The sequence below is a fragment of the Melospiza melodia genome, chromosome 6, assembly GCF_035770615.1.
Source record: "Melospiza melodia melodia isolate bMelMel2 chromosome 6, bMelMel2.pri, whole genome shotgun sequence".
Classification (NCBI taxonomy): Eukaryota; Metazoa; Chordata; class Aves; order Passeriformes; family Passerellidae; genus Melospiza; species Melospiza melodia.
Window position 1 is genome coordinate 19,774,178 of NC_086199.1, and position 72,089 is coordinate 19,846,266.

Genomic DNA, 72,089 nt, shown 5'->3' on the forward strand with positions numbered 1-72,089 from the left:
ACTGTATATTTGATGCTTGCCTATGGCTATCGAGAGATCTCTGCTGATGGAAGGCTGAACAGCATTAGGACTACATTAGAAATAGCATGTTTTATTTAGGGACTAAGTTAGTAACTTAGTACCATACTTCCTTTTGCAATTTGCTCACCCTAATTTCAAAACATTTCCTTCTTTTGCAAAAGTCCAGCTGTTACAAATGTCTACAGATGAGGCAAAACAGGCCCTAGTAATAATAACACACTTGCATTGTTGACTCATTGATAGCCTTTGCAACTTTTTGTTATGTTGTCCAATTTATTTCTTTGGTCTCAAAAGTTTCAAATATTAACCATAACACTGTATGACTCATGAATAGACAAAGCATTCTGAAACAAGCAGAATTCCTTAGATCTCTTCATTTTAACAACTGAGGACATTCAAATGACAAAGATAGAAGCAAGCCTTTGGAAAGCATAACTTCTTATGTGACCTGCTTGAGACTGAATTACATAACTTAAGGAAAGAATACATTTTCTGGAATTCAAAATGTTCTTAGGTTGTTTATTTGGAGTTTTATATTTGTTTGTTATGTTTGGTTGTTTGTTTGGAGTTTATGTTTGTTTTTTGTTGGGTAGGGGTTGAGTCAAAAATCCTCTCAGTTGTGTTCATAGACCCTGTATGAACTCCTATCTGACACATTTACTAGGATTAAATATTTATTCTTCAACAGACACTATAATTGAAGTCTGTATGAGTCTGGCCTGAATGCTCTACCTTGCAGTCATTGGAGGCAACTTCATCCCTTTCAAAAACTGACTTTAGCTGACTTTAGTTCCAGTGATTTTTAATCTGACAGCCTATGAGAGTTATGACAAGGCAAATTTTTTAATTTGAATGCTTGCTGGCAGAAGTTTGTATTATCTACGCATTGCCAAAAACTTTATTGATGTATTAACATTGGGCTTGATACAAAGTGACATCTTAAGGAAAAGATTAATACTAAATACATTTTTTGCCTGAACAGTGAAAAGATAAACTTAATGAAATTATGAACTCACTGGCATGAGACACACTTTTATATGGCTTGAGATCAATGGCAAGATATGGAGGAGCATTCCATAATTAAACACAATTAACTACTTGAAAATTGCTGAAACTTCCACTTGTTTGCATGCTTCAAAGATGGATTATAAAAATCTCTAGGAAGCATACTCATTGGAGCAATCCAGTGTATGATGAATGGAAAAAGGAGGCCAGGATCAAATAATTTCATAGTAATACGATATTAAAACATCACATAATTTTGCTAGAAATGGGGAGAAAAAAAATACACTGACAAAACCCAACAATTCATGCTAGAAAAACTTCACATTAGATGTTAGCTGCACATTCAAAAAATGCAATTTTTGCACTTCAGGTAAAGTTAATGTAATAAACATAAATTTAAATAAAAGAACTGTGCTTACTTTTTGTTAAAAAAACCTCATTTTCATTCCTGCTTCTCAAATATCATCAATGGATGGACTTCCAGCATGCCATGGAAGTCCATCACTTTCAGATTATTATCAGCTCAAAATTATCTTCTGCTGGTATAAGCTGCTATAGTGTGCTTTAAAAATCAATAGCTGCTGGCAAAAATTTGCTGCACATTAAGTTAATGACCTACTTGTGTAAGCTTTACAGTATATACGACAGTGTTCTATCAAAGACAAAATAGAACTTTTGCTGCAAATATAAAAACAAGAGTCATTCACTTCCATAAGTCCTTCCAAAGCACTTCCATAAGTCCTTCCAAAGCAAGGACACATTCTATTGGCACATTCTATTTCTTTCCTCATCAAAAATTATGAAATCATGATAATATTTTGTCTTTATCACTATGTTGGTTTTAATCCACCGCAAAAAATGATACTATACCACCTGAATGAAAAGATTGGTGTACCACCTGAGACCACAAAAAAAGATGAAGCATTTCAGCCAGTTATTTGCTTTGCATTCAACTGCTCTAACATGAATCAGAGAAATAATAAGCTAGGTGATGTGGGATTTTACATTAAAGAATATTATGGGTGGAAGTAAGCATAGGGATTTTTTTTCCTGTTGTTAGTCAAGAACAAAGCCAATGAGGAATGTCACCTATATTTATATAATTTTCTAAATGCATAAAATATATGTGCTTACAGTATTATTATGTGGATGTGAGAATTGCATGATGTGCAGCAGAGATATCCTTCACCACGACAGCTTTAAAGAGAAATGCCTTGTTCTGGGTGATATGGTAATCAGCTTTGCTGATGGCACTTTTGAGGAGATAATGTGCTAGGTAAATATGTCATAGGCCAATCTGCTAATATCTACACAGATCCTATGCGGTGTATTTGAGATTAAAAATGAATTTAAAATTATTGTTATCAGAAAGGTTGTAGCATCCCATGAAGCCTCTCCCTTTGATCAATCCCCAAACCCTCAGCCCTGGAAACATCAGTAACCACTTGCCATAGAGTTAGCCCTCCCAAAAGGAAAAACAGACTGCCCCATGGACTTGGTGTCACAGCTACCTGTTTTCTCCCTCCCCTGTCACTGGCTCGGCATCCCTGGTGGCCACCCCCATTCCCCTGGGGGCCAGTCCCCCTGCCCAGCCCTTAGGTCCAACCCCGCTTCCCCTTCACAAGCTGACTGATCCGCGTTGTTCATCCTCTTTCTCCGGGATTTGCCCTTCAGCTACTGAGTTACTCTGCTGGAATAAAACTGCAAAAGGGCCTTTCTTGCCTCCATGGCTGAGCCAGCTGTGGTGAGTGTGGAGTTGAGGTTTGACTGCGTTGCCCGAATGTTAACTCAGTTTGCCTTTTGACAGGAGAGGCTTGTTGGGGGCAAGAGAGATGCAGCAGCACCTCCCATTCTAAAATTTTTAAAAGGTAGCTCAAGGAACACTGCACCAAGTTGCCCATATACAGTTATAGGCTGCCTCAAGGAAAAACAGCACGGGCTTGGACAGGAGAGCATGAGGAACGTACACCAAACAATCGCAAGCATCAGCAACCCAGGAGCAGCTCACCTGCTGAGTAACACTGAAATTTTTCCAATGTGTAAGCACTGATTCTACCTCACCTGAAAAGGTAGAAATCCAAATTTCCATATTCTTTCCTTCTTACTGTTATCTTTGACTACAGCTGGCTCAGGGTTAAAAGGGTTGACCACCTGAAAAGGGATTAAATTTTAGAACACTACAAGAATGGGCAAAAGTTAAGAGAAGTGAATCAGTAAAATAGAAAAAGAAACATTATAATAATAAATATTGCAAAACCAGGAAAGTATCCAGCAGTAGCATTACTATCCTATTTTCTGTGTTGTTTTCAGTTACATTGTTATCTGAAAATTCAGTAGAAATGCTAGAAATTTATAGTATTTTTCTTGTTAGAGAATACATATTTGTTATGATGATTTAAGGTGCATCGGTTTTACCTACTCTTTGTCTCAGAGAAGTCAAAAATAAATATTTAGTAAAAGCTGAAAAAAATCATTGCTGATTCTGCTCTGTTCTTTAGCTTCATTGTTTCATTGTTATAGGAGAGATTTAGGATTATCTTACTAGTTGAATAAGCAAAAAAATCAAAAGAATTTCTAAAATGAAGAATAAAAAAGATTTGACACAATGCTATTATTAAATTTTTATTCCTTAAAAGATGTACAGAATAATTTCTACAGGCAAAACATTTTCTCAAGTATCTCTTGAGAGTAAGTAAAATTTAAGTTGTGCTGCTCACAGTTATAGAGTATACTCTATTCTTTCCTAATAGAATGCAAATAGTCAAGACTCCCTTTTTTCCTTTGAGCTACTTCACATTTCTTTGCAAATTGCTTCCAGCAGTTTTTCTCCAATAGCTATTACTGCTGGGTATTGTCTTTATTTTTTGGTGTGTAATTTTACTGACAAAACTATTGTCAGTTATGAAAATAAGAGAGATATGTGCACTAAATGTCAAACTAAATGAGTCAATGTGCTTGCTCAGTAATGGATAGGATTATTTTCCTCATTTAGATATCTCTTTCTCTTCTTGTTTCATGATTTACACAATCAATAGAAAGCATTTCTGCAGCTTTGCTTAGAGAAGAATAGCTTACTGCAAAAAAAAAATTGTAAAAACTTTATATGTACTTATGCACCTAAGAATAAAAGAAATGCAATGCTGAGTACGTTTCATGAAGAGATTTGCTTTGAAACTGCAAGTCAAACCATAAATGCACAGATGTTTGAAGGTTTACTTCTGTGATAACTTGAAAGATAAATGATTTATATATTTTCATTTTATAACCCTCTTTATGATGGGAACAGAGTGAGGTGAACTGTTCTGTAAGCAATAAGTTATGAGATGTTGAAACACATGCTGAAAAGCTCAGTATCTCGAATTCCAAACTCAGTTGTTCTGGCTTGTTCTTTACAGTTGGGCTCACATAACTTCTGCTTAATATATTTTGCATTATCAAATATTCTTATTAAACACTTAAGAAGATATTCAGAAACAAAATCTTTTACAGCTTCTATATAAAGACAGAAACAAAGTTGCACAAACTTTGTTAGCTCTATTTCAAGGAAACCTGGTGACATAAGGAAATATTAAGTGCTAGTAAAACCAAGAACTGGCTGAGAAGGTTTTTCACAGAAATATGTAGAATTTTGCACACATTCAAAATCTTCAGAACCTTTAAAATCTCCATGTGAACAGACTTTATATTGCACATGATGCCAAGCCAGATGACTGCAGTGTCAAAAGAGTTTCCAGTAACATTAGAATATTTTCATTTTCTGGTAGACCAATAAGTTAGTATAAGATGACAATGTTGCCAAACCTGTGTCATTACTTTGATGTAAAAAAAAGAATAAATTATATAACCTGTTTCATTAGAAAGACCAGCTGTTTCTGTCTTCTATTACTGAACATGAACTTTTTCTTTCCACTTTTCTTTCCTTTTTTTTCTTTTGCCAGTCATTCCTCCTCTTTTTCTATGCAAATCCCAGACTTACACCCTCCTTCAGTAATGTTCATTTATCTGTGGAAACAAAGAATAAAATATTGCAAGGTTTTTTATTTAATATTTTTTGTTTCAGGCTAATTTTACAAGTATATCTCTCAAAAATTCATGGAAACAACAATTCTTTCTTTCTTCCAATTGATTAATACATGTATATTTCCCCCAATTATAAACACAGTAAACATAGAACTGGACAAGCCCTCTGCTAAAAGCCAGTAGGATAACACCAAGACCAGTCATGTCTGGTAAATACTTAAAATTCTGTACTTAGGAAACTCTTTCAGCTCACTGAAGTAGGGAGAATTCCCAGAGAAGGATGCAGTGCCCATCAAAGCAGAAGAAAACACCATAAAACCACAAAAAATAGTTAAACCTGACTTGGAGGCATTTTGCAATATGTTTGATGTCCTCCCCAGAAATTATATGGTACTTTGAAAGTTTACCAGCAAATAACAGTCTTTCAACTGAAACCAACCATATCAGTTCTTCACAAGCCTATTGTACTCCACGGAGAACAAAGTTTGGTTCTCGCATAAGGGGCAAACATTCATGAATAAGTGCAGCAAATTGTGACTGGGATGTTTTCTGTTTTGATAAAGTGCAATATCTATTTACAGGTTTCACTCCACAATCTGTGGAGATACGGTCCTCTAGAAGGATATCTTCATTTAAAAGGAAAGTAAAAGTAGTGTATGGTTTCTGGAGTAGGAAACACTGATGGTTCACAGAGATCTTTCTATAAGATTCCTATGATGACCTGCCTGGTCAATGCAGGAAAGGTTGTGGATGTTATGTACCCAGACTTCAGCAAGGCCTTTGACACTGTCTCCCAAGGCATTCTCCTGGAGGAGCTGCAGCCCATGGCTTGGACAGGAGCACTCTGTGCTGGGTTAGGAACTGGCTGCATGGCCGGGCCCAGAGGGTGGTGGTGAACGGTGCTGCATCCAGCTTGGACCTGTCACCAGGGGTGTCCCTCAGGGGTCTGTGCTGGGGCCAGTTCTGTTCAGTATACTAATTGATGATTTGAATGAGGGGATTGAGTCCATGGTCAGTAAATTTGCAGATTACATCAAGCTGGGAGCATGTGTCGATCTGTCGGAGAATAGGAGGGCAGGCTGGTGAAGGGCTTGGAACACAAGCCCTGTGAAGAACAGCGGAGGGAGCTAGGATTGTTTAGCCTGGAAAAAAGGAGGCTCAGGGGTGACCTTATCACTCTCTACAACTACCTGAAAGGTGGTTTTAGTCAGGTGGGAGTCAGTCTCTTCTCCCAGGCAACCACCCACAGAACGAGAGGACACAGCCTTAAGCTGGGCCAGGGGAAGTTTAGATAAGATGTCTGTGACAGCGGTCACAAGGGTTGCAGGATGAAGAGAAGCGAGAATGTTGACCTCATGTTCAGAAGGCTTGATTTATTATTTTATGATATATACTACATTATAACTATACTAAAAGAAATAGAAGGAAAAGTTCCCAGAATGCTAGCTAAGAATAGAAAAGAATGAATAACAAAGATCTGTGTCTCAGCAGAGGGTGAGACCCAGCTCTGCTGTGAGTGGTCAGTAAATCCAAACATCCACCCGAGACCAATCACAGATCCACCTGTTGCATTCCACAGCAGCAGATAATCATTGTTTACATTTTGTTGCTGAGGCCACAGCTTCTCAGAAGGGAGAAAAATCCTAAAGAAAGGATTTTTCACAAAAGATGTCTGTGACAGATGTCAGAAAAAAATTCTTCACTGGAAGAGTGATTAGGCATTGGAATTGTCTGTCCAGGGAGGTGTTGGAGTCACTGTCCCTGGATGTGTTTAGAAAAGGGCTGTACATGGCACTCAGTGCCATGGTTTAGTTGATGAGGAGGTGTTAGGTTAGGTCATCAGTTGGACTTGATGATCTCAAAAGGTCTTCTCCCACTTAGATCATTCTGTGATTCTGTGATCAGAGGAGGGTGTCCAAGTGTCACCAAATGTGCATAATAATTCTATGGGGAAGGTACTAAAATGGGACAAAGGCAGGCACAAGTGGTACTGGTTGATGCTGGAAATACAAGGAGACCTTCAAAGCATGAATTTGACATGATGGGGAAGGGAATTCAGTGAAAACAATATAAAGATCAGAGCGATGGTCTCAGTGCAATCAACAAGGAAGATAATTTGACTGCAGCTTCCCTTTAGGTTCTTGAAAAAAGTGAATATAAGTAACTCAGTGGGACGAAACAGAATATTCTGGGCATTCTTAGGGAGAATGAACAGATATCAACAGGGCTTTGACAAACTGGTTGAGAGAAGTGAAAGATGGGCAGAAAAATTCTTTGCTGTAGACAGAAACAACCATAAGAAAATCCCTATTAGCTGTTTTTCACACATAAAAGTGGTTTTTGAATCAGGTTCTAAATGACAGTGATAAATATGCTAAGGTAAAAATAAAAATCTCTACAAAAGAAAAAGTAATTAAGTGATGCATTTGAACAGAAAGTCTCAAGATTATGAGTTATTATGTTCCTCTTAGTGATGAAATAGCAGAGCTGGATTCATGGCAATTTCCATTGTTAATTCTTCAACTCGTCATAACATAGAGAGGAAAAGAGCATTAGTGGACTCAATTTCATAAAATGTAATATGAAAGTGACAAAATCATAACACTCTTGTTCATAAGTTCATTTATCATATTTATTTTTTAAAAAAGAAAGCAAAACTTCCTCCGTAATTGCCAAAATATGAGGCTCTAACTGATACCTCTCAGTTTGACTTGAAATATAAAATGTGAATTTAACTAAATTTGGAGAAGATTTTGTTCAAATATTGATTTGAAGATGAAGAGACAAGGTAGATCCTTTGCCTCAAAGAACATCTTAAATGTGTGGGGTGGTGTGAGGGACAAAGAAAAGCTTTAATGTGGACTGCTGAAAGAAGGACAAAAAGGTCAACACTTACAAAGAAAAGAGAGCATGTAGGGCAAAACAGGTGAATATAAGCTCATTTTACTAATCCACATGACCAGGCTAAGACCTGGGGAGAACTCAGTCCTCTTCAGATTGCATAGGACAAATAAAAATTCCATTATTTTCATGATTCCTCAATGAAGTGAGGTATGAAAAGTGCCACAGAAGAAAAAGACAATTACTCTGAACTGCAATCAGGCACATCAAGCTTTTGGGCCAATTCTGTCAATGTGTTTTTAGAACTGATTTTATTTTTAAGTGGCTCAAGAAGGACTATTTCTTCTTTTCCTAAGAACAGTGGTATTTGTTTTTAGAAAGACAAATAGATTAAATGAAAAAGAAGTCCATTACAAAAGTAAATGTAATTACCAGTAAAATATTTGGTCCCACAGGAGAATAAGAACAATCATGGGTTGCTCATAAAACTAATAATTTATATTCTGAATTGTCCTAATGACAAATGAAAAACTCTTCATCTCATACCTCTGCTGATAACAACCTAATTTCCAATCTAAGGGTCTCTCTCATTTCCCTGAAATTTATATATTATCATCAAGATTCATCAGTCCCAGGTGATTAAATGCCTCTCTCTGTAGTGGAATAATCTGTTTTCAGTAGGACTGAAGACATTTGATTATGATTCGCCAAATAAAACTCTCAATTGATCCCAGGCAGCTATCAAATTTTGGTTCAATATCTATATTTATTATTAAGTTACAATTTTAAATGAACTTAGCTTTTTTATATTGTCGTAGACATTTTTTCACAGAAATCCTTTCTTTCAGATTTCTGCATTTTCTGGGAAGCAAGGACCTCAGAAAGAGAATGTAAACAATTGTTATCAGCTGCTGTGGAATGCAATAGGATGCACCTATTTTGACCTGTGATTGGTTCATGTTCCCATGTTTATAATTAAGGGCCAATCACAGGAACAAGCTGGGGACAGAGTCCCTGGACACCACTTTGGTATAGATTCTTTCTTTCTATTCTTAGCTTAGGAAGCCTCTGCAACTTCTCTCTTTATTCTATTTAGTATAGTCATAATGTATTATATATCATATATCAATAAATCCAGCCTTCTGATCAAGAAACAATATTCTCGTCTCTCTCTCACCTCCAGCGACCCACTCAGGACGCTGTAATATTATATTTTTTCATGAGAAGAGTTAAAATATATATTTTGGCACTAGCTTTACCTATTGCTTTCTTTATACAAATAGATTTGAGTAGAAAAACTTTTCTGTGCAAGATGAACGAAAAATGAAGTTTAGACACATGAAAAAATGCTCAGGTAGCATTTTGTCCAAAGCTGTCCTGGAATTAAAAATTATCAACTCAGAAAATTTGTTTTCAGCCTAGACACAGAAGCTAGTCCTAAAGTTTTACAGTTTGAGGGGTTTTTATTGCAAATTTTATTGCTGGGTTGAGCATGCTATGCCACACCAGCACAGCACTTAACAAGTGCAGTGAGTCTAAAAGGACTAAAGCTGGCCTAGAACAAAGGAGATACAAATTTCCATTTAGACTCTGATGCAGTAATACTTCAGGCCAAGCAAAATGCAAGCAGAGGAGGGACCATGTTTGTGAGTGGGGTGTATTTGACAAATAACAGGAATCATGTCTGGCTAGTGGAAAGATTGTTTGCTAAAGTCATTATCCCTTCTTTCTCCTACTCCTGTATCTAAGCTTTCTGCCATTCTTCCTCTTAAACCTGAAACACATGCCTTAACACAGAATGTTCTTTTCTCTTTCAAATCCCTCATATCAAATGCAATTAAATAGATTGCACATATTTTAGCGATAAAAAACTGTGAAAAATTAGTCTCAGACATGCAAAAATCACAACTCAACTTTCCGCACCCACCCCTCCAATAAGTTTTATAATATTATGAAGTGATACCCACAGAACAAACAATGTGATCCACATCACAGATTTTAAGACTGAAAGCAATGAGGTGGAGAAAAAAAAGGAAAATGCCAACCTACATTTTCTCCAAGTGTCTCTGTACTTCAGGTTAAATGCATTTCATATGGACAAAACTAAATTTTTTTATTTCCTAACCTTAGGATAATTTTTAGAGAGAGATTTTAAATCAATTCATTGTCTTTCGATCAAAGGCCCATTTCTGTTATAAAATCCTCAATTAAAATGTTTTTGGTGTTGCAGAGAATATTTCTTTATAATTGAATGACACTCAGCAGGCAAAGAAAGCCTCTTTGTGCATATGGGTGGTTTAAGAGTGGCTCTTCTCAAATCCACCTGTAAATTCTCTTCTAGCTCTATGTCTCCATACAGGTCAGAATAATACAGAGCACTACACATTCAGCTTACCCAGCATGTACTGTGACATCTTGAAATCTGGTTAAAATCTCCTAGTGGGCAGAAACCTTTTAGAAAACTTCAATTGAAATCCTATCTAGCAGATTGCAAAATAAGAAAATACCTGACTGGGGGTAGTTACATCTCACTTTGTATCAGGCTGTTTGGTAGCATGAGTAATTTCTGCTGTAGAACTGTGTTAACAGGTAATTCATTTTGTTGAAAAATGTCAAGTCAGCTTTCATATTAAAGGATATGTAAATATACTTCTCCAGAAACCTTGGATGCAAATGATTTTTGCCTTATTAGTTATAATAACTAATGATTGTATCTTTTGTCTGAAACTGCTGCCATATCTGAAGCACTGTGTTTTCAGATGATTAATATCCTCTAAGGTAAAAGAATAAAAGAGCTTCAAGTCCCCCATTACTCCTGGTGTTTGGATAAAAAGCAGGGGAAATCCATGACCAATCTACAACAAGTAATAACATAAAAGTAATATGCTGATGAGTTTCTAGGAATATTGCTAATTCAGTGATGCAGTATAAAATTTGACTCAGTGTTACCTACCTCCATTTGCAATGAAATAATTATTACACAGCTGACTCTGTGTCAGCTGAAATTCACTCAGCAAATGGCTTTTGTTCAATGACCTCAGTGAGCCTTAGAGAAAGAAAAAAACTAAATAGTTTAATAGTTCTTGATGTGCCAATTGCTTTCAATGTCAAGAAGCTGAACAAACACTCTTCATTCAAATGAATAGAATGGGACAAATGTAGATGTTTTCTGAGAAGTACTCTTATTGCCACTTTTAGGTCCCTGTTTTATCTGTCAAGGTTGTGAGTGGCTGATATTAAATGGAAATCTGGCTTTATTATAGATAGAGGAAAATTTAGACCCACAATGTTAGAAAGGTTCCAAACACCAGCTGAAATCAATGAGATTGAAGTGTTAAATATTTCTTGTCTGCAGTCTAGATTTCCACATGATTTTATTACTTAAATTATTCATAAACATGTCAACAGATTTATAAATAATAACATTGTTAAAATGAGATGAAATAAACATTTTAAATAAAAATATTATAATTATTTTTATAGAAGAAAAATTAGGGATTTAGAATGGTATTTCTTCTGCAGAGAAAAAAAAAAAAAAAACAAACTTAGGGTGTAGCAAGATGGGGATCAGCCTTTTCTCCCAGGCAACTAATGATAGGATGGGAGGAAATGGCATCAAGCTGTACCAGGAGAGATTCAATTTGGACATCAGGAAGAATTTCCTCATGGAAGGGATTGTTAAGCATTGGAACAGGCTGCCAAAGATGGTGGTGAGGTGTTCAGGAAAAAACCTGAATGTGGCATTTTCTTCTCAGCTCAAAATTCCTTACATTTCTGTATGCATATCTATACATTATTCTGAGTCGGTCTGTTAGGAAGATTTAGGCCTGACACCTGTCTCTCTGAGCATAAAGCAGTATGCGACCCATTAAGTCAACCAAACTTAGCAAACCTGAAAATATTCTCTCACCAACAATTTGAACTCACATTTGTATTTAGCTTGAAATACAAAAGCAAAGAAACAAAAATCCAGTTCACAACAAAGGAGATAAAGTCTTCAAATATACCAAACAGTGTAAGTTTTTGAGCATGGTTATTGTCACTGCCAGAAAAACACACAAACCCAAGAATATACCACAACACCAACAAGCTGCCTATGCATATTTCATACTCTATTTTATAGCTTCCAAATATTAAGCACCCTGCATTGGCTTACTTCCCAGCAATCATAGAGCTATCATAACCTCTCTATATGTGTAAGTAAACCACATATTTAAATGAATAGTCACAATATGTATAAATATACATGATTTGTTCTAAGTGAGGCTCATGGCCAAAGATGCTGTCTGTTTTGTTGTTCCTGTCCTCCTCCCATGGCTATTGGCCTGAAGAGTGAGTCACCTGAAATTTCTCTTCTAATGGAAAATATAATTTCCAGCAAACAAAAAGACAAACTTGTTATTAGGCTGGAAAGATCCATTGATTCATATGGCCTGAAGAATGTTACTAGCTCCAGCATGGGAGAGGCAACAGCAACAAAAAAGGAGAAGAACTGAGAGTGTAAGAACACAGATGCTATTTTTGACAGGACCTGGATATCTTTCAGCAGTAGGTTCTGACTTCAGACTAGGAAGGGAAGTCTGGTCAAGGTAAGGAAAAATGATGGGAAAAAATTGCAACTTGAAAGGCTTATCAGTACACACCTAAGACAACCCATTAATCTGTTGCTTATTTCAGATAATACAGTATTCTCCTAAACTTTTTGTACATATTTCAACATAGTAAGGACATCAGTAAAACCTGGAATTCCCAGTAAATATTTTGAACAAAACCAGTTCAATTACTGTCACCACCCCATCAATTTGCCAAAGCCACCCTTCTGGTCCCATATTAGTGGCCAAGCTCAATACATCTTAAATTTCCTTTATGTATAATTGTAATATGTAGTTAGAAATTTTACTTCATCTGTCAAATTGCCATTATATTTGAATCATATTTGAATCCATAATATACCATTTTTATCCTTTATAATAATTTAAAGAATTTGAAAGACTAATTTAATTTAATTGCAGTTTCTCACGGTAGTGTGGAATGCATAAAAGATCTTGATTCTGTGTAAGTACTGCTTAGCAATAACGAAAACATCTGTGTTAGCAACACTGTTTTCAGCACAAATACAAAAAATAGCCCTATACTAAGCACAAGGACGAAAATTAACTTTATCCCAGAGAAAACCAGTGTGCAGTTTAAAGTGTGAAACACATTAACCACCAGAGTGTTTTCTGTGGCTTTTCGGTTGTAAAGATTTCTTTTTCTACTGTAAAAAGGCTACACTTTGAAGAAGCACTTAAGCCTTAGTGGATCTATTGAGTGCTACAGAATACATTTACTATGCCTGATTACAGCATGTTTTAGAAGTACTCTAATAGATAGTGAGGTTACTTTGGGCAGTGCTGTCGACTTGTATCGCAGAGTGCATCTACCATAGGCAGCCCAGGAAAACGGGGTAGAGGAAAACAGAGCAGGTGTTGTGTCAGTAACACATTACCACGCTCACTTCTGGGGCCAGGGATGACTGAGGAATTTTAAAAAGGATATTTGGTCTTTTGGAGCAATAGGCGGAAGATAGGAAATTTGTACTTTCTTGACCTGCAATTCTTGATTTGAAATATAAAATGACCTGTGCCATGATGCATATACTTATGCATTATGTTTTATGGATCTTCCATTAGAAGAAAAAATTAAATCCATCAAAGCCCAACCTTTACAGTTGTCTGATATTGCAGAAAGAGAGGATCATACAAAAATATTCTTGTAATTCTCTTGTTGAAATGGGAGGGTTCCTTGTTTTATGGGAAGTAGATTAAGGAGGGATCCTGGATCCAGCTCAGTGGCCAAAGGTCTAGAAAAATGTATTGCTGATTTTTTCCATATTTAAATTGGGTCATAAATAGGATGATATATAGAAGAAAAAAAAACCCCAAAGACACATAGAAGGAGAGAGATGATAAGGGTTTGACTTCTAGAAATTTTAACTTAAAACAATTAGGAGCATATAATCTTAATGTCTGGTCAATCCTGGACATTCTACTCATTTTTTAGGTCAGAATAGAAAATTACTATTCATACAGGTTGTGCATTCCTTAGCATAATTGTTTTACACATTGCTCCTGAGCTAGTCAGATCAAAGTAAGACTAATGATAACCAAATCCAGAACAACAGAACAATAAGCACTCAGTCATGTCACTGGAGCCAACCACTCTTGGATTTCAATATTGGATGCAGGAGATATTCCACTGATAAAAAAGAACTATGACTTGGAGTTATTGCAAATAATTTGCCTACATAAAACAAGTTACTCTACTTTTATGCAGTATTTGGTCATCTGAAGACACCTAAAATAAGGAATAACAGCCTAACTTGCCCCTTGAACAATACTTGCAGAGATCACAAAATCCCAGAATCACATAATATGCCAAGTTGGAAGGGACCCACAAGAAGACTGAGGAGTTGTGTGTAGTGTAGACAGTCAGCACTTTGGGAAAAACTGCGTTACTCTGCTGGGCTGCCCTGTGTGTTCAACCAGCCATCCTGCCCTCCTCTGCAGTCCCCTTGTCACTGCAGGGCTGGGGCCTTCCCCATGCAAGGCTGAGGAGGAAGCGTGGCAGAGGGAAGCAGCCACTTCAGAACTTCCCTCTGGTCCCTGGGATGTGCAGGTCCTTCTCCTCCTGTGCAGGCTAAGCTCCCTGAGTGCCCAGGTGGAGAAATTGTGTACGGGGTTATGAGAGGAACTAATGGTTGTTCCCTGGTTTCTGGTCCCAAACTATCAAACAAACAGCACAACTCTCCCTGTTGGGTGCACCTGTGGGCAACAGCACTATAGCAAAATCTCATAAATTTGTCCACTGCATGAGCAACATTGTCAGGACATTTACCAGCCTTGGTACTTGTATAAAGAACTGAAAAAACAGTCACTATTAACAGCATGTGACTTGATTTTTTACCAAATAAAAAAACTATTGTTTGCTTTGTTTTAGTTTTTAGAAGAATCAAGCTCATGGAATGAAAGGTGAGAAGTAACTTCATCTAAACTCAGTCATGGTTGCTCCTCAGGATAGCAACACTGTCACAATGTCCTTATGCGTGCCATATTGCAAGCTAAATTGTAAGTTCCTGGTTAGAATATTTATATTGTGTCTGTGTAGAGGATTTATATGCTTCTCTTCTAAATTATTACATATTAAAAGTCACAGTATCACATGAATTTACTCAGAAAATTCTCTTGTATTAACATGTTTTATGTATAATAAAATGTTAATTAATGTACCTGAATTTTAAATAATAATGCAGGAAAAAAAATGTAACTATCAGAAATACTTGTAATGCAGACTTTCCATACATGAAAAATTACTAATTAATTCTTATTCAACAAGTCGAGTTATCTAATTTTGACAATGAGATCTCTCAGTGGCATTCAGCATATCACCGCTCACTTTGCAGTGAAATTAAATATCTACTCAAAACTAAAGTGCTTGGCTGTTATTCGACCATGTTTGCTCTTAATGCTTTTAAAATCCATTAGCTCTCATGGACCTTATTCAGATTGACAGTGTTGTACAGAATGAATGGTTACCATTAACTGGAAGACAAAACAAAACAAAAAAGCTAGGTGTGAAAACCTGAGAGTTTATATATATCGATAAGGAAATGCCTGCTACAAAATAAATGCAAAACCACATAGAAGTATAGGAACATCAATAAATTTCTAGAGCTGAAAAATGAACATTTTTATCAGGGTTCCTTAGAATCACTTTTTCTGGTTTCAGAGAATTGAGGGAGTAGATTGATGCCTGGTTTAATTGATTATATATTAACATTAGCTGAAGATGACATGGGGGGTAATGATAATGTGTATGATTTATTATGGCTATATACACTGGGTAATGCTGTTACCAACCAAACAATTATTACTGGCTCTATCAGCTCTCTGCACTGAAGCTGATCTCATGTTGGATATAAAAGAATTTATTAATCCTGCAAAATCTCAACGAAGCAGACTATTCTTTGTTTAAACAAGATGTGAGTGTTTTATTAGAAATTACATCATAGTAAATAAGACTCTTGTGAACCACCTCTAAAATATTAATATCCCTGTTTTGGGAGATGGGCAGAAAATTTTCTCAGATCTTAGTAAAGTAAGTACAAATGTGTTTTGACTTCAGAAAAATAAACAATAATACTTCCTTCTCAGAAGCCTTTTTTATTTAATAAAATTCTAAAGATGCTGCAAAAACAACCCTCCAAACCTTTCCAATTATTTAAGTAGAGCTTAAAGGTATGTTTTAAAGTTATCTGGATTTTGAATAGATCTGACTCCAAAATAAAGCCAGGTGCTGTACAGGCTAACCTCATGGACACTCACAGACCAGGCTCCTTAGCTTACCAAAACCTCTGTAACAACTTCAAACAAAGGCATAATCTAAATATTTTGAAACCTTTGGGGTACTTTGAATTGGAATTGTCTCCATTATCTTGACCTGCTCTCTACTTTTAAGGGTTATCCTAAAAAAAAAATATGAGAAACATATATGTTAAGAAAAACTTCATTTAAGACATCATTTCCATGGAATGATGAAAGAAAAGCTATTACATTTTGTGTGTTTAAAGACCTAAGCTTATGGTTTGCTCTTGCTGTGGCACACCATGGCTGCCTTATTTCAACCTTGTTTCTTGACAGTAATTCTTAGGAATTAGCAACTCCAGCAGTCTAAATTGTCTAAATTCGGGTTATAACTCTAGATCCGAAATCCCAGCTTTTTCAGCAATATAAGAATTGAATTTTTTATTCCATTCTCTATGAAAGAATGGAGTGTCTTGGGCAACAAGATTGAAGGAGGGCTTGGTGACCTGGTGTTGGTATACATCATAGGAGGTGATGTGCACATACTAATAAGGCAGGAGAGAGCCAATTCTCCTGAAACTGCCAAAGGAGGAAATCAGTGCCAATCAACACAAAGATGTGACCAGTGCAGATCAACCCTAGACTGGATAGGGCCAATGTGTACAGATAAAACCCAGATATTACTGCACTTGCTTTAATGGGAAAACAGCCTGTCCCTGCTGCTCCTGACAGTGCCCTGCTGCTGCCACTACTGTGTACCAAACTTCTAGAAACAGTATTTCTAGACACAGTCCTTCTATGCAGCAATTGAAAGCAGAAGTATTTAGGTCTTTTCACTCTACGATTAAGATAATCAATTTTTCCATTGTGAGCATGAATATTGCTACTCATGCTTATGCTATGCATTGAAGTAACAAGATGCTAATACTTAATGTAAGGAAAACTGGAATTGCACTAAAAGTGCTATGGAAGAACAAGCAAGAAATGAACAAAACATTCAAGTTGAGCCAAAGGGTTGTTAATAGAAAGTGGAGCTTTGAAAATTTACTCCATATTTTACAAATTATTTACTTATTCTAAAATATGAAGATCAAGATTCAACACCTATTTCTGAAAAATTAATTTCTCCTAGATGGGAGAATATTCCCCAACACCAACCCTGGGCATTCTGGATGATCAAGATAAGGTAGTGATCTCTTACACCGACAGCCGTAATGACTAACATGAGTTTGAGTAGCGAAGTTGCAAAGTGTTTCCTTATAGCAGAAAGCAGGTAATTTACTTGTGTCTCTGGACAGTTTAAGAGACTTTTTTGATAGATAAAGGCAAAGAAAATTAATAGATAGTTAATATAGGCTGCACTTGTCTAACTCTACTGCTAATAAAATTCATAAAGGTCATCCTTAGTATACAGGTATCAAGAGAGAATATGCAGCTAAGTTGCATTTCATTCTCCCACTACTTTAACTGAACTGGGAACTGCTGAACAGGAACAAAAGTGAATGCTCAGTTTGCTTTTCTTGAAAGTGCTCTTCTTAAGGCAAATTTGATATTACACTAAATTTATGATTTGTGAGAATATTATTACATCCTACGCAGATAAGCATAAACAAAGTTCACTGCAAAGCTGCATACTAAGGAAGAGTTTTGAAAAATTACAGAAAAAAAGACCAACTCCAAGTGTAGAGAATCAAAGTAATATAATCCCAAACTTTATCTTTCTATCCATCACTAGACACTTGCCTCGACGTAAGTATACTGCTAACTGGCTCTTTCTTGCAATAACTGGAACAAATCTCCTGAATATAAAGTCCTTGTATACATGAAGCTGCTTTCATAGCATTTTTTGTCATTGATAAATTTTCCCGAGTCACCTTTTTTTACCTTAACTTTCAGCCTTTTTACTGAGCATCTGTTAGCTAAAATGAGGCCTATAATAAACATTTATGTCCCTCTTTATGCTGATTGTTGTTTACACCTATGTGGCAATGCTGCAAGAATATATTGAATATTTATGTAGCAAGAAATTGCACCTCCAGACTATTAAATACGGAGTGGAGCATCTGGGATTCTCTAAATGCATTCAGGCCACTAGCAGTATCCATTATTTATCTGCATTACTAGCTGCACTTGCAAGGACTGTTCACTCTTTCTCCTCTAACACCTGATGACAGCAGAATGGGACCACATCATTTTTAACCCCATCAACATCCCAATTTGTTTGGAATTGCATTCTGGTCTGAATTCTCATTACAATGAAGTAGTAATGTGAGAATGTTGAAAGCTACTACCTTCTTTTTATGAGAAAGAAGATATTGTGGGGATTGCTGGCTTCCCCCCACTACACTGCTCCCACTGTGAGATGTCACCTGGAGTGCTGTTCCCAGATCTTGGGCATCAAACATAGGAAGAACATGGACCTGCTGGAGTGAGTCCAGAGGAGGAACATGAATAAGATCAAAGGGCTGGAGCACCTCCCTTTTGAGGAAAGGTTGAGTGAGCTGGGTTTGTATAGACTGAAGAAGAGAAGGCTTTTGGGAGACCTTCAAAAATACCTGAAGAGGGTTACAAGAGAACTGGAGACAGACATTTTACAAAGGCATGGAGTGATGGGATAAGGAGCAATGGCTGTAAACTGAAAGGGAGAAGGCTTAGATTGGATATTAGGAAGAAATTCTTTATTGTGAGAGAGACGAGGCTCTGGAACATATTTCCCAGAGAAGCTGTGCATGCTCTATCCCTGAAGTGTTCAGGGCCACAGTGGAAAAAACTTTGAGTAACTTCGTCTAAGAAAGGTGTCCCTGTCCCATGACAGGATTGGAAATAGGTGATCTTTAGGGTCCCTTCCAACGCAAATGATTCTATGATTCGATGACTATTTAGCAAAATTCTGATCAGATGCAGTCAGTGCCACCTCTTTCATTTAAGTCAAAAGAACAGCATGAATCATAGTACAGTCAAGAAAAGACTGCTCTCTGCAAATATCTCTGGATCTTGAAATTTCCTTTACATTTTTTTCTCATATCCAAGTAAAATCTCAATTTTCATTCATTTTATTGCAAAGCATATCCAGAAGTTCAAGATGTTATTCAGTCTATTTCTTTTCCTCAGTTTTATGTGTAGAACTACTCAGATATACATTTAAAAAAATATTAATATAAATCATATTATAGTTCACTCTTTTCCATGCTTATAAATCTCAGAAGTGGGGTCTAGAACCTTAATAGCTAACTCACTTCTTTATTATGTAAAATTCATTAACAGGGTTTTGATTTCCTCTATATGCTTGGTTTTTCACTTGTTTCTTTCATTGCATCTATTATCTAGTAATACTAAAAATACATGAATGTTAGATGATGTCCCATTTGTCTAGCGAGACTTGTTAATGAAATTGCTTTCATTATACAGTGATTCCTCACCTTTAATTTATTTATGGAATTCTAAGAAATATACTTGTCCTACTAAAATTCAGACTTTAATAGTGTTTCTGTTCAGCTTAGAAGTGATTCCATACATCCAGAAGCCATTTTCTGCTCTTTGCTGATTTTTTATCTTGCATGATTCTTATGAAAGCTCAGTATAAAACTGTCTTTCCTCCATGACAGTGTAAAATGTCATTTTGTATTGCGTTTGTTGTGTATGTTTAGTTGCATATGATATATTGCGTATGGTATGCTATGTATTTATTTATTTTAGTCCTGATCATACTAGATAAGGAATTGATTTTTATGATGACATATTCTGGGAAGACATTTTAAGGAAGCTTTTCAAGTTCAGCTTAAATACCATCACATTAGCAAGAAATTTGCAATGCTAGAAGAAATAATCCATTTTTCTGAGTCAATGTAGTCAGCAAAGAAATAAAAGAAGTGTCTTTCCTAATGCACCTCTTCAAGAACTTTAAAGTCTTAGATTTTCTGGTAATGCAAATAGAAAACTATTTGTAATAGTAATAACTGTTAAGTAAGTGATAACTATTTGTAGAAACCTGGTCTCTATGAAATTAGCAGAAGAAAATTCTTCCACATTTTGATTAACTTGCAACTTTGACAGATATCTAGCGTTTGAATTTTTCGAAACTACCTCTCAAAGCTAGACAGCATACCACAAGATCACACTGACAGAGACAAAATTTATATTATATGCAGCCCACTATTTTAACAGAAAATAATTTGCTATAAAGGGATAGTAATTCCAACCTTAACAAAACTCTTCATATTTCAGGATGGCATTCACAAAGAGATTTTTTTGCATCCAAGCCTTCTTCTAGGTATACTACTATCAAGTTCTTTAAGCACTGGCATAGCATTTCTTCAACTGACAGTGATCTTCTTAAATTTTAATTGGATAAGCCCATATATGCAATATGCACTACATTGAGTAAATATTTGTAGATATATATTTCTGGAATCTCTGTCAGAACAATGCGAATATCAGGGAATCATAAATTTATATGCTTGTATTTTTTCCAGATTAAAAGAGCATTCACTGCACAATTTCAGTTAATTCTTGATATACAATTCAGGGAGTTTCAGGTCTTTAACTAATGCGTTTACCAGTCTGTTATCCAATTGTAAATATGCTTGTTACTTTTCAGAGCAATCGTTTGGTGATATATTTATTAATGTCATTATACCAAAGAACTTGTTAGACACACTGGGATAGAAGAGATATGTTTGCTATGTACTAGTGTAGCTTATCAAACATTTCTTTTGCCAATACCAATAAAGGCTGTAGGCCTTGTGCTAATCTGGCAGTGTAAAGTCTTAGGATTTGTCTGAGCTTGCCTTGACTTTTTAGTTTTTTAGCTTTTACAAAAGTATCTAAGCACTGCATGATGAACAATAGCCCTTGAAGTTAAGCCACAATATTGACAACTCAGTGTGACATCCCATCTAGTCTGTACTCCAGGAACACTGGTATTGTGTCAGCCTAGAATCCAGAGGGATTTTAGAAAAGACATAGTTATTGGTAAGCCTTTTTTCACAACTGTTTTTAAAAAACTATTATTAAGGAAGCTTTTTCTGTACTAATTTGTACTAAGACTGCATCTAAGTTATTAATAGCTGTTTCTTGGTTTTAATTAGTTTGTTAGGATTTAAAGTAATATGAGAAGTTGTTGGCTTTACATATAAGGTCTACTATATTTTTGCTTATTTTGATATAGTAGGTGTAATATTGGATGCATGCATATTAAGAAACTTGCAAAGTCAAGATAATTATTTGCATCCAGTGGAATGTGTGTGCACATTCCTAGAGTACAGGCCTAGAGTATGGAATGGAATGTGTGTGCACATTCCTAGGCACTGGCCTAGAGTACATGGCAGCCTTCTGAATAATAGCATGACTTAGATTGTGGGCATGCATGAAAAGAAGTGTTTCAAAAGGGAGGGTAATGTTCTTCATTAACAGTTTGAAATTGCCCTAAATCAAACAAAGTAGTAGAAAGGGCTAGATTGACAATGTTTTATCTAGAACAAATCAGAGATGTCACAATTATTTGAAGACCATCTTAGAGAGGAAACTAAGGATGTTAGGTTTTCTGCCTAGACTTGTTCACAAGGATATGCTAACACATCCACTTTGTTCCTTGCAGAGCTCAATTTGGCATTTGCTGAAGCCTCTGAATATAGTCTTGACAACAGCTTCAGTTCACAAAACCCCTGAAACCATGCAGACAAACCTACATTCTCTGTATACCCCTTTATATCCATTTACCTTGAAGTCCTTGAGAAGTACAAAAATTATCTCTCTCAGATTTTAAACATAGGGAAATAAAGATCTGAAAGGTATGATTTTGACCAAGATAATGCAATGGCTGTTGCAGAGGTCTGACCTAAGCAGAACTTTACGAGGATTCCTTTTAGGATTATTTAAAAAGACAAGTAGCATAGAAGTTATGTTATTATTTTCATTATGTATCCATGTTTCGATATTGCCCAGAACTCAATTAAAATCAGGCCCCATTATATGAGCACAATCAAAACCATATATCAGAGAAAAATTTCTACCATATAAATGAAAATGTCTTTAATTGTGCTTTTCAGTGCTGCATATACAGCCTTGTGATAATTTCTACCAAGATTATTTTTATTCATAAGTGGTCAAGCCAGTAACATTTCTAAAATGGAAGGTTTCATTATGAAAGGATAAATGTCATTCTTTTGCTTACAAAAAAGCAGCAAAGAGAACCGGGTCAGGCAATGCTACTTCAGAGAATTGTCTTTCTAACATGATTATTTTTATTATTTGTAACCAAAAAACAGCTTTAATTATCTGCAATCAGAGCTGTTAATAATGCTTGTAATAAAGATCCACTGGACCTGAGAAGATTTTAACACTTTAGAAAAACCAAGCATGCATTCTGTGTTTGTGGCTTTGGCAAATGTTGACTCAAATGCTGCAGTACCCTAACAGGCATTATGTAGAATATACATTACCTCACTTACAATTTTTTTTTCTTTTTTAATTGATTGTCTTACATATCCTCATCCTTCTCCATAAATCTGCTCAGTCTCTCTGCTAGATCTCTTTTTTTTCTACCTTCACAGACATCCTGGTTTTCCCTCTAGCAGCTTTATGCCATTTGCTCTCAGGCTTCCTCCATCTTCTAAATCCTGTCTCTGTTGTTCACTCCACAGAAGGGTCTGAAATTCAGCAAAGGCAAACGCAGGGTCCTGCACGTGGGGAAGAATGACCCAGTGCACCAGGGCTGGCTGAGGAGCAGCTCTGTGGAAAGGGATCTGGAGTTGGTTCCTGCTGCCCAACAGACTGCCCATGAGCCAGCAGCGTGCCCCAGGTGCCAAGAAGGCCAATGGAATCCTGGAGTACATTAGGAAAAGCACTGCCAGCTGGTGAAGAAAGAGAAAAAGAGAGAGAAGAAAATTAAACAGATACTTCTTTTTAAGGAACATGGACTGCATTCATCAAATGGTAGATCTGCTGTAAATTCCTAAGCTAATTAAAATTTTTTTAAGCTTTCAGCACAGACTCAACTGGCATAGGAACAAATACATTGAAAATGCACTGATTAGGGAGATCTTTGTGTGTTATTCTAAACATCATGATTTGGAAATCCTGGAAACATCATTTTGACCTGGGAGGGATCACACATTCCTCTCATGCTCTCAGAAACTCAAGTACTTCCAATGTAGTTCCTTCTTATTTCCTTTCTTTGGATCCCCAGTTCAAGCTTTCTACAATGAGTTACGTGCAGCATGATTTCTACATCAACCATTAACAGTGCTCATAATTAAATCCATTTCTCAAATTTTATTTAGTAGAGTCTTAAAGCAATGTTTCCTACTGCCAACAGAGTGGCCACTCATTACATATTTAACATAGAAATAACAGTGTTTTTTAGTCATCACAATTTTTTTTTCTATCAATTTAATTTGAATAAGGGCTGGGCAAGTGAGCAAGATGAAAACCTAAATCCAGATGATCTTATTGATTAGAGAGATCTGACCCCCTAACTAAGCTTCATTAATTATCCTAGCTTCCACTTCAGAAAGCAGAAATTCAAAAGTTTTAATTACATTATTTCACCACATGAAGAATCAATATAATTTATGATGTCTATATAATTACAGACTCATTAACTGCATGCACTCTTTACTGTAACAGGTACAATGTCTTCAGTTTATACATGAGGATGCAAATTAGGAGTAAATATAATCCTAGGAGTGTCTAAATGTAAGGATTGTTAAAACTGTACAGTGATGTCTGCAACACTAATCCAAATGAAGGGGAAAGCCTGTTAAGAAACCTAATTAAGGATTCAGGTTTCTTGCAAATCAGTTTTCAGAATACCCCACAAATTCTATTGATTGCATCCACAAGAGAGAGGCACCTAAAGCACCAACCACTAGATTCTGGTGGATTTTCTACACTATGAAAATATACTAGACAATGTTTATTGCAAGGTTTTACAGAAAAGATATTCTAGTTTTTTACTTGAAACAAGAAGATGTAAGATTCGATGTGTGACTGAAGTGCACATTCACAACTGAAAATTGAAGGGGGAGGGGAAGAAATCCAAAACATATAAGTATCTCTTTTACTTTAAATATTTATTGAGTCTGTAATACACACATTCATCATTGATTATAGGGTGTAAGAACCAATTCTAAACACCTTTTCAGACAACAGTACAGCCAAATCCAGGATCATAAAGATTTTTTTCCCACCATCTTAAAGTGTATTCATAGTAAACTGCTTTTCTTCTGTTATTCTACTTTCTAGATGTTGAGAATATATCTGCCTCTAAGGAAGCCTTACATCTTCTTGCTGAAATGTCAGATGGTCTGTAAACATGTTTTTGTCTTTGAACACAGACTTTTCTGTATTTATTTTAGGTGTATGGTGGCTCCAGCAATTTAAATGTCATTAACATGATGTGATATCTGATGATTATATATTTGTTGATTTCACAAAAATGTGCAATTGCCCATGCAGAAAATGGTTATGTGAAATTTTTTATATTGAACAAGGAAAAAAGACTCTCATGAAAGACCAAACAGGATCATGTAACTCTTAGAAATAGACATAAAATAGTATAAATATAAAATATGTATAGTCCTTAATGGAAATGCATGTGAATTTGCCAACTGAGAAGAGACAGAAAATGGTCCTTAAGCAGAGATTATGCTTCAACCATCCATGAACATTTGAAAGCAGCCTAAAATCAGTCATTCTTCCTCTACCTCAAATCCTGTCTTTCCAAAGTGCTTGCTTAATTGGTCCAGTGGATTTCACCCAAGAAAACATGATTGTTAGATAGAAAGTTCAGAAGGCAAGTATCTTTACAATCTGAAACTTCAAATACGTTAGTAGGTAAATAACAATGCCTAAATACTGCTGAGCAGTTCACCAGATTAACTCATCTAACAATTCATATTTCAGGCTATCTAAAAACATATTGAAGTTTCTGCTCTTAAAATAAGTGGTCCTTTGAACTACCACTTTATTTACCATCCTAATTGTACCATCCACTAGTAAAATTGCACAATCCTTACAGATGCACATACACTTCTTTGGATTTGATGGTTTATTCTATGTTTCTCTGTACAAAATGAAAATAAACAAGAAAACAAACTAAAAGCCCAATCTTTTTGTAAGTGCATGCAGTAATTGCCATTGGGCATCTATGAGGACTTGGACAAGGGAATCAAAGGCAAAATAAAATATTGTTAAAATGAATTAGGCATCAGACTTGCACAGGCAGTACCACTGCCTGGTTTTCATGCCTGAATACAGCCAAATACCATCCACACTGACAATAGGATTGTATATTTCAGCCTAACTATTGACTTCATAATGCAAAGTTGTCACTAATTCTTCTGTATATTTATTGAAAGAGTGATTTCATGCCAGCTGTCAACCCTACATTTTTTACATCCTTATTCATTAAACTATTTATTGGCTGATTGCATGTTTTATCATTCAATTATTTATTTTTGAATTCTCTTTAAGGAATTTTTTCCAAAGTTTAGCTGCAGTCACAATTTGGGTTTTTCCAGGCCAATTTAAAAATATTTTTCCACACATTCTTCCTTGTCTCTTTTATAGCCTTTACTCTTATGTTGTAAGCTATGCTTGTTGTCCTGGGATTTTTATTATGAAGTTAAAATGGATAGGAGCTAGAGCTGAACTCAGTTTCCACCACTGATTTAGTTTCTGTTCCAATCTTTTGATGGAGAAGTGTACCTCCGCATACAGCCACTGCTTCATTCCAGCTGCCAGGAACACAGTAGAAAATTAAACTGGAGAAGTTCTTTGATAGCTTCAGACATATACTTTAAACATTTCAGTCCCTCTTAGACACTCCAGTGAAAGCCCCAAGGCCTGAAAGCAACTGTTGGGAGCTGAAAGTAAAAGAAAGCACTTTCTAAGTAAGAAGCAAGCCTTTCTTACACTCAGTGCAGCAGAATGCCAATGGAATTTCTTCATCCATTAATGGGTAAGTTTTGTTTCCTTCCCAAAGAGAGACTCATCCATGTGAAAATTTCTAAAAAGGCTTCAGACTTGCTTTTAAACCTTGTGCTCACGTTATTTGTCTTCATATTTTACTATTCAGTTTGTGAATGTGACTGACTGTGGCCACAAAATAGTGAGTGCACTAGTACCACAGAATAAGGATCAGCTAAACACAAAAAAATCTCAATAACTGTTATATTTAAATAGATTTTTATTTATAAATATCATAACTGTAAGCAAACCAAGAAAACTAAGATCTATTTATGTATATACGTTTGCACCTAATTTGTTTGCTTTAGGTCAAATTTTCTTAGAGAATCAACTCAACCATTTCACCTGCAAATATGTAAATCTGAGATGTCAAACTACTGAGATGGAAGCATCACACCACACCGTCAGCATTCTATCAAATATTTAGTGAAACTCTGGCTCTTAAAGTCTTCATTTAATCACATGCTAATAGTAACAAATAGGATGCAAATAAGCTGTTCTCCTTCCTCACATTTCAGTATACTTTTAACATAGTGTTCTTGCTGTGAAAGCACCAGACACTCACATCTACTGAACTCCCTTCCTAACCCCAGATTAGGGCGAGGAGGAGAAATTAAAACACTAGACTTAACTAAAAGCTGAAAAAGGTTGTCTGGACATGCATGTTTCAATCAGAAACAAAATTAATGTTGCAAAGGAAAAAGTCCAGTCACTGATGTTGAGCCTGCAGAGCCAGTGCAGAGTCTGGCATGATAAATGTGCTGATACTACATGATTTACCAGTGTCCAGGCTCTTTGCTCTAATCCAGCCCATTAGAAAAGATGTATCTACTCAAGAGTGCCAGAAACATTTAGACATTCCTGGACAAAGTTAGTGAGATGCTAATGTCACATGAGATAAAAAAAACAGAGCAGCTCTCCTGTTCTTTAGAATAAAACTGCCAGATGTACTTCTGATTGCAACTTTCTGTGTTATTTAGTTCATGGAAGAGAAATGCCACTTTCTATGGTACGTGGAAGCCACTTTGGCTTGTGGTAGTATTTGCTGGGCCTTGAAAAACAGCAACAACAGTCTGGACTATCCTCACTAGATTTCAGAGCCTCCCAACTTCTGGTTTCTTTGTGGTATTAAGATGGTCCATGTAACTGTATCCATACCTAAAAAAAATTATTATTCATCCTCTCTACAGGCAGAAGGGTTGCACAGTAATATTGTCAAAATCTCCCCTGGCTGTGTTGAGATTCATGCAACACGTCAAATGCCACTGAGGAATTGGCTGCCTGTTTTCATTTGCCCATGAAGAGCTGCTTCATCTGTCTTTGAACTGTGTGGAAACAAAATCACTGTTTGGTTTAGCAATTCTCTTCAGATGTATGCCATATGCATTATTTAAACGCATTTGAATACTAGTGACTTTTCAGAAGATACAAACACAAAAAGATGTCCATCAGTTTCAAAGAAAAATGAATTTTAGTTTTGAAAAATTTCATCTATTTTAAGAACATCAACGTATTTAACATACTTTTTTCAGCAATGCTATTGACATACCATGAGTCATCATCGACTTTAAAGGTATTGTCTTTTTACTGTCTGTGTGTACATGTCAGTTACTCTTCTGCCATTAATTTCTTCACACAGAAAAAACTCAAAGCAGACATATCAAGAATGGTGGGCTAATAACTGTAGTAAAATAAATGTATCAGTGAGTGAAATGGATAACCAGCAGCTAATATTTAGTAAATTCAAGATCAATTCTCCAACCACCTGCATCTTATTTAAAGCTGATCAAACCATTGCCTAGGATTTTGACAAGAGAAATTAGGACAGGTTCCCAACTGCGATTAATAGGATGTCAATTCTGTAAATGACATCAAAGACTTCTCTGCTTACAAAATAAATAAGTCCCACTTCTTTAAAATCGCTTTGTGGTAACTCTGGATTTACAAGGATCTTTTTCTTGATAATATCTCACTGTTCCTCCTGTTGTACATCTTAATCAAATTTGCATTATTTACTGAGTGAAGAGAAAGAAGTGATGGTAGGATGGCTCACAGGCAGCTGGACATAAGCCTTAAGATCCATTTAAAATAGAAATACTGAAATGAAGCATGCATGCCATATACATTTGAATGCCACTACACTGTCTTTTGCTGCCTTCTTTGTATTTTAGATGAGACTCTTGAGAATGACCCTGCATTGTTGCTACTTAGGATTGTAACTGGAATTTGTACAATGTGATTCACAAAGTATGCTGTCCTAGAGTGACTAAACCAGGACAGATGCCCAGGGGAGAATCATTTCCCTTGATATCAAAAATACTTCAAGCTTTCTGCAGTATTGTTGCAGGAAGCTTGCTGTGATGGACTCATCCTCTTCCCTATCTTCTGGTAATATCCTGAAAAAGCTGTTACACAACATGCCAATTGTACACATAATCAGTGTGGGCAACTTGTTTGCAGACTGCCAATCTGTCCATCAAGTCTATGAGGCATAAAAACAAGGGCACAAAAGCAGCTCAGGTTCAGGGCAGTTTGCTTAAAAAGAGACATAGGATCTGTTCTGGATCTCTTCATGAAGCTCAGAAACACAACCGCCTTGTGCAAGGGGAAAACCAAAAAAGGGCACTAGAAAACAGCCAGGCAAAATTTATTTCTTTGTATGAGCAAACTCAGTTTTGGCTGTTTTCATCAAGATACAGATCTGCTAATGTTACATCTTTGTTGTGTATCTCTTAAATTACAAAAGGAAAAAAATTCCACATTAAAATATCACACATGAAAAGGACAAAAATGTTGTAATAGAATTCTGAACAAAGGTTGTAACAGAATCTGAATAGAGTCTGAAGAACTTAAAAACCAGCCCATAAAAGAAAATAATTTATTTTCTTTTTGTTGATTTATACCTTCTCTTAAAGAGCTTTAGGTTTGTATATTTTCTGGAAAACTCTACTATTGTCCAAAAGTCATCCTGTAGTTGTGGTCAGCTCTGGCCAAGCCAAGTCATGTATTGCATATGTCCACTTGTAATAACAATGTGCTACCTATGTGATGAGCAGATGGATGTTATTCCCTGTAAAGGATGCATCACTGACTTGTCCTGGTCTTACATTGGAAGGAGTCTGGAGTAGGGTTGTAACACTGCACGGCTCAATGGTTTGGTTTTTTTTTTGCAAGGATCCTTAAGTCAATCTGGGATTATGATAAAATGCATCTGTTCTTTGGGGATTGGCAAAGAAATTAAAAGTGTAGAAGAGGAAAAAGATAATTCATTCTTACATTCACTGTTTTTTTTTTTTTTTTTTTGACTAAAAACTCATCCTTGGTTGAGAAGTTCAGCACACAAGACTGTGGCACTGGCTGTGTCTGTGTGTTTGCAAACACATATGAAAGAACCAAGCTGTCCCACTTCTTCATACAGATGGACATGCTTTGCTGCAATCATTTCTGTGTTAAGAGGCAACCTATTACTCCTATTCTGGCCAGCTGCAGAGTTCATCCGTGTGTTTGACTTACAAGCTGTTGAAACCTACAAGAATGACTAAGGATGATGTACCAAAGCAACACCTCTAATCACAGCTGGACTGAGTGGGTGCTGCTGCCAGGCTGTCATGTGCTGAGGGACTGTGAAGAAGTCAATGATGATTTAACAACATAGAGGGGAACTATGCAAAGGAAGAGAAGTATTGTAGGAGCCATACATACAGCTTACACTTGGAGGCAGCTGGGCTTATTGCAAATGCATGCTGAATACACATTTTCCACTAGTGATGGACTGATCTAAGACCTTATAGCAGTTGCTTTATTCTCTCCCTGTCCATTTTGAAGGACAGTGTTGCAATGCCCCAGTACAGATGTGTTACAGGTTTGTAGATGGGATGAGAGGTCACAAGTGTTTTAACAGTACATAGTTTTCTCTCAGCTGGAAAAGTTCATGCATTTCTCTGTAACAATCCAAGGTCAATAATATATTCCCCAACAAGGAAGATATGACAGGAAACTTGCTACAAGAACTCTACATCTCTCCTGTCTGACTAGCGAGGAAAACATCTTTCATTTTGAAGAGGAAAGATTATTCTATAAGCATTCAAACATGTATGATGTGGAGATGTTTGGATACAGAAATATCACATACTTTGGGAAAATTACCATTTTTTGAAGAGACAGAAATAACAGTAAAGGCTTGGGCTTCATTTGCATCCCTTACAAGTGGAGAAAAAAATTTGTATCAGAGCTCTGAACTACCAGTGCTCTCAACAGCAAAAGTTCTTTTGAAAGCCAATACAGACACAAAACTGAGTACTGTGATTTTGAGAAGAAAAATTAAATTTTCTACTTAGCTGATGACACTGGTATTCCTTGTGCTTGTTCACAAAAAATCTTTTAATACTAATTTCAGAGGTGAAGGATCACATTAACATACAAAGACTCAGTTTTATTCTCAAAGTTTCCTAGTCCATAACTGACAGAATATATCAGCTCCAATCACATAAAGCCAATGTTTTGATCAGTGAGTATCCCATATCTGTGAGATATTTCAGCAGGCCACAAGAAAAGTTTCAGGTTATCTGCGTTCCAGAAGCATCAGAATTTCATATTGAGAAGCTCATGTACAGTGTGACATTATTAAATACCCAGGAATAAAGGTCTTTTTCTGTCTGTATGTTACAAAGCTGTGTCTTCTGCAGTAGTTTATATTCTACTTCATGGGCTAGTATGATAGGAAGCCCACCCTCTGTTCAGGCAGGTGGTGAAATTAAGTTAAAAACACAAAAGAGGCTTTGTAAAGTAGTTAGTAGAAAAAGGAGGGGGAAAAAACCTCTCTTTTTTTTTTTTTTTCATGGTACAATAGCATCTTTCACTTCAGGACCTCAAAGCACTTTAGAAGCACTGTAATTAAGCTTCCAATTTCTCCATGTAATATAAAAGATTTTTAATGCCTTTTAGCAAGAGAAGAGATTAAAAAATGAGCAGGAAATAAACTGGTGTTTGCTCATTTAATTCATAATGAGAAGAAAAATATGCACAGCTTAATAATTGCTTTTATTTTAATTGTTCATAAGGAGCAATCTTTCTCCTTCCCACCCTAATTATGGAATAGGCATGAACCAGAGTGTGAAAAGCTGTAGAGCCTGGGATCACCCATAGCATGACAGGTTAATTCCAGAAATGCTTTCTTCCATACATCTTCCAACATTTTATAGAAAGTCTCTTCATCCATTGTTTTCTTCTCATTTAGTGTTTCAATATACCTTCCTTGACATATTTTTACTCTTTCGAGTCTGTTGATTATTTTTTAATATTACGTTAAGATCTCAACAGAGAGAGAAAGGGGAAAAAAATGTGTTGTATCAATCGCAGAATAAAGAATTTAGTGTGACATAGTCCTCATTCAAGACAAAACATAAACATTGAAATAAATGAGAGGAAAATGAGAAACAGCAGCACTTCATGTGGTTATGAAATATCTTGAAACTAAAGTGTGAGCTGAAATGGTTTTGTTGTCCTAAAGAACAGTTTGTCCTTTCCTCTGCTCTATTATCTCAATAGTCTACTATGAAATCTGCTCAGCAGGGAACATTTTTATGTCAGAATGCTGTATTTTTAGTCAATCGATTGGCCCTCTACCAGGGCAGAGGGTTAGCTGCCTTTCAAACTGGAAGAGACATCTGCAGCCAAAAGAGGAGTCTCTCCATTTATCCTTGGCAGGGCAGGAATGACAGTGCCTACCTTTGAGCACTGCAAGTTCAACGTCTGCTGGCAGGGGTCAGGCAGCATTACCTCCCATCTCAAAGTGCACACAGAAGTTCAGCTCAAAGTTACCCACAGTCTTTCAGGAGCAGTTTGTGGATGTTCTTTATTTTTCTGTTTCTGCACCCAACACACCTATTTGGGTGGTTCTGGGTTTTTCACTCTCTGTGTGTGCATGTATGTTTGTGAAGGTGTGTTGATCTTTTGTGCCGCAAGACCCCAGCAGAGGAGCTGTATCCGTGCTATGATTTTGTAAAACACAGGACACACTGGGAACTCAGTGGAGTTCTCTTACTCCTCTGGTGTAACAAGCCATTATTTTAAACTGGTAAGAACAGCAACAGTATAAAATTATCTTAAGTCACTTCAGTACCTCAAAACCTCCTCAGGAAAAAGGCTCATCTGTAGCTATTGCATGCTGGTTTTTACCTTTGATACCATAGCAATCTAACCCCTAAACAATAACAGAGGGTTCTCTACACCTTAAAAAGAAACATCTCCTCTGGGCACATCACTCTTCTTGTGACTGTCTGTTCTGTGAAGTGACCCAGAAAATGTAAAAAGTGCCAGCTTCTATTTTATGCTCTATAACTGTCCTGTGTCCTAGTATGAGACCACGAATATATGAAGTGTTTTGTGTTTGTTTGGCTTTTTTTTCCTATTCTGATTGATTTAAATGCATTTTATAGTTAATAACTACACAAAATGAATTTATTCAGTGGTAATGGACCAGCAGCAGCAATACCTGTGACTCAGCAGAGATGGGCAGTGAACTAGATCTACCTCACAGCCCTGTTGCAATAAAGGGATCCAGTGGCTGGTCCAGCTTCTTTTTCAGACCACTTCAATGAGAGTCACACAACACTGCTGTCACATGCCAACAGTTTCTGATTTTTTTAATTTGTCATCTTTTATAGCTGGGTTAGCCAACACTCATTCTGAAACCGGATACCCTGAGAATCTATCAAGGGAAACTGATGCATGAAGAGACATTTAGTTTACATCAGAGCACAAGGACATATACACCCTTAAATTCATCAGTGTTCCATTTTTAGTACATGACAGTTACAGATTTACGGTCCTTCTTTTCTCACGTATTGTTTTTCATTTATGTAAAAATAAGCATTCTTAGCATTTTATGTATTCTGTCTATTATTGCTTTGTGGCACAATCATTAGAATGATTTACAACTGTATTAAGTATATTTTATATTTAATCATGACATAAACAGGGAGGCTTGCAATGATCACTGGAAGATTGTCTTAATTAACTACACAACTTGGCCTGTGTAAGTCTCAGTGAATCCGAACACAGACTTACTGGTGACAGTTTGCTTTGCTTCAAAGTCAATGTCAGGACTTCTGCACTCTTACCCAGTAAATCAGAGAGACAGCAGCATTTACTCATCCAGCAAATAAAAAGGATCAGCTTTGTGAATGCCCATTTTCACTTATGAAACACATCCCTCCAAATCTGTTTAATATATCTAGAGTCTAGTCCTCCTCTCACTGATGTCATGATAAGCCATGAGTTCCCAGTGAAATCTGTAGGGTTATAACAAAATCAGAATGGCTCCATACTCCCTTATTCTATTCTCATTCTGGCAGATTTTACAGTGTGTGTGCAAGTGCCAAGTTCAATGAATTTTCTCCCCATTTCCATTCACATAACTGATATCCACACCTTGCCTTTGGGGTGATGTATCAAAAGATAAATAAAATAACATATCACCCCTAGCTAACAGAGATATCCTTGTGGGTAGGAAAGATAAAGTTGCTATACCACCAAGCCATTTATTTGCTGGACTGGGTGGGTTCTGTGTGTGCCTGTGCGCGCATGTGCACGTGTGTGTGTGTGTGGACTCCTCATTTGTAACCTTGTCATCTCAATATCTTAACATTCTCTCTGCAAATACAGATGAAAACTAGCATATCAGTAACAGAAAAAGGCTCATTTGCATGAAGAATGGCAACCTTATCAAGATCTTAACAGCCCTATGTGATCCATTCAAGTGTATTTGAAGTACCACCCAGGTGCCTAGAGAAAGGAGGGCCCTAAACTGTCAAATCACTTGCTGCAGTAAAAATAGGTGAAGAAGATGATTGAATGCAGTTGCTTACTAAATTCAGCTGAGTCTAAAAGCAGCTGGAATGTGAATGAATGATAGAAATCTGTAAGGGAATGGGAGCCACTCTATCACCTACCATTGAGAATGCAGTTAACAGAGCACAAAACCTAAAAATCCGCAGATGGATTTAACTTGCCATCAGTGTGACACAATCTGAAATAATCCCTTCTGTCTAGATTCTACATTACTGTTTTGGGGATTTTTTCCTTCAAAAAGATTGATTTCCATACCTCACATAATTAAATACAGAAACAATAACCAGGATGATGAGAATTGGGATTTTTGAAAAAGCCTAGAAAAAAGAAGGCTCCAGGGTGACCTACCTGCGGCCTTCCACTACCTGAAGGGAGCCTACAAAAAAAATTATGAGAGGCTGTTAAACTCCCCATACTACAGGGTGTTGGGGCTGGTTGTAGCAGCAGTTGCAGGGCGTGGTTGACTAGTAAATTTGGGGGTTTCCTTTGTGTCTTTGGTGCTCGTTATAGTTTATTTAGGGGGGAGTTAGTTGGTAGTGTTTATTTATTCAGTGTCATTGGTGGCGGATCCCTATATATAATAATAGGAGGACTGGTTTAAAATTGAAAGACAGTATGTTTAGACTAGATATAAGGAAAAAAATCATTTATTGTGAGGGTGGTAAGGCATTGAAACATCTTTTCCAGAGAAGCTGTCAATGGCCCATGCCTGGAAATGTTCAAGGCCAGGTTGGATAGGGTTTGGAGTAACCTAGTCTAGTGAACTTTGTCTTTCACTCAGAATGTTCTATGACTTTATGATATGAAAAGTTCATGGCTATTTTATTTAGTGGTGGGATTTTACTCTAAACTGGGCTACAGCTGAGATTTACATCTATCAGTATCTCACTTTCAAGATACAAATACTGGGGCATACACATGTCCTGTCTCTGCTAAATTACTATATAAACTGAATGCAGGAGATCCTTGATCTGACAGAAGTCAACACAGAATTTCACTTTGGTTAATGTTGAATTTGAAAGATTATATATATAAAGTATTGTAAAAAGTACATGCATGTTTTCTACCATCAGGAAAATTATACAGGCAGGATGCTCACAAATGAGCTGTCTTCTCTCCTCCTTTTGCTGTTAGTCACAGTGAATAGAGGACTGATCAAGTTCTAGGTCAGACTCTGCAAATGGATTCAGTTCACAAAAAATATCAAAGCTGAGTTATTTTTTACTCACTAAAAATGCTAAACAAACAAACTCATAAAACATAGAAATATCACATATTTAAATGATATTATTTGACTGAATGACTTTTTTGTTGTTTTTATGAAGGTCACCCTGCTTGACACACAAAAAGGTTTTTATTTTAGAAAAAAAATAGCTTCCATACGTCCATATTCTGCTTCATTCTTTTTGCTTCCGAAGGCATATTAAGACTCCCAAGGAAAAAACAAGAATTTACCTAACACTAACTGAAACAACACTAGTAATTTTAGCTCAGACAGACTACAAGAGAAAATGAAGAACTCAAATGTTACTGCATCTGTAGTAAGAGAAATGTAGGTGATTAATTTTATTGTGTATACTCAGTGAAACAAATAAAGAATCAAAAGTATAAAAGCAAAGACATAGTGCATCTTTATACTCCATCCAAAGTATTTTAAAAGTAGTCACATATAAGGGTTAGTTAAAATGTGTTGATTAAATGAATTCACACAGGAAACATACTTATCTATAAATCTGTGCATATGTGGGAATAACTAAACATACACAAGTATTCAGGCATGTCTGTGTATTCATAAAGAAGGAGCAAGAGAAGAGGAATAGGGCTTGCAATTATGTGTTGTCCCTTAGTAAATGAAAGCCTAAATCCCTTTGAGTCCTGGTTCTGACAGCACAGATGCATCCAGTGGTCAGGTAGGCTTCTACAGCAGAAAGGAGTCAGTCCTACCTTCTTTGCTGGATGCGGTTCCAAGAAGCTGAAGAAGAACAGCAATTAGAGATTCAGAACCACCTACACGAGTTTCACTCAGGCACCCTTACCCTGGTTTCTTATTGACCTTTGCATATCATACCAGAAAAAGGGGGAAAAGATGAGACTAGAAAACAAGCAAGCCAGTAGCTTTTCATGTTTTGGGTTTGTTTTCTACATGTGTATGAATATTTCAAATGAATGGGAAAAGTACCTTTGTAGTCCATCAAAAGAAATACGGTATGTGTTGATTTTGATGCAGAAGACATCACTTTTGGGAGAGTTATCCGTGGATATAGCTCAATCAATATGCTCTTGAACGGTTACAGTCCTGTTAGTCATACTAACTTCTGTATGACTGCTTCACAGTCTTTGGAAAGTCCCTCTACCTCTGCAGACCATGATAGATTGGTCTGTCACATGTGCTAGCCTGCTTTGCAGTGATCTTGCTTCCTACCTTCATCTTTCCTCTTCTACCCTCTCCCTCCCTCCTCAAGCCATTTCCATTTGACTTTCATGGCAGCCATTCATTGCATCAGCAGCTCCCCTTTAATCAGAGCCCTGCTTCCATCTGAAATAGCTGGTTAAATGACTGAGGGTCCATTAAGTGAATTATTTCAAGCTCTTGCCCCTTTCACAAATCTGCCCCTAAAGCAACACAGCAAGTAATAAATTTGAAGCACCTCTCAGTATGGCAAGGGAAGCAGACTGCACTTTACAACTAGAAATTAGCCTTAGGGCTTCAGGTATTTTTCTTTTCTCACCACAAATGAACGCACTTGGGTTTTTAAATTTTTGTTTTGTTTGTTTTGGTTTTTAAAGGAAAATAGAGACTTTTTCCAGGATTGAGTGTCTGAGGCTGCTAGCATTTCTTTAATATTCTATTCCCTAGTTTATAACATCCTAATATACGGTGATATTCTGGAACAATTTCAATTAACTCAGGGATGGGGAATTATGGGAAATTATGATCCAACAATGCCAAATATCAAATAGATTCAATGCCATCTCCATAAACATGTTTTCTCCTACCCACTGAGGTTCACATAACTTTAAGAAATGCTGGGGAGTATAGGACAAGTATGTACAAGGTAGTTTAGAGAATTAATCACCCTGTAATTTTAATAACAGGATTTTTGTGCTCTAAGCATAGTGATAGCAGTCATGATAACACCTAGGAGTATGTAAAAGAAAATCCTTTTTACCTGTACAATGTCATACAGTTAAGATGCTTGATCTCAAACAGTAAAATTCAGAAAGAATCACAGACTTGTTTCTTGTCTTTTCAGTATATCATGCTGTGTGTGAAATCTAAGTTACTTCACTACCTTCTTGCTTGGCATTCAAATTTGTCACTCTTCTTCCCCGTTTTAATGGAAATTACTTTGAAATTTTGTTATCCAGCTCACCAAATTTCTATCTGCTTTCTCCTTTACCCTCTCCCAATTTTCTTTCTTTTTTCTCTCCCTTGGGACTATGCAAGTGGGAAGAATTTTTTTTTATCTCACTTTTCAGCTTCATCTTGTAGTACATTTTATTTTCTGGCTTTTTTTTTTTTTTCCCTGCTAAATATGTATGCCTTGTGATACAGCTTTTATCAGTCTCACATGTACTGTTGCTATTCCTTATTCCTGATCATCTGTTTATATGTCATCAATTGCACCATGTGCTCTTGGCAGAACATCTGCAATTACTAGATAGTTTCTCATCTGAAAATGCAGGGTGTAACCATCACTGATATAATTGAAGTGAGCTATGGTTATGGACTGTGATTAGGTGTTTTTTCTGTGACAGAGACTATAAGGGAAACAAGGAATGTGGGCCTGCAGTTTTCTGAAAAGACAGGGGAGTTTTTAGCAAGGCTCAGCCAAGCGTAGAGCAGGCATAATATGCTAGAGACTTCAAATTTTATTGTCATCAGAGAAGAAGCTGTCCATATAAATGAGACAGAAAGGAATTAAATTTGGCACAATGGTTAGTATTTGGTTGTGCAATAAAGGTGAATAAAAAAGTGGCTGTTAATTTAGGAGGTATTCTTCACAGTAGACAATGATTTATTTAGACAAATACTGCTCAATCTCAAATAAATTGTGGTTTAGAAAATACCGATGCTTCTCTCTACTCATACTGGAAGTCAGTAGCCATGGCCACTTTTTGTAAGTGGGATTACTAATTTGTGGTAAATTGTGCTATTATTGCTTTGCTTTATTACTAAAGAACCAGTGGAATTTAGTAATTAGTAAATGCCTCTTAGCTGATAGCTATAGATACTGTTTTAAACAAAATAAAGTTAGATATTGTTGCTTTGGCTAACTCAAATAACTACTCGCAATGGCAAAGTTCTTGCATTTGTTTGACAGTGAATCCCACTTACATCATGTAGTTTTACCTCTGAAAATTTGTCCTAAAAATTGAAAAGAATAATAAGACAGTAGTAACTCTGGAGCAACTTGTCAGAAAAAAAAATCCAAACAAACATTGTGTTCCTTTTCATTATTTGTCACTTAAAATATCAGTGAACCAGTTTCTCCATCCTCTGCTGTACCAAGAGTTCATTTAATTTGGGGAAATTCTTAATTAATACCTGCTGCATCTGGGAAACAACCATAGGTTTCATCCTAGATTACATCCTCAAAAAAATACCAGAAAAGGTTTAGTTATTAGAGAGCTTTAATCTGTATGAGAGAGGAATTGTGCTGGGAGGAAAGAGACTCACAGAATTTCACTGAAGGAATTATTATTCTTGTTTTTGAACAATGTTTTGGATCCCTCTCTGAGTCCAACAATGACAATGGGGCACACAAGCGGTTGTTCGGCATATTTCTAATGTATGTTGATGCACAAGATAAATGATCTATAGCAGACATTTCTATATTCTTCCCAGTTGTTAATAGCTATGATTTAGCAGGATCCAGACCACAGGTCTTCAGTAAGCTTTCTTTCATTTTTATCTGGATGGAAGTTCTTTTCTGATGCTCGCAGCCCTGAGAGGACTCCCAGGTGGCTTTAAGGCTCCTACATCTCCCCATCATTAATTGTAACTGATTAGCTTTCTTCTTGTAACACATTCTTGATCAGCTCCAGCACATCATTCTTTCTTTCTTTCTTTCTTTCTTTCTTTCTTTCTTTCTTTCTTTCTTTCTTTCTTTCTTTCTTTCTTTCTTTCTTTCTTTCTTTCTTTCTTTCTTTCTTTCTTTCTTTCTTTCTTTCTTTCTTTCTTTCTTTCTTTCTTTCTTTCTTTCTTTCTTTCTTTCTTTCTTTCTTTCTTTCTTTCTTTCATGCAAAGACTTTTTTTCCCCTTATCTCAGTTAGAAACTGCAAGTGGCATGTGTGGGAGTAAAAAATTTCCTCTATGAACTCTTAAGCTTTTCTATACCTACTTAAAACTCCTTGCCTTTTAGAAAGCTTGTTTTCTACGCCTCGCTTTCCATCTCCTTCTTTCACCAATCTACTCCTTAGGACCCCAATACAGTTCTATTATTTATAATAGAATTGGAAAACACACTTCTAGTATTTATCACCATCTCCTCATTGTCTTCTTTTCACTAGCTCCCTTTGATTTCTGCAACTGCAGTGTTTGCAAGTCTGCCATGATTCCAGGCAATGGTGTGGTACCATTCCAGTTACCCAAGGTATCACCAAAAAGTTGCTGGTTTCATTCCATTGTCAAGCTAGCATTTCTGTGTTCTACCATTGAAAATTCCAATTTCTAAATATGATAATGACAGAGGACCTGGCTTCTACTCAAATTGGAGTAATTACTCCTTGACTACTGAAAATTATTCATTTGAATTCCCAGTGGATAAAGGAAATCTCCATCCATTGTTCTGAACAGTGGGCTTTACAATCAACCAGTATAAAATAGCTATTCACCTTAAACACTACTGAAAATCTGGAATATTTTACTGCTGTTGTATTTTCCTCAGTGCTGGGTAATTTCAGACCCAGCAGAGACTGTAATTCATAGGGAAATGAACTGTTGCTTCCAGTCCACATGTTATAAAACAGTTACATTGCAATTGTCTCCTTTCTGCTGCTTTTATTCAAGACAGAATCCCAGAGGAACTACTCTCAAAAGAGGTGCTCCTAGGACACAGAAGGGAGAGAAGTCAAACTTTTTGTTGGGAAATGGAGTAGATGTACCTACTGCAATGTCTCAAGGAGAGACATTCTAGACAGATGTCAGAATTAAAAATGAAAGCACTGTTGACAATCTAGCTAGTCATTCTAAACGTGTGCTCAAGTAGTTAATGCCAATTAATACCAGCATTTGGATTGACAATAACAAAGTCCCAAGGAGATTTCCTTGTACTCTGTTTCTTTAAATTCAAAATGTCATTCAAGAGATAAAAAAGGGGCTTTGTTGGAGAAGAAAACATTTTAAAGAGGACAAAGCAGGTATAAAGAGCTGTGGTTCTCCTTGGATATTTTGCTTATCAATTCTAAACTTACTCAAGCTCTAAACTTACTCAAGCAAGCACTAAAGTCAAAGAGAGTTTTGCCTTATGACTCTGCAGTTTGGCACTTCAGGGTCCCAAACCAGCTTAGATCCCCAGGACATTGTATACAAAGGACATTCACTCTGAGAGCTCTCACTGAGTGTGCCCTGCTTTACAGAAAGGCTTTTACTCATGAGGATCTCCTGATTCACCATTTTGTCTAAGTTAGGGTAACAGATTGTAGATTTTTAACCCCTGAAAATCACATGAGCAGTGTGAATTTGAGGAAGTCGGACACCAGATACCCAGAAAGTCCAGATCCTACCCTCTTGCTTTTACCAAAATAGGCTGCTATTGTATTCAGGCTATATTATATTGACTGGTTATATTCAGGCAACGCTAATATACACACAATTAATCTATTCATGGAGAGTTTTGCTCACCGTAAGTCTTAAAAACTACTAATCTTAGCTTCATGAAAATTTTTGGTTTGTTGAGAGTTAAAGCACCATAAAGGTCATTCACAAACAAAAGATCATCATACTAGGGAAAGGCCCTCACCATGAGCCCCTCACTTTTGAATGTTTCTGATTCATGCTAGACCTTGCTCTCTTAACTGTAATGGAAATTAAGATATTAATTTTTACTGCCACTCTGCATTGCTTTCTCTCATCTGGTATACTTTATGATAAACAGGTTTCCCTCAGACATTTCCCATTTGAGAGAAAGAAGTGAAGAAAAAATATCCTTTGCCCCCTTCAGGATTTTTATCTTTGTTAACACAACCTTACATTGTCCCCCTGAAGTACATAAGATTGGTTTTGTTGTGCCCTGCAGGGTTTCTGCATTCCCAGAATCCTAGGGCAATGGCAGTGGCAAGTTGGCACACTGTAGCAGAAACGTCATTTTTTAATTATGTGGTTCTAAGGGAATCTATTATCTACTGCTGAGATGCTGAAACCATACAATTTATCTCCAAGGCAGGTCTGTCTACAATCTAGAATATATATCTCTTGTCACTGTAGGAAAAAAGAATTAAAAGATGTTTTTATTTCTGGTGCCTTATGTTTATAAATTTATTATTTTAAGTTTTTCAAGCAGATTTGTGGGGGGAGGATACTGAGGGGCAGGGTATAAAAACTCACATTCTGTTGCTTCTCCAGGTTCTCTTGATCTCCCTAGAAGATTCTCTAAGGTCAAAAGGGATCTAGCTGCCCTTCAGTCAGGGTGTCATACCCCTTCAAGGCAGGATGTCGTTAACATCCTAAAGGGCTCATGTGCCAACCATAAACTAGCCTGTAAGTCATTGTGTTGAGAATTCCAGGTACCTACCTGCTGAGAGCACTGCAAAACTGAGCATCAACAAAAGAGCCAGGCAACTTGTTTATCTTAATTAACATAAATACTAACCTCTACTTAACATTTCAGGGTAGGTATCTGCAACAATTTGAAAGAATCTTTATTTCTTACACATTAGGTGTTGTCATTTGAATGAGTAATGATATATCTACCAGATTATTCATAATGACACTGAATTATTTCTCTTTCCTCCCTAAGGTATCGAAGTAAATCAAAGAGTTTAGTGCATGTTGATTTTATTTTTTAATCTGCAAAATTCATTACACAAGCCACTCTGTGAAGCAGGATCTGAGCTGGCAGCAGTTCGTATCTATTAACAAAGAGGTACATTCCAAGTACTTTTAACACAATCCCACTCAGGAATATTTTGAATTAATGTATGCTTTCTGTATCCTAAAAAAGTTTACAGAAAAGTTATAGGGGAGGACAGAGGGAAAGAAATAGCAAATATCCCATCAAAAGTGTAATTCTTGCATTGCCCTCTAGTGCACACATGACAGCATGACACCTTTTTTTTTTAAACTTCACACTAAATTGCTAAAATGCAACCTTTAATGTCATTTGATGGTTTACTGCATTTAATTTTGACAGAAACATTATATACAGTTTGTTTGAAATGCCTTGCCTTCACCAAACCCTTCTGGCAAATCTGACAAATAGTTTGATTCCTATTGCTGCCAGAAATGCAGGCCATGTCTTTTCGAAACTAAGAATGATTAAAAAAAATCAATCCTTCAAAACCACCTGAAATGAAGCATGAATGAATTAGAGGATACCTATATTGTTTACTACATGAGGGCAAAGTAAATTCTGCAGCAGTATGTCATTGGTCTGCATACACTTACTTTTAAAAGTGAGCTGCCTCCCCCACATACAGAAAGATCGGCACACACAAGAACACAGGAACCTGCACAATAGTTAAAGGAGACAGAGAATTCACATCACAAGATGAAATCTATCATAAAACATTGTAGAAGCAACCATTTCAGTAGCTATGGATTCAAATAATGCCTTGTTAATTAAATGCTTAGCCAGAAGCAATCTCTAAGTTTCAGATCAAATATTTGTGGCTCTATGAATAAATTTAGGAACATATTCAATATATTTAGAAGCAGTAAATTAAGTAGAAATTTCCTTTGGTTTCACGTAACTTATCACAGAAAACCCATTTCTACCTGTAATAAGAGTCCTAGAAAAGGAAACATTTTATGAAATATTTCAGGAAAAAATCCACCAGGTTACTGTAAGGAATATTTTAGAAATCTCTTTTTACTGTTGTTACCTGCAAAATGCACTACTGTTACATTTTGGGTACTACAGTATAGACAGACAATACTTTTGCGTTTGAGAGTTTTGAGGATCTTATTTCACCAGTTCTTCTCCACATAGTCCTTAAATGCATAATATATTTAGAAGTTTTTATGTTCTGGTCCACAAGATCATAGACAAGGAAATTAATTTTCTTCTCCACCTCTTCCTTGAGAAGTTGTCGCTCTCTATCCCTGGAAATGCAGAAAATCCCCATCCCTCTAGATAAGACTGGATGGGGGTTTGAGTTACCTGGTCACGTAGAAGGCTCCTTGTCCATGGCAAAGGGGTTTGAATAGTTTTTCCATAGACTGTGCAGAATTATTTGGGTTGGAGGATCACCTAGTTACCCTTATGCCACTGACAGGGGCACTTTTCACTAGACCAGGTTTCTCAAAACCCCATCCAAACTGGCCTTTGAACACTTCCAGTGATGAGGCATCAACAACTTTTCTGGGCAACTTGTCTCAGCTTCTCACTACCTTAACACTAAAGAATTTATTTCCAATATTTAATTTAAATGTACCCTCTTTCAGTGTCAAGCCCTGTCCTGTCACTACATGCCCTTGTGAAATGTCCCTTTCCAGCTTTTTTGTAGGCCCCCTTTAGGTACTGGAAGGTTGCTGTAAGGTCTCCCTGGAGCCTTCTTTTCCTCAGCCTGAACACCCCCAACTCTCTCAGCCCATCTTCATAGGAGCCATCCTCCAGTGCTTTGATCATCTCCATGCTCCTCCTCTTGACTTGCTCCAGCAAGGAGGTCCATGTCCTTTATATGCTTGGAGCCTCCAGAGCTGGATGCAGCTACAGGTAGGGTTTCATGAGAGTGGATAAAGGGGCAGAACCATCTCCTTAGATCTGCTGGTCATTTTTCTTTTGGTGAATGCCCCAATATGGGCCAGATACCATCAAGCAGTTTTTCAGATCTCTACAGAGAACATGGGGTGAAATTGCAGCATCTCCCCTTGTCACAGCTTTTGCTTTCATAGCCAAAGTGACACAGTAATCACTATAAAATCTCATAATTTTTCAGATGCTATTCTCTCATGAAACTCTAAAATATACTTGAGTGTAGGAGACATAGCTGCATCTGTGCAAGCAAGAACACTTTCAGAGCACCAAGCACCTGGATAGAATAAAGATTTGAATAGCAGAGGAAAAGGAATGGGATACTATGAAGATACATGTCTGTAATTGCATTGTGTAAATGGGAAAGCATCTACTATCCTTATAGCATTAGTGAAAGCACAGCTGCCGAAAAAGCTCATCAAGTAAATACATTCCTGGCCTGTGTCCAGCATGATATGCAGTCTGCCACTACCAAAGTCAAGAAAAAAATTATACACCACATTAATAATGTCAGACTTTGATTACAGTGTGACACTGTGCCATGATGATAATGTTACGTCTGTATTTGTAGAGCAATCTTTTTTAAAGAGAACTTCTGGACAACTTTTGACAACTAATTTTGTTCTGACATCTCCAGTAAATGCAGGATGCAGATGTTTTGTATGAAGTTGTTCCTGTAGAAAAAACTGTAGTAACAACAGTACCTCACCAATTTAATTTGTTGGGATTCTGACACTCTTGTTCTTAACGCTTCATGATTTTTTCTGGACACATATCCCAAAAAAATTAAAACAATGATAGCAATGTTAACATAGTTATAGTTCATCATAATCACAAAAACAGTTAATAAACAGATAAAAACAGTTAATTTTTAACTTAATGCTTGAAGATATGCTGGCACACAGCTGTTAATGGATCATGAGAGATAATGGAGATTTTGATCAATTTGCATGTTCACAGCTTTGGAACAACCCTAGCAAGAAGCCAGAAATAAAATCTTAGTAGCATTGTCCTGCCTGTCAGGCATAGCCCTTCAGCCACTGCTGTCTAGCCTTTGGTTTTCAACCCACAAATCTTTTCACAAGGCAGAAAATTGTCCACAAGCCAACATGGGACAGGCAAGGTCTTTTTATTTCAGAACCCAAATGAGCAGTATGTGATAGTACTTTCTTCTTTTGGTTATCACAGAATGACTTCCTTACATTGACAGATCTATAACTACTTGGTTTAAAATCTCTCATTCTTTGGGCCTACAACATCATGTTCACAAAACCAGACTCTAGTCACACTAGATTGCCACCAGACTTGTTCCCTACATTTCAGAGTTTCATTCTTAAGTCTGCTTCTACCACCCCAGGAAAACAGGGTAAAAACAGAGAGAGATCATGATTGGAAAATGGTCACAGAGCTGCTTTTTGTGTTACGGAGATGCTTAGTTTCACACGCCACTTATGTGGTTTCACCTTCTCTTTCTGTGTAACATACTGTGTTGATTTTGACTGGGGTAGAGCTAGTTTTCTGCATTGTGGTTAGTATGGGGTTATGCTTTGGAGTTGTGCTGGAAAGAGTGTTGAAAATTCAGGGATGTTTTAATCATTGCTGAGCAGCACTTACAAAGAGTCTAGGTGTTTTCTGCTCCCATCCCAGCATCGAGCAGCTGGGAGTGCACAAGGAATTGGGAGCCAGGACTGCCTCCAACTGACCAAAGAAATATTCCAGACCTTATCACTTCATGTTTAGTGTCTAAAGCTGGGGGAAGAACTAAGAAGTAGGGGATATTTGGAGTGATGGTGTGCATTTTCCTGTGTCACCACTGCACAGGATGAGGCCCTGCCTTTGTGGGGATGGCTGACCATGGGAAACAGTGAATTAATTCCTTGGTTTGCTTTGCTCAAATGTGTGGCCTTTGATTTACTTTTTAAACTGTCTTTATCTCAACACCTGTAAAAGTGAGTTTTCTCACTTTTACTCTATCTTTATCTCAACACCAGTAAAAGTGAGTTTTCTCACTTTTAATCTTCTGATTAACTCCTCCATCCCACCACAGGGGTGGGGGCATGGAGAACGGAGTGAATGACTCTGTGGGGCTCATTTGCTGGCTGGAGTTAAACCATGACACATACAAGTAGCAGAAAAGATGTCACTGATCCAGGATATAGCTGCTGCTCTCATTATCTTATGCAACTGTTTTTCCTCTCTGCTTCAAAGGACAGTATATTGCATAACACTGGGAAAATCCTGTCTTGATTTTTTTTTCTGGAAAATTATTTCAATCTTCCAGACTCAGAGCATTCACACCTTGTAGCTCTATAAATTCCTTTTAAGCAGAGGAGGCTTATATCATTGAAGTGGAAACTCAGCAACACTAGAAAACTGGATGAAAAGTTCTCAAAGAAGCCAATTAAAATAAAAAAGTCATAGTTCAATGATTTGAAATCATGAAATTCTACTTCAGAACATCCTGAATGGTTTGAAGTCTTCTGCGACTGATCATGAATGCATTAACAGCTAAGGTCTCAAGAATTACTCATTTTTGTATACCTATGTTGTTGATAGCTATATTTTGGGTTGGTTTATTGTTTGGGGGGTTTTGGCAGAGGAGAGTTATTGTTGGCTTGCTTGTTTCAGGACTTCTTGTGTGTGTTCATTGCTTTTATTTTTTGTCTACTAATCTTCAAAATGTTAAGATTGCTTTCCCAGCCACCTCAAACTTGGGCAAAGACTTGAAACACTGCTTTTATATTGTGAATCAAAAGGCAAACAATAAACATTCAGCCAGAACTTTTTTTATCTCCTATTTTACAGACTGTATTTTTCCTATTAAATCTGAGCAAGTCACAGAACCACAGAATAAGCTGAGTTGGAAGGGACCCACAAGAATCACTGAGTCCAACTCCCAGCCCTGCACAGCGCCATCACCAAGAATCACACCACGTGCCCAAGAGCATTGTCCAAATGCTTCTGGAACTCTGTCAGGTTTGGTATTGTGACCACTTCCCTGGGGAGCCTGTTCCAGTGCCCAGCCACCCTCTGGCTGAATAACCTTTTCCTCATATCCAGCCTAAAGCCTTCCCTGACACTATTTCAGCCCTTTCCCTTGGTCACCAGAGAGAGATCAGCTCCTCTTCCTCTCAGGAGGAAGCTGTGACTGCAGTGAGGTCTCCCCTCGGTCTCCTCTTCTCCAGGCTGAACACACCAAGCGACCTCAGCTGCTCCTTGTGAGGCTTCCCCACAAGACCCTTCACCATCTTTTTCGCCCTCCTTTGGACACTCTCTGGTAGCTCGATGCCTTTCTTATATTGTAGTGACCAAAACTGCTCACAGTATCCAAGGTGAAGCCACACATCTAATTCAAGCACTTAACTTTGTTACCTAAATTAGACTTCTGGCAACCTTATCCAGAAAAGACAAGCACTTTCTGTAAGTAGGCCAGACCTTTCATATTCCGGAGTGATTTTAAGAGGAACATCAATTTCCTTTGCTATTCGTTGATTTCTTTCCCCATCTATGTTTTCATTCTGTGTTTAATTTCATCCTGGGATATTCATGAACCATAACCCAGATTTACAAACTTCATCTGTGAGACATTCAGAGGCCATAATTTTATGGTATTTCAGCCTGAAATCCTTACACTTTGTTTTTCTTCTCATGAAAGTAAAATATTGGCTTAGCAATGATAATAATACAAAAAATAATAATGACTTTTTGAATCAGAGTGTTTCCCTCTACAACAACACTTTTACTCTACCAGTATTCCCACTGATGTACTCTTTTTTTCCCTAGAAATGGATTCTTGGCTAAATGATTTTGCTAATGTGCCTTTCATTGGCCTTCAAAAGTACTTTGCTACAGCATGCTATGGGAAAATAGCTTAAATATGGTTTTTATTATTCTTTTCTTTTAAGAAACTCACCTAGCCAGGCCAAAATCAAAAGTGCTTGCTAGCAGGTTGACCTTAGACAAGGATTTCCTCTTTTTTCCATGGAATAGACACCCATCTCTTATTAAAGTTACTGAAATGCTTGGTAGAACTCATGTTGCAAAATAAGTTCCTGGTGAAATGACAAAAGCTAATGAAAAGACTTAAAAAGTGAGAAATGTAAAAACAGTGCACATAAGATCACAGAAAAAAGACATGTGGTACATACAGCAGATTTTCTAAGTGCTGGTATGTGATTCTAAGACAGTGAGGAGAAAGCATAGCCATAAACAAATTGATACTCCCAAAGAAGAACTGCTCGGTGACAGTGAGGTCCCCATAAACACCAGGGTGAGACATATGGCATTGTGCTAGCTGAAAAAGAGATCCTAATCTAATCCTAAGTGTTTACACACCAGTCCCTATGGATATATGGAAGACAAAAAACCCTGAGAAAAAAAATCAGTCCGTGTCTGTCAAGTTTCTCAGGATTTGCACTGAAGCAAGGCAGACAGGAAATTCCTCTGTAAGCTTTGTTTATTATCTACTCTTTTTCTGCTTCTTAAGTGTAAGACTTAATTCTCAATTTTGCTCTTAGATAAATTTACCTTCTTAAGTGAGTTATTTCATCTGTCAAACTCCTACACAGTCATTGACATCTAATTATTCCAATTTTGCCAAGGATGATGGCAAAACAAAAGAGATGATGGGTCATATAGAAAAAGATGTGAGTTTGAGATTTTCTTTCATTCTATTTCTATCATTCTAGGAACCTGACAGTTAATGTATATAGAAATATCCTAGAGGTATCATGCAGTCCTGACAGCATGCCCCTGCCATATAAAAATTGTAATGTTTTATTATTTGCTTGATCCTATAAGACCAGCAGTGGGGGGTTTTTTGCTTTTTTTCTCCCTTTTTTTTTCCTCCCTGCAGGAGTTTTTTTTAATGTGGTTTTTTTTTTTTTTTTTTTTTTTTTTTTTACATATAAGCAAAGCAGAGAATATTTCAAAGATTATTTCATAGGCAAAAAATCTGGTCCAGTTGTCTTAAGAAGCGGTGTTCCCCAGGTTCCCTCAGGTTCCCCCAAAACTTAAAATTTCCTCAAGGTTGCTGTTCAGCTCCACAGGGACACAGCCAAATCTGGCAGACTGAGATGCAGGGAAACCTGAAATCTTCTTACCTGACAGAGCACAAGAAATAAACAGATCCTGGGGAAAAAATTAGCACTTCCATGTATTTTGTCAGCCTAGCTTTTCCTCTACATAATTTCTAAAACAGCTTCCAAGTGTCATAAAAATAAATATTAATGCATTTTTCAAGCACATTAATACTAAAATCAAGCCTAAGTGTATCCTCCATTCAACAGAGAGGAAAGGGCTTTTCTGCACTGGTGAGAAATTTCTGCAGAAGGTTATTTTGTAGAAGGCAGTACACACCCTAGGAGTCAAATATCTCTTTAGCATTAACCTTCACTGCAAATAACAGCAGCAACAAAACCGTTAATGTAACTGAGGACAGTGACAAATAGCTAGAAATTCAGATTAAAATAGATGCAGCATTATTTTAACTTGAGGCAAACACACTCTCATGTAAGTTGTTTAAAGCGATTTAGTACGAGTCCTAACCATAGTACCTATACTTTAAAAAATTTTAAAAGAACAGAAAAAAACAAGACTGAGAAAATGTTGAAAATTGGGAGCTTAAGTGGTACAGACCAGTGGGTGTCTCAAAATACTGGAACAAATTAATCGCATTATTTCTAGTAAGCTTAAAAAGGATAGGAGATTAGTAGCAGTTGGTGTGGGTTTATCAGGAAGAGATTGTGGCAAACCAATCAAAATTCCTCATATAGTCTGTTATTCTATTACAAATGAAGAGGAAATATTAGTTGTTTTAAATTGGAGTTTCAACAACCCTCTGTCATTGCTTTATATAGTGTTTCCAAAATTGTGCCACCTATATGAAGGTGTCAGGTAGATCCCACACGTGCTGCAGAGCCACAGTCACCTGGTTGCTACAATTTGTTAAGAAATATCAGATTAGAAGAGGTATTATTTAGAGCCCCAGACAGCTCTGTTCTGAGCTTGGTGCAACTTCATTTTATCTTTAATAACTTGAATGATTGAATAGATGTTGCTCTGATTATTTTTATAGGCAATGCACAAGACAAGGAGAAGGTAAAGTATCTGAGAGAATTTTCATTTTGAATAATCCTGACAAACTGCAGGAGACAAAAGATTGCATACATGAATAGGAACAAACAGTAAGCTATTTTTAAAAGATTGCTGGCAAGAATACTACACATTCTTCTTTTTCCTCTTTTCTTTCTTTAATAACTTTTTTTCTCTAATAACTTTTTTTCTCATTCCAAAGAGTTTCTGTTACTCACAATCTCATCGGCAGGAAGAGTCCTAGTTAAACTGCCTTCTTTGAAATATACTTATCTAACATCAATGAATTCTCCCTTGCCTGTAAGGGGCAGAGAAATTCACCTTTAAATACAAAAAGACCTTGTAATTTATAGCAAATCACAGTCAGAAGGAGTAGTAACTTTGCCTCTTGTCCACAGAAAAGATGTTCTAAAACATTTTTCCCTCATGGGTTTTGACTCTGTGAAATTTTTAACTATTATATTGTGCTATTTTTACTATTACTATTATTATTATTAGTAGTAGTAGTAGTAGTAATAGTAGTAGAAGTAGTAGTAATATTAATATTAATCGTAATAGTAATAGCAATATTAATATTTTTAAATTATTGTTGTTGTTATATTTTTCATCAGCCTTTCAATAGAGTTCAAAAGCAAAGGTGAAGGAAGAGAGGATGATACTAGGGTATAGCTCCAGTTGTGGTATGCTAATGGAAAAGTGCTCAGTAAAAATAAACTGCAGAAATTACTTACCAATTCTAAGTATGAATAGGCTGGACACTGGGTAAAAGGGTAACATCAGCTTGCTCTTCTGACACAAAGTCAGTCAATATACTGTCAATTCTAGGACAACAGTGCATTTGAAGTTCAGGATAACTAACCATGACATTATAGGTGTCAGTTTGAATAAAGCATACTATGCAAGTAGCCCCTAAATTTGAAGAAAAGCCTTGCAAAGTTTGGATCAGCTTGCATTCTCAGTAAGTAAAAACACACTTGTGGGTTTTTAGCAGTGTTTGGGGTGCTTGATTTTATGGGGGCTTTTACCCAGAAAGGGTTGTGAATTTCTATTAAAAATTCAAAGCCAACTGTATCACAGCTGTTTCTCAGTCATTTGCACAATCTCCTTTTAAAAGTCTCCAAGGGAGATTCCTCTATAGATAAATATGTTCCAGCGTTCCAAAACTTACATAATCCCTCTCTGATCTTCAAGCTTATTATCTGAAATTTATTTTCTTAACCATTGTCATTATAAAGAGCACCTTATTTATTTTTCTTTGGAATCCTTTCTTTGTCCAAATATTTTTCCACCTTCTTCTCTATCCTCTATTCTTAGGTCAGACTAGTCTGGATCCTTCAATTTCCTGTGCAGGGTGTGTTTTCTAAACATCTAGCTCATCCTGGTTTTGCTCATGGCTCTCTCTTGATCCAAACTGTAGTGTCCGGCACTCCAGCTGGGTGTGGGGAGAGCCCAGAAGTGTAGCCCAGTCTATAAAAAATTATCTTTTTGCTTGCCCATAAAAAGGTGTCTTTTTCACCAGTGTCTTCAAAACTGTGCTGTGAGTGTTGTTTCCTGCTGCACTATTCTCTTGGGCAGAAATACTCAATGGACAAAAAGTCACTGCTGGATTCCCTAAAAATAGATCAAAAATCTACCTCCTGACAGAGAAAGGGGTTTAATTTGTCTGCCAGGCACCTCAAGGGATGTCTCCAATATGTGATATGGATGAGATTATGTTAGATTTTTCACTCCCTACCTGGTCCAGTACCCCAAGAGTGTCTCATCATGCTCATCATGCAAATATAGACAGATAAGAAAAGATAAAAATGACAGGTTTCCATTATTATTTTTAACATTTTCCTTATACAAGTTGTACCTTATAAATTCTATTTACCTTAGGAACAATTAGTGCATCTTTTATGTTTTAAAATTGCTTTTCCATCTTTCAGTAACAGCAAAATTTTCCTTTATTTTTCTTTAAAAAACCCAATCCCTACAAATTGCACAAAGTATGAAATTAACAGCCAACATTTTGATTAAGATTATGTATCCATACAAAAAGAAAGCAATTATTCATTAACATTTTCTCCTTCCAGTTTCCTTGACATCTTCCAATTTTACAGCCCCAGAGCCTTCCAAATCTCAGTCCAGAGCTGTGCACACTGAAAGATTTGCCTAAAACAGAAGAATGGAAGAGATTTGGCTAAATGTCCTTATTTGCTGAACTGAAAGAGATTGTATAGTCATAGATTTTATAGCAAGGAGAAGCAAGAGGGGAATTTCATGACAGAGGTGTATCTTCATCACAGTGCTGCATCAAGTCATGGTGAAGGCAGTGTTGTTATTCCATCCACAAATGAAAAAATCATCCCATAAAACCTCACCAATATCCCCCTCCCTCCTTCTATTTTATTTTCACATCTGCATCTGAAGTATGTGTCATCCAAATAAAAATACTACAGCAATTAAAGATTGTAGCTTTGAACAATTGATAGTTTGCACCTCAAGCTAATAAGAACTACAAGGTAAACCATGATTCACTGTATGTAAATTGAAACATGCAATGGAAAAAATGGAGATTAAATAATTTTAGCTAATACCCTACCTTTAGCTAATACCCTACCTTTACTTACAGTTGTATTTAGCAAAGGAACCTAAAAAGCAAGTTAGCGTGCTTTATAATCATTACTTCAAATATTTCTCTCTGGAAATTCCTTTATGTCCCTGGAATATTATCGCTGTATTACATGTTTAGAATCATCCTTGTGAATAGCTCTTTGCTATTCAGTACTTTTTCTCTCACTGAACCAAAACCTCTGACAAGTTTCACAGCACAAATAAATGGTCTCTCATTTACAGTCCAGGTTGTTTTGCTCAAAATTTGGGAGCGCATTTTAGAACAACTTTACATGACACCTGCTAATTAGGAACGTGCAGCTGCACTTAGTTAAAGGTTTCTCTAGCTATGGGATGTTCCTTTAGCAAATTCCTGAGATAAAACAAAACTCCAATCTTGCAGCCTCTAAGAGATGAGAAATGCTAAATATCAAATATTAAGTTGTCAGAGGGTTAGATGGTGACATGATTCCAGAAATCATTAAAGAATGGAACAAACTCGAGAGAGTGGGGCAGAAAAAGACAGAAAAAGGGACAGGGGTTGGTCCTGTTTAAAGCACAACTTTATCTGTAAAAATAAACCAAAAGAAACCAGATGTATCTTTGAAGTAACTGTCTGGAACAGCAAGGTTGAAATAAGGTAAAACTTTTTAAAAATGAAGTGTTGTCGAAAGCAAAAGCAGAATACATTGTGACAACAAAAAAATGGAAATAAATAAATGAGCTGAATTTAGACTGAGACATATGTAGGTAAACTTTAATTACAAAGATTGAAATCTGATCAGTAAGGAGGGATTGGTTTTCTGGACTGATACAAAGGAGTATGTAAAAAGTCCCACAGGAAAAGAGATGTCACCCATACTGCACGAGAGCATGTTAAACTTTTTATTGGGCAGCAGATTACAAACTGGACTCTCAAGGTCCAATAACTAAAACAAAACTCCTATTTGCTCTGGAACAGAAACAAATAAAATATAATCGCAGTTTGTGACATGAAAGTCCTTTCTGCTACAATTTTTGGAAGGTGCATTGCAAGGTCAGTGAAATCAGTATTCTCTCCAATGTACCATCAATGTTTATTTTTAATTTGGGACTGGTGAATAAAGATTTAATGGGATTTTAATGGCCTGTTGGACAGACTTCGGTGTCCAGAGATGTGGCATCATATCCAGGAGTGTCGTTATCTGGATTAATTATCAATAGCAAGCAGTTATCATTAGAGAGAAGTGAAAACGAAAGAGGTAGTAAATGAAATTTACTGGGCAGAGAAGCTCAGAAATAAATAAATAACATCTGAGAAGTCACCGATGTATAGTTCAAAATCATTTTCTGTTTGATATTTTGCATTACATCTGCCACTTCTTTTGCTGCTCCAGAATCTGTAGTGACTGAAATATTTCCCTTGCCAGCTAAACTCCTTCTTCATAATGGTAGCTGTACAACTATATATTGTACACAAAATGAATATCCAAACTGGCATTTAATGTCAGCAATGGGTTAATGTGAAACCTTGAGAAGACTGCCTTAGCTTAACCAGTAAATATTTTTAAATGTAATAAAGGACCCTTGCTGATAAGTCTTTAACAAATGACAGTTAATATTTTCAGTGTCTTATTTAAGACATGACTGATAAAACCTACTGTAAATATGGGCTATCCTGAGTGACACAGAGTATTTTGAACGTGACCTAATGTCTAAAGGGTCGTTCCACTCATGTAAATTATATGCATTTTTATGCATTGTTGCACTTAAAAAAACCCAATCAAACAAACATTCTTTAAAGTTTTTTGACTCTCCAATGCTTTTAGATAATCTGGAATTTATGAATGCTTGAACAGTCTAAATTCAGCAATACTTGTCCTAATATAGGCAAAGACTCTATAAGAGGGAAAAGAAGGCAGGTTGTTATCCTTAAGAGAGGGATGTCTACTATGGGGGAAAAAAAAGATCAGAAAGGATTTAGGATTAATCTAACTACTTCATACCGTGTGAGCTTTCACTGCAGGACTTTAATAAAAAGATAAATCAAATACTCCACCTGTCTGCAAACACATGGGCATACATGTGAAACTAATTAGACAATATCAAGTGGAAATAAAAAATTGATACTGTATTTACCCTCTGAAATATTCAATCCACACTTTCAAAATCTGAGTTGTGTGTTCAGAACTTAACAAATAGTATTTCATTATATGCTCTGTCTCTGTTTGTTCTGCTGTCTCTCTGGAAAAGTATTGAAGAACTACCTGTAACACAAACAGATAAAAATTTCATCAGTGGATCTCTGTACAGTGTAACAACAATTCACTGAGATAAAAACTATCTTCTCCTCCTGCAACATATACCCTGCTTTAGAGGGAATATGATAAATTGTTCCCTAAATACACAGGAGAAGTTCAATGCTGCACATCAGAGGAGGTATGCCAAGAAAATTAAAAGTCTGCCCTACCAGCAATTTGCTCAGAGTTTGAGGAACCTTCTCAAGAGCACATCAGTCAGCACTTTGCTGCCAGCCTAACACAATTTTTCAGTTTTATTTTTGTCTCCCCTAATGCAAGGCTATTGAAGACACTGAAGGCTAAGACCAGACAGGCCTGTAGCAAGGTTCCTGCAGAGTTATTTAAATTTTTCTTGCTTCTGTGCAAGAAAGGAGAACAGATGCACTAGATTAGCCAGAAATTTTTCTGAGCTAAAATAAGGTAATTTACAACTTATAGAGCATTTTTCACTTAAAAACCTTAAAATTATTGTGTAAATTCCGGGCTAAATCCAAAGCAAAAATTCATTTCCAGGTTCAGATTACCTAATTATGCCTTATATAACAAAGAGGATCTCAGATATTAAAATCTGTCAAACTCACCAAAACCTCAGTACTGAACACAAATGGCTCATCTAATCCTTTTCTATGAGCAGTTCCTATCTTTGTGGTAATCTGAAACGGCATAGCAGATCTGCAGACTCTTACAAGTCCATGTGTTTGACATCTGCTCCACTTTTTCAATACCAAATTCTTTTAAGATTCTGGCCCATTTAGTGTTTAACAAAAGAAAAAAGAAAAGGACTATAAATAAATTCTGCCACTTATTTCCCCTTTGCTGAGAGATGAAGATGGTTGACCTCCCAAGGATTCTATATAAATGCTGATTTTATCTAGCAGCAGGCCCTTGACCTTGGTGAGGGTGACAATTACTCTGATCAAATGGATGAAAAAGGCTGACAGACAAAAAGGGACTTCTTCCACCAGAGATCAATAGGTCATCAAAAATGAGACATCAAAATGAACCATGCTAAGGAAATTTTGAATTTAAATGAAAAGGAAATCTAGAGATAGGAATGAATAATTCAGGTTAGTAAAGTGAGGAAAATTCCCCTTCTGCTTGTCCACTTGTGTCTGAGAGTTTGAGATCCTGCTTCTCCGGCTTACTTCAGCTTTATTTTAAATAAAGCTATTTTATCAAGCCAAGACAGTGTTGACAATGATTGCATACATCCATAAATTATCTTTTTAGAAATATAATTCAGTTATTTTGAACTATACTGTTTCTTTAATGAAGCTTTTTGGAAGTAAATTATTATTTATATTTATATTTGCATTTATATTATATTTATATATGCAATCTTTTTGCAGTATCTGGTTCCTAAGTACATTTTTGTGTAATTATGCATTATTTGTGCTGTTGGCAACTAAGATAAAATTTTGAACTAAAATGTGTCAGGAAAATGTAGAAAATGCATTCTAGAAATACTGTAATGAAATCTAGTTTCCATTGAATCTTATTTTTATGCAGTTTATATGTTGGATTTACATTAGCTGGAGTCCTCTTTGATTATAGTATTGTCTCAGTATTCAGTGTTTTACTTATATCACTGATGGATGATTATTAACAAAAGCAATAGCTGTCTTTCAGCTCATCAACATCATCAACTCTATAACATCCCTGAACTTACCGTGGTTGTCTATGTAAAATATTGACTCCATTTACTCTGGAGAACATTCCAGGATGACAAGCAAGGTAACTTCACTCTTTCTAAATTCCCTTCTTACTATCTATAGCATGTATCAAATATCTCTAGACTGTGAGTTGAAAGCAGGAGTCGCTATACAGTTTTACAAGGCAGCACAGTTAGAGGATATGTAGCTGAAAAGCAGTCAGGTTGGTGAGGACAGTCTGCTTAGGGCTCCTTCTGCAGACTCCCATCAAAAGTAATTAGAGATTTGATCATGGCATGCTCTTTTCTGACTAGATCTTGCAGCTTCAGCAAATCTGTTTAACAGCATAGAAAACCTTCCATAGGCTGCACATTGAAAATGGAACAGAGAGCAAGCTACCCCCATGTATACTTGGCTGTTGTATTAGAATTAGAAATGCAGTCTAGACAGACTAGAAAATATTCCTCTCATCATATCTTATTGATATTTCAAGGTCCATAAAGTTGTTTGCCTGATTTTGCTAAATATCAGTGTGCACAGTTCCTATGGGCACAGCTGGCTCTGGTTGTGAGAGAGAAGCTTGTGTAGCAGCTGACAGCTTTTGATGAGTGAAGAAGAAAAAAGCTCTAAGTACTTAAAGAAAGAAATAAAAAATAGGGTTGAATACATGCTGAACTCAGAATATATATAATACCATAAAGGGCATAAAGAGGAAGTGAAAAGGCTTTTAATTTTTTGTTTTTTATATGAATCCTAAAGCTCAATCCAGTAGGAACATGTATGTTAAAAGATACTTTGAAATAACAAGGCAGGGAAAAGAATACAACTTTGTATCAGGCAGTTTAATGGTTAGCAGTGAATTAGCAAGGGATGAGGAATCACAATGGAGTAAATATATTTATGCAGCCAGTGGGCACTCTATCCAGATGCTTGTGGAGCTGCATTGACTGGCCTGTACTGTTTCATGTTTCTGTGCACACATCAGGATTACAGAGCTATGCACAAATGGCAATTGATGCATGGCTCTTCTGATTACATGGAATTTTACCTCTCAAGTGCCTTTTGTGTCTTGTAGTCCATTGTGGTTTTGATTCACAAGCTTCAGTCTTTGTATAATTTTTAGACTGAATAAGTGAAGCATAAGTTACTTTTATGAAATAAATAAAGCTATACTCTAATTGCATTAAGTTACACTCCAGCTAACATGCTGTCTTCAACTCACAGAGTTTGCATTTCAGTCTGGATTTCTTCCACTCCTTTCCAAAAATTTGTGGAATAAATGAGAAAAGTTTTCAGCCCTGAGAAACATCCTGTCGCCAAACCAAAATTCACTGATATGAAATACATATGGCCAATTTAAAAGTTATGGCCTATGCTTGCATCAGAAATTACCTGAATAATTTACGAATTCTGCCCTTACACATTTCTCTTTTTTATGTAAACTCAAAGCACAGTTTACATAAAAACCCTGACATATTTATATCGTCCTTTCATTGTTCCAGCAGCAAATTTGTGATGCACAATAAGCAAAGTTTTGAAAACAGTAGGTAATTTTCATGTTTTCCATGGCAAGTGTGTATCTATGGCTAATTTATTACTAGATCTCCCACTCATTACTGATACAGAAGGATACCTGGTGCAGCTTCACCTAGTCATGATATGTTTTGAGAAAAGACCATTAGAGAAATCTTCCTGGCTTTCTTTCTATTTGGAGTTTTGCTTTTCTGATTTATATGGTCTTGTCCAACAGTTAATGGGACTGATGCTCACTTGCCTTAGTCAAAGGCTGTTTGAAAGACTATAAAGTTAATTTATTGAAATGTAATTAGCAGTACTATTAATTTTTGCCGTGCTTACTGTCGTCAGTTTTAATGCCGCAGATTCAATTTACAACGAATGAACAACATTGTGAGACATTGGTATTAATTCATCTGATCTTCTCTCCCCCAGTAAATCATACTGTAGGGCCCTGAACACCCAAGGGAGTGAGTGAGAGAACAAAGATTACTTGAAATATATAACTACATGTCCTTGATCTTATTCAACTCATTTACTTTGGCAAAGCCTGCCAATATCCAGGCCTGAAAGTTGAACTCTGCTTAAACAGAGAACGAATACAGTGGGTCCAACAGTAAATCAGGCATGCCTCTCCAACTGTGGTCCCAAAACCTAAATGGAAGGATTTCTCTGTTAATGCAGGTATTCCCTACTGACCTTCCTGAGCACCTCTGATCATTCCTATTATTCTGTCTAAGTTTACCCCAGTGGAATCCACTTATCCATCAGCTGAAACTTATACTAGTGGTTATTTAGTGTGTTGGTGATCATTTTAAAAAAAGACACCCTCTAGCACTCCACAGGTTATTTGTCTGCCAAGTCTGACTTACTTGACTTTTTTTTTATACTTTCATAGTATCCAAAAATGAAAAGAAAGAGATTTTTTAAAATTTTCTGAATAGCTCAAGCAAAGAAAAAAAATGTGCTTTTAGGAATACATCTGGTTTAGTTATGAAATTAATTTCTTTCTAGTGTAAAAGAATTGTCTTCATTTTGCAGGCTGGCAGTGAGACACAGGGAGCCCAAAATCCAGATGCACAGAAATATCTGGATGCTTAATTGCTGCCATAGAATCACAGCCATTTGTAGAGTGCATTAAGCAGCAAAAGTACTGCATGAGTAAGCAGGGCTTAAAATCTCACTCTGGGAGTCACAATAGCAAATAAAATGTGCAAAGATGCTGTCGTCTAATGGGCATTGAGAAAACATCACCTAATCCTCAGTACCTGAAAACCCACCCAGCCACCTCCTTCCCTTCTCCATTGTAAATCACAGGAAAACCTGGTGTGTGTATTCCTAACATTAGGAACAGACAAAGAGAGTGCAAATCTTGTATGGCAGAGCAGTTAGAAAGTCTCTGAGCAGGAGTTTTAAAAGTTCTAGCTCTGTAATTAGGCTCTGAAGCTTATGAAGGGTTTCTGATCTAGGCTTAGGAGTGCCTCAAGATCCCACAGAAAGGCTAGATCATGGGTGTTTAGGCTGTGAAGCATCCGACCAGTAGTTTAGCAGGGAAAAAAGAGACATACAGAAGAAAAGTCTTCAGCAAATCGGATGTCCCCAGTACTGCGTCTGCTGGGAATGTTCTCCTCTAGATGCATTAATGCAGATACTGCATAGAAAGAAGAAACAAGGCTTTCCAAAAACTTTCGTGATTATCCTTAGTATGCTCTTCTCCAGAGCAAATCTAATTTCCATTGTTTACTCTCACATGATCTGGTTGCCATCATTGAAAGAACCATCTCTCTTCCTGTTTCTAACATCTGGAGTTACATTCCTCTATTTCCTTACCTCACTAACACTTCATCTATTTTCTGAATTTCTGTTACGAAATTTTTCTTAGTCGCATTCTCCCTCCCTCTGCTTATTTTCTACCAATTTCATTTTGTTCAGTTCCTGCACAGCAGCCACTAGCTTCAAGAGCACATTTAAGAGTATAAAGAAGGCAAGTTTTTTTTTCAAATTTTTCACTTGTTTCTACATGAAGGTATACAAAACTGCCTTTATTCATTTACCTGTACTTAAAAACAAGTGCTGACAAATCAACATCTATTGAAAATAAAAACCTTGGAAGAGTTCTGTACTCATATCACAACACTTACATGTTTCTCCCACTATGAAATATGTGTGTAAGTTTCCACACATACATATGGATGTAGAAAAGTCAAAACTGTCACAATTAACTCATTGTGCACTTGAACTTTTATGACGTACACATCATTACAGCATATGTTCAGCACAGATGTCACAGCTGTTAAAAAAAAAAGGAAAATCCAGGAACTTATAAGAAAAAATGTCATAACTAAAATAATAAAATGAATACCCTTCCAGATGACAAAAATTAAAAAAAAAATAAATACAGCTAATAGAACTTGGAACAATTGTATGTAGACATTTTCATCTAGCTACAATTTCAGTATTATTTAAGTCCAAGTGTATTTGAAAAATATTGCCTGAAAACTACTCTCTTTCTTTACGATAGTATAATGATACAGTTGAAATAAGAGAAGAATGACAGGGTTTGGAGTATACATTTCAAAACTGTTCTATCACTATATTTCAATATGTACTTAAACCTAAGTTTGAGCTGCCTTGTTTATTTAAGTGGTACGTTAAACTCTTTTAAGTGTTGGGTTGTTCAGCTATGCAAACACTCACATGATCAGGTTCATCTTCTAAAGAAAATGGAAGCTATTTTTGGATTTATGTTCTGAAGAGAAAATTAGGAAAATGAAAGTAAAAAAAGAGAAGCAATAGGTATAAAGATTCAGAGAAACACGAGGCTTTAGATGTAGATATTAATTTAAAATGTCAACAGTCAGTGATAACTATGCTTTAAAGATAAAAGGATAAAAATTCAGGATGCACAGGAATACAAAAGAAAATCTGGGAGACCAGAAGTGCTCCTTTTCCTAGTTAATGAATGACCCCAGACACTGCTGCCTTTCATCAATACAACAAAACCAGTTACCAGTACAGTACAACACCTATTTTATGCACTGTCAGCCCTGTTCCTTCCCAGCTGGTGCTTGACAACTGAGCCCTCTTAGCAGAGCAGGTGAACTGCTGACATGCAAGAAGTGTCTTCTCTTTTAGCAATTTTAGTACACAAAACTATCGGCTTGAGGAACACTCATCTTTAACAAGACTATATTCTGAAAATTTCAATACTTTATCCAGAAAATTTACAGGTAAAGTGTAATTCTATTAAAGGTGTCATTATGCCCAGTCTATACATCTTATGACTCAAAGTAAAAATGCCAGAAGCGAAGGAGATTAAAACTAGTTGTGCAAAAATAATTATTATTGCTTTGATTATGCAAATATACTTTAGGTTCTGTTTTTAACAAAAGCACTCATTCTGAGCTATCATTTGCAGCATCTCCTCTGTGTACACAAGGAAGTTACAGTCCTAATTTTACTTCACATTTCTGTCATTCTCATATTCCACAGGAAAGACAGTATGTAGGGCCAAACACTTCTCCCAGCACTGAAGATAAACTAAAGCCCTCAGGTTTTAATGAGTTTATCTTTAGGTCATGTTCAATCACTTAGTGTTATTATTATTTTTTAACTTTGAGAATGCATCTGATATATTTTGAAGAGATGACACAGAATGATACAAGACCTTGTATTTCTGGTAGTAATGACTCAATCTCCAGACACCTCCTTCAGTGGTGACCAGTTCTGGTAATAGGACTGGGAAACTCTTTCATCACAATACTGGAGAAAATTCAGATTAATATAGTATTGAATTGTGTATGAATATAGATGATTACCTCATATTCACATCAGATAGATAGATAGATAGATAGATAGATAGATAGATAGATAGATAGATAGATAGATAGATAGATAGAGGGTTATATTTAGGTCATATTTTATATTAAAGCATGTTAAATTATAAATGTCAATATATGAGTCATCCACACAATACTACCACAAATTATTCCTTACCGACAAAAAATGAATTAAATATAATACTCTTGGAAGCTATACAATAGAGACTCTGAAAACTACTAAAACTTTAGTATCAAAATATAAAATGAAAATTTGCTATTCTAAATTAAAAATTAAAATTAAAAGTTTGCCTCATACTTAATACTTTTCAGTTATCCTGCCTATATGTAATGGTTCTACAGTCCAAGAACAATCCAGAACAGGCAAGGGCTACTACCAGGACTAAAATTCAGTTTGTGATCAAGTTCAGTTTCTCTGAGTATGGATCTCTGGATGTTTTGAATGGAGTTGTTCTACGATCATCTGGCCCAAGCTAAGATTCAAAAGTAAGCCTTGAAAAGTTGGGAAAAATTTCAAATAATCCAGTCCCTTCTAGGTTGGCTTGGTTGATTGATACTTTTGGGATTTTTTTTTTATCAAAAACGCCTGCTAGCCACACAACAATATATGTAAATAATATATTTCAATTTTTGTACAGTGAGGGAATGCATCTCATGAGCTAAAACCCATTATTCTGCGTATTGCACCTAGACAGTCCCTGCTCTCAAGTGTTTTCCATTAACCTACAAAACAAACAACAACCACGTGGGCAGATAACAGAGTTCAAAGTCCAGGCTGATCAGCATCCTCAGCAGCTCTTAAAATTTACCTACAGCCTAACAGATATCAGATTTTGGGACACAACTGAGATGAAACCTCTATTTTTATCCTACTAAGACATGGCTTTGGGACTGTCATTTTGTGTTGACCAACCCATTTTCTATTCCAAGTAAGTCATGGGGAGGCAGTCAAAGCCTGTCAGAAAGTGACAAAATACCTTCTTGCCACAGACAATTTATATAGGCAGTGTTTACATGAGAAGCTGAGAAAGAGCAGATCTTGTCAAACTGAAAAGGCCAACAGTAAGTTGTAAGGGTCATTTCTGGTGAGGCACTGAAGGACTGAAAGGAGGTCAGTCATCCCTAATAAAAATTACTCATTACCTCCAAATTATTCAGTATTTATGTGTTTCAATGTGAAGAGCTTTGATTTTAATGAAAATTTTAAAAAAAACCACACAGCATGTAATACAACTATGAGGAATGGTATGAGTTCAAATTGCTACATTAGACTGGCTAAAAATGTATGAGACATGGATCTAAATACAGAAGCAGGTGTAAAAACTGAGATTTGATGGAAATACTTTTCTCACCTGTAAAAGTTTGGGACAGTTCGCTAGTTTTTCTGAGTTTTGCTTCTTTCTCTGAAAAGTCTGGCACTAGCTACTACTGAAGGTAAGACATTGGTTTATATAGCTTTGTTTTGACATATTTCACACTGAAATATAACAAATCAACAGCTAGTCTTGAAAACCCTGATCAGTTTGCACAAGATAAGGCTGCAGACTTGCACTAATATATGGTCAGTGTCACTCCATGAAAGTCAATGGACCATATTTTTTCTCTTCATTACACTAGTACAGCCCCATTAACTATAGAAATCATTAATCATACAGCAACACTGAACTCTGTGATGTTGTGCAGGATATAAATTAGGCAAGAATTTGGCCTCCTGGCCATTTTTCCCCTGGTTTGTTTCTGGCAGGAAATCCCTTGTTTTATTTTGCCTCAAAATTTAAGTCAGCTTGGTTGATAGTAATTGTATTGCACAAAAAGCTATATTCTGATAGACAACTATGAACATGAAAATAAATTAACATAAAAATAAATATTTAGAAGTTTGGCCATAAGCAACTGATTGACTTCTTGTAACACTTTGAATCACTCCCAAGATTTTTCTCTCCCCTCTCCATTTCTCTTGTACAAAACACAAAAAAAAATGACAACTTCCTCTATTAAGAAGAATTATACATTAATATTCATAATATTAAAGCATTCCAAAGCTTCTGATATAGATGCAAGTTACATTTTATTTCCAACTACATGTGAGGGCTTTTTTTTGGTTTTATTGGTTTTATTTGGGATCACTCATGAAGTGAGGACAGAGGTAGGAAAATTGTTTTCTCCTGCAGATCACTAAGAAATTATTTACAAAGAATTAAGATCAAAAGTATTAGAAACATTGAATAATAAAAAGATTATGAGATGGAGCCCATGTAACTAGATAAGGCAGGCAAAGATGTCCCTTTTACTAGAAATAGGTTTAATTTGGAAAGAGCATAAAAAATATCAGTACTTAAACTCATAAAGAAAGGTTATTTTATTATTTGAATACATTCTGTCATACTTTATCTATAGAGCTCCAGCCTATAAAAGTCTCGACTAGTGTTTCTTGACTTAAGTGACTTATTTAAGGTGGCACTGCTTAAGTGCTGCATCACCAGGAAACCTATGGTACTAGCAGATTGAGATTTATATAAGCAATATTTTAACCACACCACCAGTTACTGTTAAATGGTATGAAGGTGAGAACTTCCAAAATCAAGCCAGAAACATCAGCTAAAAGACTGACTAAAACCAAACTTCACTTGGCAGAAAAAGTATTTAAAGTGTTGCCACGAGGAAGTCACTTGTCCTTACAAAGTGAGAAATAGCCAGCAAACAAGAAGTCATTTTCTCTGCGTCAGTCATCTGCCCAGACATAAGTCAGTTGAAATTAAAGAAAGGGAGAAGTCATTTAACTGGCATCTCTAGTCAGGCAATAATAGAAGCTAGTCATTTTCCCAGTGTTCATGCCATTTAAAGAGACTCGAAAATAATAGGAAGTAACCTTATAATGCTCTCAATGATTATGTAGAAGGACAGGAACACAGGCTCTTAGAAGCTACTTGGTACCTGTTTGTATCAATTACACCAATTAATTGATGTAGAGGTGCATTAGCAACTGTGTATTGCTGGAGCACCAGCAATTATTCAAGCATATTTACTGAGGTTTAAGGACAGTGTAATAGCAGTGTCTGCATATTTCATATGCAGCCATTGTTACACCCCATTAAATGCACTGGTAATGACCCATTTCTATTTAATTAATATGCAATGAGCATGATATTAAATCTAACATGTAAATTAAAGCCCAATTTCAGTCACTTAATTTTGAAGTGTGATAGAAAACTTTGGAGCTTGATGGCCTGTGTTTGTTTCCCTCACTCATCTCCCTCTGTAGAGCTCAGATTATGTTGGGAAGACTCTAGATAGACAAAAAGGGAAAGTTTTTATGACCAGAAATTTCAGTACAGTGTACCCTTGTACATTTCGCTACAGAAAAAGGAGGAGGCAAAATTAAAAGAAAAAAAAAAAAAAAAAAAAAAAGGAAATGTAGTTGTTTCAGTTCCTATTAACCCAATCAATACTGCATGCTGGCATGCCCTGAAATATGCAATTTAATTCTTTTGCATCCTGGCATATAAAAATATATGCATCCTGGCATATAAAAATAGCAAACAGCAGTGCAAGAACAAAGAGTTGTATGTCCCAACAGGTTTTTTTTCAGAGCTCTTAGAATTACTAAAGTTACAGTCATTGTTATCAGTCACCAGCTGATCTGTGGCTGTGCTGAGGATCCAAAGGATCAGGGCTATCAAATATTCAGACGTGACAAGCTGGAAATAAAAGAAACCTGTAAATAAAGGTTTACTATATGTAAACCTATAATTTTAACTACTTGCCAGTCTATGGAGCACAACCCTTTAAATAACAGCAAAAGAGAGGAAAAAAAACATGCAGAAGACAGCAGTGTTGCATGACCCAGATTCAGACTTCCTCTAAGCTGCTTTTATATTCCCTCCAATTTCCTGGTCTCCACTTGATCCCTGCTTCTGTCCTAATGTACAAGAGTGCTTTGTTTTCTAGGAGCCATTAGCCTAAAGCATGCTTGTTGAAGCACATCACACTTCACTCCTACTCGTCATTTTCCTTACATGTCCCAGATATGTTCCCTATACAGAGGGTAAAGGGTATCTCAATTTGTTGTTTCACATTGGCACATTTCAGATCAGAGTGTCAAGGATTTGAAAGTTCTACAGTAAATGTTTCCAAACCATATGCTTTATCTACCTCTTTAGTTATGCTAATTACAATAGCTTTGAAAACTCCTCCAAACCCATCCATTAAAATTCTAATTTCAATGTAGCTAGATGTTTCTACAATAGTGATTCAGCAGATCTTGATTTTGACTGAATGATTATTCATTCTCCTTCTATCCCAAAACAGAAAGAACTATTTACTCTCACAGAAAAAAATGCATTATTTCTATTCTCTTTTCCTGGGCACAACTTCTCTTCTTCCCTATCCCTTATCCTTTCCTCCTTTCTCTCCACACAAAGCTCCCAGTACTCATGTCAGTTACCACTAAAGTATTTTGCAATGCACAGAACAAAACCACAATGGTCTCACGACTTTCATCTTGAGCTAAAAAGGAAAATGGAAAAATATAGTGCAGCAGTGTCAGAAGAAGTGATTGAGATGCAGCTTGCAAAGTTGATGACTGATCATTTTTCAGAATGCAAATGAATTATTTAAATAGAAGTGTCTAATTGTTTCATTGCCCTTCACTATCAGTGGTCATTAACGTCCTTTCAGAGTTACTGCAAAGTGGCCCAATCAAAGTAGGAGCATTTTTGCTATATTTAACACTCACCTTGCTAGAACCCTCTGTTCTTCCCTCTTACAAAAATCTGCCAATGTCTGAGTTGTTTTTTGGTGTGGTTTTTTTTTTTTTGGCTTTTCTTCTCCCTGGAACATAGGGTTTCAAATCTTTGGCACTGTCTAGTATGTAAGCTATCATCAAAAACACATGGACATTTTCTTACATTTGAATCTACCATTGCCCTTAAATTAGAATTCATTTGCATTCCAAAAACATAAGAGCAAGTCACAGACTTGAAATATCTGAAATTTTAAAAAGCCTTGCAGAAGGCTGTCCTAGCAAATCCAAATTTTGGCTGTTTTATATTTTTGGCTGCTTTATATGTCATCCAAATGCAATTTTGAAGGCAGCAAGAAGGCCTATTAGTATTTTACATTAATTTTTTCTAGTGCATTAAGTGTTTCCAAGACCTTAGCCATAGAAGTAACCCATGTGTTTATGTAATTGAGTAAAAATAACAAAAGGTGAGCCACCTACTCTTACAGAGAAAATAAATTTATGCAAGGTCACATTTCAAGGCTAGCATTTTCCATTAAACAAGCAATTTCAAGGCACTTATGAAACATATTAACAAAGAGCTGCATAAATTAATAGAGTATCCTGAACCATACAGGGAAATTAAAAGTTATAAATTTAGACCAAGTATGAAACATAATAGTGATTTCCAAAGGTAGTTTATATGGAAAGAGACACGTTTTGATTGATGATACAGCCATAAAGTGAACATTGCATATGTCTGTTTCTCATATGAAAAGAAATTTATATGGCAATAGTTTAGAAGAATACCATGTATAAGAAATAGATATCTGAGCAGTACCTGTTTAGCAATAGTAATATATCCACACTTAAAACCAGTGTCTGTCCTACCTCTCATACTTGGAAACAGGGTTCATAATTTTTTTCATGCCAACACATCAAGAAACACTTAATTGCTACAATTACATTCCTAATTATTTGTTCACATTATTGTATGTGGAATTGAGTACCTTAAAGGGTGTTTAAAGATAATGATGATAATTTTGGATATGCAAGTCAGTTTACTCATGAAAGCTTCCACATTTTGTGTGTGTACTTAAGTATCAACGAAAAATACTACTTAGAGAATTTTTACATTACATGCTCTGGTAAAGAGCAGTCAGTTCTGGATATAAGTGGAGAAATTCTTTACTGAAATATCTGCCTCTTTAGGATTTTATCCATGATAGTTTGAAGAGTTCAATGTAACTGAAAATCAGTGTTGATGCTGTAGAAAAATAGGATATCATGGTCTGTAGAAATGATTACAAACCATCACACCACCAATTTCATAAGTATAATGGAACATGATTTGTTCTCTGACTTTCACTAGATGATTGCCTCTACTCCCGCTGTACATGCTCATTGAAAAAAAGGATCCTTTTACGAATTTGTGGGGTAATAACAAAGAACCTCACTGGGACTGCTTGAAAATTCACCAACAGTATGCAAGAGAAAGTTCCCAAACTGTGATTCAATCCCTTTCTTTTCTTGGAAATAATGTTCTTTTTTTCATTTTCTTTTCCTTTCCTTTTAGCCTACAGACAACAGTGGCTATCAAGGAAAAAACAGCTGACTGTATAAAATACATAATAATTCTTCAATAATAAAGAAGAGAGAGCTGAATAAATCCCTTAAAATAATAAATATTTCTATTAAATGTAACTAATTCAACCTGGAGACCTGAAAAGGGGAGGTCACTTTACATCTGCACTGTTTAGTAGGAGGAGTTACCTAATTTTCTGAGATTGTATCCCCATTGAAGAGAAGGTATTTCAAGAATGTATGGGTTGATACATTTCTGTGTGGGGCAGGCCTTTACCAAAGAATGTCAATTTGTTAAAACACTTTTAAGATTCAATGTTGGAGCAGATGTTTGACTGTGTGGATAGTATATGCCCTGTGAAGACATGGCCCCAAATTACTGCGACACAGGCATAGCCAGAATCTCTCAGACAGCTCACACACTCTGGCTATCAGCTTAGCTGTGTCAGACAGGTCATCAGGGGTCAGCTGTCTCCTCACACAGCAGAGAAGTTATCAAATCTGTCATTTCTCAGATAACAGGGATTCGGTGATTCAGAGGCCACTGTTTTTCACCAGGGTAGGTATGGTGAGAGGCCAGCATCTGGAACAATTTGTACCATAGGTAATGTATGCTGAAGTTTATAAGTCCTCTGAACTTTAGTCCTGGTCAGGGCAAAGTAGAAAAGGACTATTTAATGAGTTCCATACTGCAGAGAAAACTGGATTTGTGAATTATGCCAATTTCTCTCTGGAAATGATATGAGGAAAAGTCTCACTGAAGACAATTAGCATAGCTTGGTGGGAATCATAGAGTGAGGCATGTGTGTGACTGAGTCTGGGGAATGATTCTTGGGGCAAAGATGCCAAAATGGAGGCCTATATGTCACCTTACTGTGCAGCTTCACACTGTGAAGCTAATTTCTAACTAGTACAATTATTATAATTCTATAACTAGCAGTACACTGATTCCTCCCCAAAAAATGCCTGTAAGTTGCTGATAAACTTGACTGCAGAGTGGAAAAGGAAAGTACACAACAAAAACAAGCAAAAAACAGTGGAGAAAGGCAGAACCTAGCACCCCATCAGTCTCACAAATAGATCACCTAAATGACCAGGTTTTGGAATTTTGGCAAACTACACAGGCTGCAATAATCACACCTCCTGCTGATATTTATTCAGTTTTCCCAAGATGTTTTATTGTATTTCCTCAATAACATTATTTTTAAATCTTTTAACCCATAACTTATGAACAGAGAGGCATTGCTCATCAAGAACACCTGCAATGTATAATCTGACTGGTCAGGGTTCTGCAAGGTCTTGAGCCAATATAAATTTTTCATTATATAATCTTAGAAATTAAAAACTGTTCTTTTTATGGTCACATCATGCCTGGAAGAAATTTTACATATGTAAAATAGTATTAAGAGTTCAGAAAACAGCATGTTTGAATGCATAAAAATAAGAGCTGATGATGTATGGTCACATTTGGCTAAGAGAAATTTTTCTCTTGTAATTATATTTCACATCTTTCTTTCATCACTGACCTTTCTACAAGCTTCCCATTCCTTTTCAAGGTGTCATTAATAAAAGCAGAAGTTGTGCAAGTTTGGTCTTTTTTATACCGTTTCTGGAAAGTAGCCTGAGGAGAAAGTTAACATTTTCCTACAGCAAGGACTTCACAACAGAGGCCCCTGTTGCAGGAGAGTGAAGTGGCCCAGCCTTCATAAACAAGTTACACATTTCAGCAGCAAACCTATACCGTCAACCTCTACTTCTGCGGAGCAAAAGAACAGATGTTTCCATTCCCCACACAACTCTACTGGGTGTGCTCCACCGCTTTGTGCCTGTGTGAGCTGCTAAGGCCTGTGCAGAGTTCTCTTTACCTGAAGTGGGATAGCTGTACCACTCTAAATTAAAAGAGACTGACTAGGGAGACAAAAATAGAGGAATTAATCTGGAAGATGGATGCAAAGAAACACACCTCAGCAAGGTATATAGGGATATAGTAACAGAGGCACATTTGAGTAACTACAGACTGTGGAAGGTTCTGCTATTGAATCCATTCAGTTTTCCATCTGATTAGGTCTTCTTTAATTGCAATCTGTATTTTCCAGTTCATTGCTACCTTACACCACTCATTTCCAGTGGAGAAAATGTGGACGTTTTCCAGCAAATTACAACAGGTTTTCTGTATGTTATCCATTATTTACAACAGAGTCCCTGATAATTTAAATCCAGTGACACAATGAAACAGTGCCTGGATATTATCTGGTCAGTAACAAATAAAAATATGCTGAACAATACACTCACCAATGTGTTAATATTAGAATTTATTTCCCCAGGGGGGAATGCTGGGCCATAAGAATGAATTAATATCTATCCTTTATAATAAGTTTCACTAGATTTTTTTTCGTCCATTTAAGCAATTCCCAGAGATGTACTTTGCTTTTCAACAGCTTGAAATACATCAAAATACAGGCGATTGGAAAATGTTTCATAGGACATTCTTTTTTTCTCCATAGGAAAATGCTGATTCCTTGAAACCAAAATATTTTACAAGCAGAAAAATGGTCTAAAAATAATCAGAAAGGGACTTCAGATGTGACATAGAATGGTTCTCTCAGTGGCTGCAAAGAACAGCCTATTTTGAATCAATTGCCTCACACGACGACCAGTTTAGGCATCTCTACAACCTGATTTTTTACTAGGGACTAATAATTAGTTACCTATCATCTGAGGTGACAGTCTTTAGCAGTTAGAGTGAAAGAGAGTTTGGCCTGGTGAATGCTTAATCACTTTAAGAAGTCAAACAGTTTCCATGGCACAGCTTTCCTCAACCTTGTTTAAGCCTACTGCTGGAGAAAATATAGATTAAATCCCTTCCTTGGAGGTTGCAGAATTTTGATCTTAATCTGGAGTATTGTGTGTAATGTTGTACTCATTCATCTTGGTACTTTGTAATTCTAGAATCCTTAGGGGTTTTTTTGGGGAGATGGGTTCCTTGGGAAGGGCTTGGAGGGGGGAGGGTTTGTTTGTTTCTTTTGCACAGGGTGGGTTTTCAGATTTTTTTTATTTCATCTTTATCTAGAAGAAATGAAAAAAGGACTTTTGGACACTAGTTTAGGGAAAAAAAAAAAAAAAAACACAACAAAAAACCAGCCTATCTTACTTATTAATGTAGTTGTTCCATATCAGATGCATGAAAATACTACACTGAGTCCCTAATCTGATACATCCATGAGATGAAATACAAATGAAAACTCCTAATACATTAGGATTAGTTTTTACTTTTTTTTTGTCAACACATGGTCCAATCATATTACAGTTTTCATTCTTCTTATTCCCCTTATAAAGCTAAGGACAGACTAGTAATTCTGACCCTGGATTCACATACAAAAAGAGAAAGATGTTGAATTAACACAGTAGTTGTGAGGCTTCTGTTCTGAGCATATAGAACTGGAAAAATTCTGTGCTTATTTAGGTATTTTGTCTGAAAATCTCTAACTTTATAGCTTTGGTCAGTTTTGATTTCCCATTAGCATGGAAGGCATTTCTAGATCTCTAATAATGAATCCAAGGAAAAAGCATGAATGTGGCACACTTTATAAGAGATGCATAAAATATATGAACTTTTTTTCCCTTAGCCACTATCCCATATGGAAAGTTCAGCTAAATTTAATTAAGGTTACCAACATTGTAATTTGAATTGTTACCCATGATGCTTTCTGCTCTTTATAAAGCATTTCCTTTTGAAATTGTCATGACTTATATAAGCATATAATTTTTTTCCCTGTGGCTAGCACTTGGTTGAAATATTAGATTTACTGTGAAATTCCTGCAATTACTATTTTGCTCTAATCTAGT